We start from the raw sequence: 69,128 nt of genomic DNA on the forward strand, positions 1-69,128 counted from the left end.
CCACTAACTGTAGAGAAAACTGTGCTCAATCGATTTTCCTGACGTTGCCCATTAAAAGCTAGCTATTGGATCCCTTAGTTTATCTATTGTGGTTTTAAAATACAACAGCTGACGGTGACTCCCCCCCATCTATAACACCGCATAGTTTTTTCTTTCTATTTCTGTTTTTGTCTTTTCCAGGAGCAAAGGAAGGCTGCAGACGTCCATATTCAGAACCTACTAAGACCGAACACCCACTGAACTTGATTCCCTTCTCGAATAAAGTCAAGCCCTTATCAGTGTCTTGCAGAGATTCTCAGATGTTATCTCCGCAGGCCAGATTAGGAGGCACGCTCTCAGTGCTGAGTAGGAGCGAGCCAGTCACTCTCTTCTGTCAGCCGCCCTTGCTCCAGCAATCCAGATAAATCAATTAATAGAATGCAGAGCTGCCGTCTTGCCTTTCTCCTCCCCATGCTTCCCTCCCCAGGCTCCCCGGACCCCTCAGTCCCCTGTCTAATACCATCTGAGAGTCCTTATTTACAAGAGGGCTTGTGCAGGTGCAAGCATTCAGGCTGCCCGCAGTGGCCAACCTCTCCCCTCCTCTCCTCCGGGCTTCCCCCTTTGTGAGACACTTTTCTTTTCTGCCTTTCAGACCAAAGGCTCCCCTCACTGGCTAATCTAATCGGATTATGCTAATTTGTACTTCACAAACCTAAACAGCATAAGCAGGCTCTGCAGAGGAGAGAGAGGCACAATGACTTCCGCAGTAAACCTACCCCCTGAGAGAAATGTCGATCTTGTGTTCAGCCCCCGCAAAGCTGCCCCTCTGGGAAGCCCACGGTTTAGAGCGTCTAGGCTCTGCCCTGCTAGTCATAATATGGCGCACAGCAGGCACAGACAGAGCCAGAGGGAAGGTACTGTTTCGCCCCGTGTGCAGTAAGCCCCTCTCCCCATTTGCTCGGTTACCCGCGTGGTTAATCAATACCTAACTGATAGAACTAAGGCTAAGATGCAATGCTACAAGCTGCCCGCGAAGGAGGATGCTGGGTTGTATGAGGGATGATGCTCTGGGATGTATGAAGTTGTCTGAGACTTACTTATTGCACTTCAGAACTTCAGCACAGGCTGGGAAAAATATATTTTAGGTACAGAAACTAGAAAACACGTCCACAGGATGATACACTTCCTCTCTTGAGTGTGCCCTTGTGAAGCCGGCTCTGCGACTCATCTACAACCTTCTAGGAGTGATTTTTCCTTTTCTTTTTTTCCTTTTTGGGTGTGTGTGTGTGTGTGTGTGTGTGTGTGTGTGTGTGTGTGTGTGTGTGTGTGTGTGTGGTGAGATAGAATTTCTCTGTATAGCCCTGGCTGTCCTGGAATTCACTCTGCAGACCAGGCTAGATTCAAACGAAAAGATGTACCAGCCAGCCTTAAAGGCGTGTGCCTCCACTCCTCTGCCTAGTAGTGATACAATTTATGTTTTTATTAATGTTATGCCTTGCCCAAATATACAAACATGCGACTTAATTTTCATAGTGGGACTATGGGATTAAACTGGTAAGGTAGGCAGTGGTTCAGGGCTAAAGTGTGGATGTTTTGGGTTGGAGATGAAATATTCTCCAGAGGCTCATGTTTCCACAGCTGGCCCCCTGCCGGCCATGGCAGTTTTCAGAGGTTTTGGAAACTTTAGGAGACAAGACCTAGGACACAGGGGGTGGGTCTTTGGGGGGTAAATTACCCAGACCCCACTTTGCTTCTCATCTGACAAGAAATGAATGGTCTCTGTTGCATTCTCCTGCAGCTAAGACATCCCAGCCATGCAACTCAGGACCAAGTGATCAGGGACCGAGAAAACTCAAGACAAAATAAAATTGTTCTTTCTTTAGATTTTTTTTTTGGGGGGGGGTCAGGTAATTTTGTCACAGTGATGAAAATTTAATTAAAACAGTTTGCTTAGGGCTGGAGAGATGGCTCAGGGGTTAAGAGCACTGACTGCTCTTCCAGAGGTCCTGAGTTCAATTCCCAGCCACCACATGGTGGCTCACAACCATCTGAAATAGGATCTGATGCCCTCTTCTGGTGTATCTGAAGACAGCTACAGTGTAAATAAATAAATAAATAAATAAATAAATAAATAAATAAATCTTTAAAAAAAAAAAAAAAAAGACAGACAGTTTGCTTAGTATGTGTGAAGCCCTGGGGTAAAAAATTAAATAAGATTGCTATTTTTTTTTTTTAAAAAAAAAAGATTTCTTTATTTATTTTATGTACTTGAGTACGCTGTCACTTCAGACACACCAGAAGAAGGCATCGTTGGATTCCCTTACAAATGATTGTGAGCTACCATGCGGTTGCTAGGAATTGAACTTGGGACCTCTGGAAGAGCAGTCAGTGCTCTTAACGCTGAGCTATCTCTTCAGCACTTCTTTGCATTTTTAAAGCTCTATTTTCTAGCTTTGAACGTGAGAGTTTCCAGCCTTAAAGAAGGCTCACCTATTGTTCTCACTGCTTTCCCAGTCTCTTCCTTGTGAAGGCTGGACCTTAGGCAGTCAAGTACCATTCTCTCATAAGGGCATTTGAGATAGACAGGTTTCAAATTCAGAATCCTCCTGTCTCAGCCTCTCAAGAACTGACTGGTACTACTAATGTTAGCCTCTCAAGTACAGATTGGTATTACTGGTGTTGTCCCCCAATCCCAAGATGAACAGCCTTTTGTAGGACCTTCATGCCTTGGGAACGCTACTTGGTATTTTCAAAGGGAAAGGTGAAAACTGCAGGGATGTGGGTGTTTGGATGATAAACCCAAGAGAACAATGAAAACGAAGACATTCTTAACACACCATTCAAAGCTGTTTTTAACACACCATTCTGCAAAGAGGGACGTCAGTACAGAGAAAGAGCAAACCTGACCCGTGGGCTAACGTGACACAAGACAGTGGTTTTTAAAATCCTGGATATAGAGAAGTTCCCTCTTCCCTTGTCCCATTGTCAAATTTTCCATCTAATGAATCACGTGGGATTAGAGACTGCCCCTCTCTCCTCTTCATGGGCTCAGGCAAATAGCAGACTACTTGTGACTTTCTAATTCCCAGAGTTCTGAGACAAGCAGGCACCTCAGTCAGCCAGGAGAGGGAGGGTCTAGTGTTTCCTCAGTCTCTGTAACTCTGATGCGCTCTCAGCACACCACATGTTGAAAAGAAGCCATAACAATCTATTCCTTAAAACATCTTATCTTTAGTCCTGACCATCCCTGTCTGTCCAGGGCCTTCCTCTCTTGGCGAAGACATTAACAAAGACTCTGAACTGGGCTCTCCCACTCATAGAGAGTCTCACCTCTCTCTCTCCTCCCAGAGTTGACTGACACTCAGCACTTTGGCTAATTGGTTTCTAAGTTGGCTGTCCCCTGGGGTGATGAAGCTTCAGTGTTGGAGACATGGTCCCTGGAGACTGTCTGCCACACACCTGTCCCTGTCACAGCTTGCAGAGCAAAGTGTCTTTCTCCTTTTCCCGAGGCCTTATTCCCTCTGGGATCTTTCACCGAGTTCTGTTTCTGATCTGAGAGACTCTTATAATTCACAGTTCATTTACTGAGTGGAAAAGATTAACTATCCTGAAATGAATGAACGGTGGGGGAGGGGTGGGGGTTTCTCAGTCTTGTGCTCATCTCACCGAGCTCCCTCCTCACTACCCCAAAGTAGGTTACAGTGATACACACTCAGCCACGATAATCAGTGCCCATCAAGAGAGTACCACGGTTGTCAGGATCAGAGAGCAGGCCATGGCAGCCCTAAAGAACGGTGCTTGGCCACCTATCTTCAATAAGCCAATTAAAGAGACGAGTGAAAGCAAAAGACAGAGAAAGACTTATCCAGTGTCACCACAGAAAAGAGGCCGTTGGTGTCTCCCACCTCCATCTCTGGGGTCCTATTGTGAGGTATGGGTTGAGCCAGAGGGCTACAGGTAGGAGTGACAAAGCAGTTAAGATGGGGTCCTGCCCTTCATTACATCCTCACTTTCTGGGCTCCAGTCTTTCCTACAAGGTTGTCTGATAAGTTGTCAGAACTGCGTGAAATCTCTTTCTGGAAGACAGTCTCCCTTGTGGTTACAGATCCCTATCCTTTTCTTTTTTTACAGCATAAGGCATGGCGATGGGATCCTAATTCCTTGGAAGCAATCTGTTTGATAGCCTTACACCCAAAAGGAGAGGTGCCAGGTCTTTTTATAGATTGTCTCCATTCTTGCTGGGATGATTGTTGATTAAAAAAAAAAAAAAAAAAAAAAACTCTGGGGTTTTTTTTTTTTTTTTTTTTTTTTTTTTTTTTTTTTTTTTTTTTGTTTTTGTTTTTTTTTTGAGACAGGGTTTTCTGTGTAGCCCTGGTTGTCCTGGAACTCACTCTGTAGACCAGGCTGACCTCCAACTTACAGAGATCTGCCTGCCTTTGCCTCATGAGTGCTGGGATTAAAGTTGTGGGCTACCACAAACTGCTTAAAAAGCCACAACCACCACCACCACCACCACCACAACAACAACAACAAAAACAAGCCATTTGTGTAGTTGGGTAGCCTCAGATTCTGGTTGGATGAGGACTACAATTCCAAAAGGTTGTTGGGGTTTTGGTTTGGTTTGGTTTGGTTCTTTTGTTTTTCTTTTGTTTTTTGTTTCTTAGTACACTGTAGCTGTCTTCAGACACACCAGAAGAGGGCATCAGATTCCATTATAGATGATTGTGAGCCACCATGTGGTTGCTGGGAATTGAACTCAGGACCTCTGGAAGAGCAGTCAGTGCTCTTAACCACCGAGCCACCTCTCCAGCCCAAGGTGAGAGATTTTAATGAGCCTAAATATTAACCCTCAAGTACTTGTACTCAACTTAGAATTTTTAAATAAGTTGGTATATTTTTGTTTGGTGTGGTATGTGCGTGTGTGTGCGTGTATGCATGTGTGTGCGCACATGCACATGTGTGCACAAGTGTGGAAGGAAAAGATGCCTTCCTTCCCAAGCTATCCACCTTTTTTTTTAAGAGTCTCTTTGTAGGACCTGGAGTGCACCGTTTTGGTTAGGCTGTCTGGGCAGCAAGCTCCGGCTGTCTTCCTGGCTTCCTCTCCCAACACTTATCAGCACACTCAGAGTTTCACATGGGAGCTGGGGAATTGAACTCAGCTCTGAACAGCTTGCATAGAGAGCCCTTAATGATACTAATTTCATTCTTTCATTACCAGCTTAACTATACAGCCATCTAAATAGAAATGAGAACATCTTAGCCTTGGTGTGGATTTTGCTAGGGGCGGCTTCCTTTTCCTGACAGAATGCTGCTGTATTCAGCTGAGTGTGCCGTGCACATCTGTGTGTCTAGTTCTCATCGTAATCGAAGGGCTAAGGGTAGTGGATGTGACTGCAGTCTTGGGAGTTGGTTAAGCTAGCCACTGTGACCAGATTCAAATCAGTTATCACCGATGCAGCTGTCGCAAAGGAATGGAGCAGAAGTGATAGAGATTTTTAAAAGCCTGGATTTAAAAATCTGATATTTTATGGAGCTGGAGAGATGTCCTAGCGGTTAGGATCACATACCAGTCTTGCAGAGGACCTGAATTCAGTTCCAGTACCCATGTCACGTGGCTCACAATCACCTGTAACTTCAGCTCCAAGAGGTTTGACACTTTCTTCTGGCCTGTCACACTTGCATTTTTGAGCACACACAGACACATACACATAATAAAAATAAAACAAATCTTTAATAATAAAATATAACAGAAATCTAATATTTTAAAGAAATGAACAGGGGGTTGGAGAGATGGCTCAGTGGTTAAGAGCACTGGCTACGCTTCCAGAGGTTCTGAGTTCAATTCCCAGCAACCACATGGTGACTCACAACCATCTGTAATGGGATCTGATGCCCTCTTCTGGTGTGTCTGAAGACAGCTACAGTGTACTTATATACATAAAATAAATAATAAATCTTAAAAAGAATGAATAAAAATTCTTAGATCGTTTATAAGACTTACTAATAGTCATTACTATTAAACTAGAAAATGTTTTCTGAATTTGTCCTGGCAATTAATTTTGTATTGTATACTCCCCATTGTTCCTCAGAGCCAGGACTCAGTGACCCTGAACATAGAACACGACGTGAATATTCCTCCCCAGGCTGCTTGCACAACACAGTGTGGCCTAAAAGCTGCCATGACCACACTAACAGTAAAACCAAGAGGAGAGGAGTTATGTATCACGGAATGGGCAGGAAGCCAAAGCTAAGTCCAAAGAGCTGTGGATGCTTTGCCCAGGATCAGTTTCTAGGGCAGCACATTCACTCTGGAAGATTTCTCTTCCAGAGAGATCCTGGCCATTTCCAAGGGTATGGAATAGCTACACAGAGAGGTCAAGAAGAATCTTCGTAGATAGACCTTGCCCCCAAGCCCATTATCACTAGATCATGCCTTCTTGTAAAATAATATTTTACAAAGCTCACCACTCTCCATCGGGCAAAAATGTAAAAATGGGCAGATTTCTCTGGGTCTTTGAGCCTTCAGTTTTAACAAGTCTTGTCCCATTGAAAATTTGGATTGATTTTGTTAAGCCTTTCTCTCATTAACCTATGTTTTGTCACTGGTGTATCCACCATGACCCTTCAATAGGTAAAGAAAGAGACCACACCTTTCCGCCCCTACAGTGTTCTGACTTTTATGAAGACACAGGGTCCCTCCCTCCCTTTTCACAAAGACCCAACTCAGAACTGATTCACCTGGGGTTACAGATGATGAGCTCTAGATGACTCTAGCCCCATCTGTTCTGGAGAAAGTTCCTTTGTGACTCAGACTCTGGAGGAGTACATACCATGGACGACGTTACCTGCAGGTTAGCTGTTGTTTCTGATGGTTTGAGAAGAAATCTTTGAGCCAGTGGCAATGACAATGTCTTTGAGTAAACTACAGACATGTAACCATGAGTTAGGATAGGCCCTTATTCCTTCTTTAGGCTTACACTACACCCAGGACTCTTTCAGGGACACAAAACAAAACAAACAAAACAAAAGCAAACCCTCAAACAGGTAGGCTGCCTACCAAGCCCCAGGCTGCTTAAAGTCTGTTAGAAGACCTTTTCTGCTGAGGTGGCTTAACATGTAAAACTGAAAGAGCTAGAAGTCAAGTATACCTCTGTCAAAGTACATACCAATATCAGTGCGTACAAGGGGACCCAGCTGGGAAGATAGAACCATTGTTATTGTGCTTGCCTGGCAAGTAACAGTACCTAAGTTCAACCCTCAGAACACGCACGAGCGAGGTGTGATGTTGCAGGCTTGCAAGTCCAGTGCTGAGGAGGCAGAGACAGGGGGATCCCTCGGGCTTACTGGCCAGACAGTCTTTTTTGCTTGTCCAGTTCTAGGCCAGTGAGAAATCCTTCTCAAAATAAAGATGGACAGTACATTGGAACAATGCGTGAGACTGTACTCTGGCCTCCACACACATACACCCACATGTGCGCGTGCACACACACACACACACACACACACACCTGCACACACATGCATTATACACACATGAACATACAAAATAAGTGAAATTGCAGCTCTGAGTGGTTTTGCAGAGTGAACCTACCAATTTTATGAGTAAGAGCGAAAGCTCAAGATCCCAACTTCCCGTGGCAAGATGAGTCTTGCCTTATTTTGCTGTTGATGTTGTTACTCTTTTCCCTTACTTCCTTCCAAAGCCTTCACACACCCTCCTCAGTCTCTTTCAAATTTATGGCCTCTTTTTTCATGAACTGATTTTTACATGTCTATGTGTATATACATATCTGTTCCTAAAGAACGTACAATGTTGCTTGCATAAAGACAGCCCACACAATGTCACTTGCATGTATGTTTTACAGAGATGACAATTTGGTTTTGGATGACCAGTTGGTGTGTTCTTCCCTGGGGAAGACTATGTCTCAGGTTCTCAGAATTCCTTAATTGTCTGTGGTTCTTCATCTTTCTAACATATGTTCATGTGTGTGTTTGTGGTCTTCTCATGTGTGTGGGTGTATATGTGTACAGGTACTTGTGTGCATGTATGTGGAGCCTGAGGTTGGTGTTAGGCATCTTCCTTGATCATTTTCCGTACTATTCACTGAGATAGAACTTTTCTTTTGAAACCAGAGCCCTTCAATATAACTAGTCTAGCTACCAGCTTGCTCTGGGGCTAGACTGTGCCTCTGCCTTCTAACGGCTGGAATTATCACAGGTGAGCCGCCATGCCTGTATAGCATTTATATTGGTTCTGGGGATCCAAACACCAACCCTTACTGTTGCGAGATAAACACGTTATTTATTGGGCTACCCATAGCTCAATTTTATCTGCCTTAAACTATGTATATATGGGCTCATGAACAAAGTATTCCCTTTAAAGCTCTCACTTCTTAATCTCAGCACAGTTTGTGAGATGCATTGAAATCTCTGCAGACAGCACTGTTTCATTCTTTCTCAAAAAGTCGTGTATAGCCACATGTGTGAAAGTGTGCACTACAATGTGTTAATCTGTGTTACTTTTGAGGAACATTTGGGTTGTTTTCTGTGAGGGACTGTTATAAACAGTGGAGTCAGGAATGTGTGTTTAAGTGTTTGTTTTTGTTTCCCCTCTCTCCTAACATCTGCACTCTCAGGAATGAAGTTAGATGGTTGTGCTTCTGTTTAGCGAGCTCAAATTATCTTCCATTTCATCTGGATTTGCTATTATCCTTCCTTACCACTTCAGTCATTTTTGTTGTTGTTATTTGTTTTTGTTTTTCGCCATAGGGTTTCTCTGTGCAGCCCTGACTGTCCTGGAACTCACTGTGTAGCCCAGGCTAGCCTTGAATTCAAAGAGATCCATTCATCTGCCTGTGTCTCCCAAGGGTTGGGGTTAAAGGATGTGCCACTGCCACCCAGCTCATTTTAGCCATCTTGAAAAGCATTCCTTAAAAATGTTTAGTTACTCCTGCGTGTGTGTGTGTGTGTGTGTGTGTGTGTGTGTGTGTGTGTGTACGCTGTGTAGGTATGTATGCATGTGTCAAGGTGCTGTAAGGAGAGAGAGCAAGTTTTTGAAGTCAGTCTCGCCTCTTTCCTTCATGGGTCTTCTGGAAATGAACTCAGGCCACCAGGCTTCCATGACAAGCACCTTTGCCTGCCAAGGCCTCTCACCCCACTGAGTATTCCCTATTACGGCCTAAGGTTGTATTGTCATGAAGACATCAGATCTGAGGATGTCCTCAGGTATGCTGGCTATGCTGACAGCCTCTTTGCTGTTGATACTGTGCTGAGGAACCTGGGGCCTCTACAGGCTAAGGGTGTTCTGTGTACACCCCAGGCCTGAATAGCCTCTTTGTGAGCATCTGTTCACAGTTTTGCTTCCTTTTTTAATTCAATTTTCCAGATGCACAGGGATAAAGATGGAGCAGAGGCTGAGGGAACGGTCAACCCATGACTGCCCCAATTTGAGACCCATTCCAGGTAAGAGAGCTAAACCCCTGGCACTATGAATGATGCTCTGCTATGCTTGCAGTCAGGAGCCTGGCATAACTGTCTCCTGAGAGGCTTCATCCAGCAGCAGATGGAGACACATGAAGACCCACAGCCGAACATCAGGGAGAGCTCAGGGAGTCTTGTGGAAGAGTGGGAGATAGAAGTGAGTGAGCTGGGAGAGTCGAGGATGCTACAAGAAGACCTAAAGTGTCAACTAACCTAGGGCCGTGGGGGCTCACAGAGACTGAAGCACCAACCAAAGAGCATGCAGGGAGTGGACCTAGATAGACTGGACCCTGCAACCCCCACCCCCCATGTAGCAGATGTGAAGCTTCGTTTTTATGTGTGTCTCCTGACAATTGGAGCACAGGCTATCTCTCCTCCCCCTAACTGGACTGCCTGTTTGGGTCTTAGTGACAGAGGATATGCTTAGTCCTACTGGGACTAGATGTCCCAAGGTAGGCTGATACCCAAAAGGAGCTGCCACTTTTCTGAGGAGAAGGGGTGAGGGTAATGGGGAAAGGGATTTGTAAGGATGGGACTGGGAGGGAAGGAAGGAGGGGGCTTTGATCAGGATGTAAAATGAATAAGTAAATAAATTATTGGAAAAAAGACTTTTTCCTCTGATTTATAACATGTTTTATATATTTTGGCTAAGATGTGTATTTTTAAAGGTTTCTTTTGATAGTGAAAAGTTAGTAATTTTTATGTAAATTCTTTCCTTTTAAGATTTAATTATTGAGAATTCATGTATGAGTACAGTTGTGACATCATTCAAATCTATAGCCTGTAGCTGAGACTTTTCTCTTTTTTCTTATTTTGTGAGTAGGTATCTGTCTTTTGGACAGCAAATTCTTTCGGGAAGGTGAGTATATGCTTTTATTGTGGTTGCTTGTTTTTTACATTTACCTGTTCAGAAGAAATCCTTGCTTGGTTCTAGTCTAAAGTAGTTATATAGAGCGAATTATTCAAATTTCCTTGTCTCTCAGCCATCTTCTTGTTTTATTGGCTTGATTTTTTTCCCCCTCACCTCTCTGCCTATGCAATGTGTGAGCACATTCTACTGAAGTCAATAGACAGTGCACCGTGTGGCTCAGGGTGGGTTCTTGCTCTGAGCTACACGCAAACTGACCAGACTTGCCAGTCACCTACGCTGATGAGCTAGTCTTCACATCCCTATGTCTAATTTTACCCTCAGTCTCTCTCCTGGCTATGGATTTGCAACAACTGTTGACCAGTTGTTCCAACCTTAGTTGGGGAAGGAGTGTTCCCTTATTTAGAACATGTCCTAGCTAAACCTAGTTTTTACTGTGGCATGTCAAGGTTGGGTGAAGTGAGAGCTTTAGAGGTCACCTTAAACAAGTTCTATCTTAGCATAAGCTACTTCCGGCTGAGAGAATGTGAACGAGAGATCCAGGAAAGCTTGGGAACGTGCTGTCTTCACAGCCACTGTATTAGCTTCAAGTATCAGGAAGCATTATTGTGATACGTTTTGGAGAATTCACAATTATCATTAAGTAACACTAAAAATAAAATACAAAACAAATAACAAAGCAAAAGAGAGAAAATAAAGGAAAAAAATCCTTTGTCTTTTCTTGGAGTGCTAGAAACAATTTTTGGTTGTGCGTGTAATGTGTGCGGATATGTTTGAATATATGTGAGCGTGTGTGTGTGAGTGTGTGTGTGTGTGTGTGTGTGTGTGTGTGTGTGTAGCTTTAAAGTTGACATCAGGATTTCTCTCTATTTGTTGAGGCAGAGTCTCTTCATAAACCCAGAACTCACCAATCCTGGCTGGTATAACTGGCCAGTTTGTCCTGAGGATTCTCTCTATTTCTGCATCCTGATTTCTGAAATTATTGGTACCTCCAAACCTGCCTGGTTTTTCTGTGGGTTCTCCAGCCTCCACTTTACCCAGGGAGCCACTTTTATTCCCTGTCCTAGACAATTAATTTCACTGAACATTGAAGAATGTGTAGGCACCTATGCGATGATTCGTCTGATCACCATTTCCGTCAGGATAAGCAGCCAATGGGCTGGGAATAAAGCTCGGTGGAAGAGAACCTGACTAGCAAGTGCGATGCCCTAATTTCACTTCCCAGCCTCCAGGCTGTGGAGTGGGGATGGAGGTGAATGCAGCAGATATAACGTTGAGTCCTCTTATGTGCTGTCCTCTACTCATGGAAGGGGAAATGGTCAGGAAGTCTTTATGTTATCAGGTAAATCAATATTGGCTCATCATTACCAGCCATCACTGAGGGCTTGCTATGGGCTAAGCGCCGTTCTTCATATTACTATGCTAATCTTCCCCCAACGCCTGAGTCCTAGAGTTTACTTTTACTATTTCAGAAATTAGGAGATAAACAAGGAGACATTCTGCTGTGGTAATTTTGTTAGCGAGTAGAAGACTCAGGACATCTGGCATCGGCTCTGGCTTTTTAATCCCTTCATCTCACAAAAATTCCTGTTGTGAAGATCGGTGGTATGAAAAGAGAAGGAGGGGAAACTCCCAAGTTCCCTCTGTAGCTCTGTAGCCGATGCTGTTCTAAACAGGTTCGATGCAATATTTCTTAATTTCAAAACTAACACTGAAACAGAGCTGTGGTTTCTATGTTGAGGATGAAGACGGACTTACAGAGATTAATCCACAACCTTCTATCGTAGTGCATAGGGAGTGGATGGTCTGACTGCAGACAGCTTGGCGTTCTAAGCTACTAACTACTACGCTCCATGAGGGAGATTTTGTCCAAGTCCTTTGGTAGTCAAGGATGAAAATTATATGTTGCTAATTGTGGGGTAGTGCTAACAGGGGGCGGAAGGTAGAAGAGGCCTTCCCTGTTATGATCTGTTGGGCCTCATCTGAAAGATGAGATACCTACTTATTAGGTGAATGGACAATATATCTATATCTATATTTATATCTATATCGATATCGATATCTATGATTTTTACCTGAAATAATGGAAATTCAAAAAACCTTGAAGAGTATTTTTGAAGCTATATCCCAGTTTAATAAATTCCTTAGATGGTAGGTGGACATGGATTTCCCAAGTTTAAGTAATTTTGGGAAAGTACTTCTTTCTTAGGTGCCTGTAGGAAACTCTGCTATTAAAATATTCTCCTTAGTTTTTATTTACTCTCTTATATACTTATTCACGTATTTAGCCTTAGACAGGCTTTCCTGGTGCAGCCCTCATTGGCCGAGAGCCCACCGACCTCCTAAGCATCGTGTTTACAGATGAGCGCCTTCACAGCCAGCTTCTTGGTTCTTTCTTTCAGCTAACTTACAAATCAGCTTTTTAGACAAGACCTTAAGAAATCCAGTTTTATAGGTAACAAACTACTAATGGAGTCTTACATTTTGCAGATTTTATATCTCACGAGACTTTCAGATTTAAAGAAAATATAGTAATTGAAGTAGTCCTTGGGATGCAACCCATCCATCCATGATGATTCTGCTAACTGAACAGTGACTTAAACAGTAAAATTAGGAGATGTGTGACGGCCACATTTTCATGCACTTTACCTGGTGATTGTAACTCCCCTTTCTCCTCTCCTCCTGGTCCCATCCTGAGTTCAATTCTCAGCAACCACATGGTGGCTCACAAACATCTGTAATGGGATCCAAGGCCCTTTTCTGACAAGCAGGTGTATGCACATACATAAAATAAATAAATCAATCAATCTTTAAAAAACAAAACAAAATCCACCCCCCCATTACCCTTTCCCCTTCTCAGAGCAGGGCAAGCCCCCCCTTAGGTATCATTTCACTTTGGGATATCTAGTCCCAGCAGGAATAAGCATATCCTCTTCCACTGAAGCCCAACCAGGCAGTCCAGTTAGGGGAAGGGGATCCAATGGCAGGAACAGCTTCTGCTCCAATCGTTAGGGGACACACATAAAGACCAAGCTGCACATCTGCTACATATGTGTGTGTGTGTGTGTGTGTGTGTGTGTGTGTGTGTGTGTGTGTGTGTGTGTGTGTGTGTGGTGGGTGGTGGGGACTAGGTCCAGTCCTTGCATGCTCTTTGGTTGGTGCTTCAGTCTCTGTGAGCCCCCACGGCCCTAGGTTAGTTGGCTCTGTAGGTTTTCTTGTAGCATCCTCGACCCTCCCAGCTCACTCACTTCTATCTCCCACTCTTCCACAAGACTCCCTGAGCTCCTCCTGATGTTCGGCTGTGGGTCTTCATGTGCCTCCATCTGCTGCTGGATGAAGCCTCTCAGGAGGCAGTTATGGTAGGTGCTGATGGTGCATGCCTTGCATCACAGCACTCAGGAGGAAGAGGCAGTTGTGTCTCAGTGAGTTTCCGGCTAGACTGATCTTCATAGTGATCCCCTGTCTCAAAAAACAGAACAAAAAGGAAAGCAGGGGCTGAAGCCCAGCAACATACTTCTCCGTTTGCTGGAGGAATTGCCTATTATCAACACCTTTATCAATTCCGATGTAGTTTATTTTTTAATTTGTCTGAGCATCTAGTACTCAATTTGTCCATGTTGCTGGTGTGTTGGGTTTCCAAAACACCTACACAACTTAGAGGCATCTCATGGTGTCACCCATCTCGACTCCTATGCATGGGTTTTCCTCCAACCTTTTCTGTCATTAACTCATTAGCTAGTTAATTAATAGCGAGCATTCTCCTTAGAACCCGCAGAAAGATATTACTTCCTCATTCTAAAACGAGAGGCTAGATAGTCTACGAGCCTTTTTGTGAGTATACATTAACAACAGGCCCTGGGATCTTCATGACCAACAGTCTAAGCCATGGAAAAGCTTAGAGAGGTGCGTGGAAGGAAATTCAGAGGAAAGAACGCTTGCTTTCCTAGTTCTCTATGAGGGAACATGTGCTCTGCCCTCCTTCCCCTTCCAATCCAGACTGTCTTTAAACAGATAAAGGACTATTTTATCTCACACAGCAGGGAGTCAGAGGCATAACTGATACAGTTGGTTATCTGCTTTTCCCCCCTCATGGTCACGAGTTGGCTGCTCAAGGCTGAGGGCGGATCGTGACAAGGGCACAGGTCCGTCTTATCAGGGAGATTTCATTTGTCCCTCCCGATGATCTACTTTTTCCTCCTTCCGTTGTTACCATTGGCTTTTGACTCTTGCAGCTTTGAAGCAAATCTTAAGGGTCGAAACTCTCAGTATTTCCTCTTCGTTCTTCTTCACTTTGCTTCAGAAGCTGGTAACAGAATTCCCCTTTCATTTTATTTGCCAATATTTTAATAAATGAGCTCTTATTGAAAGGTTCAATGAGACACATTTAATTTTTAATTTAATATGAGAAGGATACACATGTTGGACTCATCATGTATGGAAGACATGATATCTACTATAACTGTAGATGTCAAGAAACTTCGGTGTGTGGAGGTCTATGGCATTGACAGCAAACATGCAAATGTACCTGTGAATGAGTTAGCCTGGGGCCCTCCCTACTGAAAGCCATCAACAATGGAAATCTAGACGCAGAGAAGAACCCAAACCAAACCTGTAGCAAACACTTGCCAGCTAGGAAGTCTTACTGCTTTTTTCTAACTGGGCTCTCCCTCTGCCCACTGAGTGTCCTGACCATAGAGGAACAGAAGATGGAGGAGAAGCTGGGAGACTGAGTCACCACATGTCCGTCTCCCATCGATTATCCTGGAGAGGTACGCCTGAGCTGATGGAGGAGGAGAGGTTCTGAATTGCGTGGAACATTGATACTTTTAACTGTAATGGACTTTCTCTTTCATATTTTCTCTTTTTGTTTTGTTTTTGTTAATGATACTCTGTTCTGCTTGCAGACAGGAGTCTGGCATGGCTGTCCTCTGAGAGGCTCAGAGCAGCTGACTCAGACAGATGGAGACAGCCACAGCCAAACAATGGATAGAGCTTGGTGACTGCTATGGAAGAGTACAAGGAAGGATTGCAGGCCACAGAGGGGATAGGAGCTCCATAGAAACACCAATAGTGTCAACTAACCAGAACCCTTGAGGCTCTCAGAAACTGAACCATCAACCAATAAGCACACACGGGCTGGACCTAGGCCTCCCTGCACATATGTAGCCAATGTGCAGCTTGGTCTTCGTGTGGGTTCTGAACAACTGGAGTAGGGGCTGTCCCAAATGCTGTTGCCTATATGTGGGGTATGTTCTTCTAGCTGGGTTGCCTTGTCTGGCCCCAGTGTGAATGAAAGGGCCTAGGCGCCTAGCCTTGCAGAGACTTGAAGGACAGTGTGTGTGTGTGTGTGTGTGTGTGTGTGGTGTGCCAGGCAGGATACCTATGGGAGCCCCACTCGCTCAGAGGAGAAAGGGAAGAGGGAAGGGGGAAAGATTGTGGGAAGGGGCAACTTGGAGGTGGGCAGTGAGCAGGATGTAAAGTAAGTCAAAAGTTAAAAAAATAAAAAGGTAATGCGCCATCACCACCCGGCATTCTTTAGTATCTTAAATGAGGAGAAAGTGATGGTTTCTGCTGGATACTGTTAAAGGATAGGATGACCACCACAGTATCACTCAGGAAAGGAAACCCATAGTAGTATTTGAGCTTTGTATAACAGGAGAAAAAACAGTCCTTACATTGTACATAAGAGGAACCGATGGTACCACGATAAAAATTTCTAGTTGGTTATTGATGGCCTTTGCAACTTTCCTCTTAGCACTAGTCTAAAATAAATGGCTTGAGGAAAATGATAATCTATGATGGGGTTGAAATTTACTTAGTAGAGCGCTTGTTACCATGCACCAAAGCTGGGTTTGATACCTAACACCACAGAAAACAGAATGTCACGATTAGAACTTCGAGACTATCCTCAGCTACAGAACGAGTTTTCAAGGCCAGTTTCTGCTATGTGAGATGTTGTATCCCAGAGGGAGGGAGGGAGGGAGGGAAGGAGAGAGAGAGAGGGAGGGAGAGAGAGAGAGAATATGAGGAGATATATATGTCTTCGAGAGATTGCTTTAGCTACTACAGCTGTCTCACATCTGAACCAGCTGATCCAGCCTCCTGCCAAGAGCTATTAACCAGGAGAAGATATATTCTCTATGTCAGGCAGGCTAAGTCTCCTAGCAATGTTGAGTGAGGGGAGAGGAGTGCAAGCCGAGGGATGCTGGCACTGAGTACAGTCAGTAACTAAGAGAATGCTCTAACCCTCTGTTGTTGTAGGGCCCAGAAATGTCCTCCCCCATTTTTTTTCCTTTTTCTTGAGCCTGATGTTCAACTTGTCTTAATTTTCATAGGATTCTGTAAAAGGGACATTTATTTGCCACATGTAATTGTCGTCTCAGAGGCTTACTGCTGAATAAACTCACCCTTTCTAGCTCTTTCTGACCTCTGGCTGTTCCAACTCAGTTCTTTTGGCTCAAAACTCCTGTCCAAACTGATGGATTCAAACTGGCTTCTCACTGAAGCCAGTGGCTCCTTCTCTGGCTCCTTATGTCTTCACCTGTGTCTAGCTTGTTCTCTCTGGAAACGCTGTCTTTAAAACTGCACCTCCTGACCCCCAAAATTGCTCTCTGAAGTCCTCTCTTTCTTGTGCTGTTCTCATGAGAGTTGGGCAATCTTTTCTGATGTGTCACTTTCAAACATGGCTTCTTCCTTCTATAAACTAACCTTACTTTCATTGTTTGGGATTTAAGGTGCACACTAAGGGCATGTCTGTGTTCCAGCCAGAGGGATTAAAGGTGTACCATGCCAGCTGGATCACACAGACCTTGGATGGGATCCCTTGCCACAGCACCCATGTTGCTGAATTAAAATTCCTTTTCAGGGTCCAGTGACTTCCTCACCTTGCTTAAGCGTCCCAGAATGACTTACTATTTGTACTGGAAATTTCTTAAGATTTTTTACTTTATTTTTTGTATCATACCATCATTTATTATTATTATTACTATTATTATCACTTGTTATTATTAGTCTTAGTCAAAGTTCTGTTGCTATGAAGACACCATGACCATGGCAAAAACATTTAGCTGGGGCTGGCTTACAGTTCCAGAGGTTTAGTCCATTATCATTGTGGCGGGAAGCATGGCAGCATGCAGGCAGGCATGGTGCTGGAGAGGTCGCTGAGAGTTCTACATCTGAATCCACAGGCAGCAGGCAGAGAAAGCAACACGGGGCCTGGACTTGAGCATAAGAAACCTTAAACCCCAGAACTTCCCAGAACAAGGCAACACACCTAGTTTGACAAGGACATACCTCCTAATAGTTCCACATCCTGTAAGCCTATGGGAGACATTTTCATTCAAACTACCACCACCACCACCATGTCACTGTCATCATCGTCATATGTGGGGGCATGCACACACAGGCACATGCTTGCTAAGGCAGTCAGGTGATGGTTAGAGGACAACTTCTGTGGCTGTTGATTCTGTCACTGTGTGTTCTGAGTATTAAACTCAGGTCATCAGATTTGTGTAGCAAGGACTTTCACTAACTGAGCGATCTTTTGGGCCCCCAAATATTTTTATTTTCTTCAAGTTTTTCGGTCCACTTTCCTATCAGTCTTGACCAGTGACAGATTGCCCCAGATGCTGTGAGCCACAGAGAACTGGCAGCTCCCACACTGGCGACCGGCAGTTTAGCGTTGCTGACCAGTAGACACTTCCTTTGGTGACATTAGGTTTTTATTTAGGTAAGTTTGCACTTGGAGGGTGTTTTCAGTGCAATAGTTTTATATTTACTGGAAGTGTGAATGATACTGATACTTAGAGAAAAAGATTTTCATTTCAAGTGTAAGAAATAAGGGGCAAGGTCGTATTTTCCCAGATCCAACATCAAAGGTGTTATTACCAAATACCTACTGAGTAGAGTTAAGTGGATTCTCAGACTGACTTAATCACAGAAACCTCATGAGGCAGTTACATTGCGCTGATTGGATTTGGTTGGTATTTTGACTGAGACCAGCATTCTCTAGTTAACCCTCCTTTATAATTCTGAACATTAAACAGGTTAGATTCAAGTCAGGCAGTAGTGGTGCATGCCTTTAATCCTATCACTTGGGAGGCAGAGGCAGGTTCAAAGCCAGCCTGGCTTACAGAGTGAGTTCCAGGACAGCCGGGGCTACACAGAAAAACTCTGTCTCCCCACCCCTTCCCCCAAAAAAGGTTAAATAAAAGTCCATGTGTTTTATACGTCACATCTTATTGTAATATAATTTGATTCTGAGAAGCTATTAAATGACTATTAATAGGCTATTAATATTATATTAGGCCAGGCTCAAGTGGATAAAGACATCTGCCACCAAGCCTGAGGATCCGAGTTTGAAACCTGGGAGACCCACACTGTAGGAGGAGAGAATTGACTTCCATGGAGTTTTGCCTCTGACCTGCATGTGAATACCGAATCACATATACATAAGCTCCGGTAAATAAGTGAGATTAATTTAGGAAAATAACTTTAGACAAAAAAGCCTATCCAGAATACTAAAGTTTAAAAGTGCAACCGTCCCCTTTAAAATGAAACTGGTTTTTCTTGCACTCGTCATGGTTCTTAAGACAGTTATTATAATGGACTTGTCAAAGTTAAAGGCATGCCACTCGGTGGCTAGGAAGGAAAGGAAACGCCTTCTGTGAAGCTGAGTATTTAAGACTTTGAGCCAGGGAGAGACATGAACAAGCAGAGACTAACATGGGCTATGAGAGTAGTTCCGGAATTAACCTTCTGGCTAACTTTATGGCATGGTCCCAGTGCTTGTATTAATAGAGGCACTTTCCTTTATTCATTCACCAGCATAGCTCTGGGCTGGGCATGATTTTGTAATCCTCCCCATGCTGGGAACATTTCGAAATAACTGGAGATATTTTTGATCATTACAACTGGTGTGTGTGTGTGTGTGTGTGTGTGTGTGTGCATGCACAAGGGATACTATTAAATATCCTATAATACTTAGGGCAGTCCAAAAAGAATTGTTCAGTTCAAATGCCAATGGTTCTACTGTTGAGAAACTTGGTTTAGAAAAATACTAGTTTCACATGTTTCTCAAAAACAAACAAACAAACAAAAAACAACCAAAACCAAAACCAAAAACCCAATAAAACATTAAAGAACTGGAGAGTCAAAGATCCTTAGATATGGGGTTGGGATTTAGCGCTTGCCTAGGAATCAAGGCCCTGGGTTCGATCCCCAGCTCGAAAAAAAAAAAAAAAAAAAAGAAAAAAAAAAAAAAAAAAAAAAAAAAAGATCCTTAGATATAATCTGATTAGCCCAGCTTTGTTTTCTAAGACGTATACCTTGGATTTATTTTATAAGCAACTTTTGTAAATCACTTTCAGGATGTCAGGAAAAGTCTGAATAGTCCCAGATGAACTGTCCATATCCCTCTTTTCTTTCTCCTTCTAAGTCTTCCCTCCGTCCATTCCTGTTTTCCTCAACTGCACAGCATTTCAGTAGACCAAGTAGTCTATGTAGTGACCAGAAGCAAATATAATAGGCACATACAAAGTCTGGAGAGAACATTTATGTGTTCTTTTTTGTGATCTTACTAATTCATTTCTTTTAGATCTTAAAAACATTGTCCTCAGGTGCTAGGCAGAGGTGAGCAAGCTTACATTTTACACTCATGTGCTCAGTCACGTGTCAGGGAGCCTGCGATATCTATGAGAAGGGCCAATAAAGCCTTGAGTGTTTCTTACTCTGTTATTTTTATAACGAACAAAGTGTGCCAGAAGCTAAAAAGAAATGTTTCTTTATAGAAAGTGTTTGCTTAGAAAAGCAGATCAAAATGTATTTTTATCAAGGCCAGCGTTACTTGACAGGTTACGAAATGAAAGTCGCTACCATTTTCTTACATTTTAAGTCTGGTGTTTAGGACAGTGCCTCCAGCCAGTAAAACTCTGGGTACAAAGCATGGATGTAAATAACGTTTGCTAAGTGGGTTAATAGTGAAGGTTGAATTCAGGAGAAAACGGCGATCACCTATGTTCTCTCTCAACAGCTCATGTGTTACCTATTCCAAGTAACAGCATGATCTGTTGACATGTCAAATAAAAAGGTGCCTAACTTACTTTTATTTTTCTACCCAGCCTCACTTTTTTTTTAAATCTCAAGTTCTTTTTGCAACTAATTTCAGCAGACTGCTCCTTTTCTTGTTTTTCCGAAACCTGGCTCCGTTTGCTGTCTTTACAGGTGGGGTTTGCATCCACTTTACTCCGCTTGCATCTGGGTCTTTGTCCTTAAGACCCACGTTTACAATCCTACCTTTTGTCTTGGACCAGTGACTATATTTTTGATTTCCCTAGTCTCTTCTCACAAATCTTTGGTGCTGGATTGCAACTTCAGCCACCCGCTCATCTTCTTCACTGGATCAACCACTCGGCACAAAGATTGGGCTTTTGATAAACAAGATTGAGCACGGTGTAGCGATTGATCAAGAGCTTAAACTGCCTGGTTTCATTGTGGAAGGTTTTTTTTTTTTTTTTTTTTTTTCATTTCTTTTCTAACTTCTTTTTCAGGTTGTAATCTAGCCATAATAACTTCTAACATTTATAGACTAGCTTTTAATACCTTATGCATTTCCCTGCAATGGTCTTCCGTAACCAACTGCCTGGGCATGGCATCCATACTTTTTGTGCTTTGTGAAATTCTGTCCTTAAAAAAAAAAAAGGTTCCCCTGGGAAAACTCAAGTTTAAATACCCTATAATACCTAGGGCAGTCCAAAAAGAATTGTTCAGTTCACATGCCAATGGTTCTACTGTTGAGAAACTTGGTTTAGAAAAATACTAGTTTCAGTGCATAAAGCATTACCATTTTATTTTTCATATCTTCACTAAGTAACCAATGAGTTACATCGTGTTAGTTCACGTTGTAGAAGACGAATGGCACCCGTTTACACAGAATCTGACTCTGAGCGTCGCCCCTTGGGTCAGTTGGCACTGACTGCAGCACTCAGAAAATGTCATACCTTTATTAGGAGAACCAGAGCCAGGGTATAATCCGCTGGCCCCGCCTCTCGTTCCGGCTCCCGCCCCGCCCTCGTCCCGGCCCCGCCCCCAGGCACCAGGGCGCACGCGCAGGACTGGAGCTGGCGCGGCCGTCCCCTCCCCCATCCCCGCCGCCGGAGGGGAACCGGCAGCCGGGGCTGCTGGGGCCGGCGGGGTCGGTAGTCGTCATGGAGTACCCGTGGGATGATCTGACTCTGGCCTTCTCCCGCACGTCCATGTTTCCCTTTTTTGACATCGCCCACTACCTGGTGTCGGTGATGGCGCTGAAGCAGCGGCCAGGTGAGTGAAGGGGCCCGACGCGCTCCCGGTTCCGCGTCCTCACTGCCGGAGGCAGGGGCGCCGGGATCCCCTGCGGCCCACCCCTCAGTACAGGGCACCCGACTCAGACCCAGTCTTAGGAAAGTGATGTAGACCCCTGAACAGAGCGTCTCAGGTGGGACCTAGCACCTTGCTAGCGTGTTAAACCCGGAGAGTGGGTGGCTTTGCGTTTTCTCAGTCACTCGAGACGTGGTACAGGTAACAGTCACTTGGCTTTTGTAGTTGAGCATCGGTGAAACGTGTGGGATGGGATGTGATTTTCACAACGTTGAGTTCTGTGAACCATGTGATCAAAGAGCAATGTTTGTTCTCCTGTCTCTCACATTGAATGTGGCTTGACTTTTAAAGTTACCCACTTTCCCATCATTTTTCTGAGTCTCTGTCTTTGAGTTCGGGCATTTCTCGGCCTTCTGCTCTCTGGTGCCTCTTCTTGTCCAGTAGGTGAAGGGTGAAAGTTTAAGGATGGTATGAATGTCTTACCTTTTCCTGAGTACCAATTCTCTAAATCCTTGACTCTCATAGGTTTTTGAGAGTTTCTACGTAACTCGTTGAACAGGTCATCTGCATGGGATACTGTTTCTGTGATTAAGGAGAACTACAGTTTTGTTACTGCTCCATATCCAGAATCTGATAGTACCTTGTATTGACTAAATCAGACGTTTTCAAAGTCTGATTCAAAGGCTCACTTTCCACGTACTTCCTGGTCACGCACTGTAAAATTCATTATTTTCATAATGTACTTAGAGGTTATTCATCGTTTCTTGCCTTTATGAGCGTACAGCGAAGTTTGCCAATGACCATGTGACTTAGTGTCGTAAGAGATGATTGAGGCAGCTGATAAGTCCGAGCATACATTTCTCTTTGAGGCTAGATATTAAGATTTGCCTAACTGGACAGCAATGTGCCTTTTCTCACGAAATACTTTCTTGCTTTGGATAATAGTTATTTTGGTAAAGAACACATTTTTTACATTTAATGCATTATTTTAAAATCCAAATGTGAAAACTTTAAAAACTGTTTATGTTTCTAAATGCTAAATATAACAAAAAACTCTAGGCCCTTCATTGTTGTTACTGGAGATGGAAGCTAAATGCTCTCCCACCGAGTGTAGCCCCTGGCCAAGGAATTTTAAAAGTAATTTTTTTAAAGGTATGCTTTCCATAAGTAGATTCACTATTTTTTTAATCACAAAGTTATATGATTTTGGATAAAAACAGTAATAGAACGACTGTCATGATAAAAATATAAAGTATTTTCCTACTCCAAATCCCCTTTACCCTTCTGTAGTCTCTAATCCCCAAATCCTGGCAACCCATTCATGCCCTCTTTAAATTTTAGGGGTGTATATGGGTCCAAAATTTGAGAATGTCTTGGATAATTGAATGCTAATTAACATGGAGGGAAACATGCTTTTCACCTAGTATTAGCCAATGACAGCAGTCACAGGAGAATGCCTACGTAAGCATCCAGGGAGTGTGTTAGAGGACCTACTATTAACTTTAAAAATAGTGATTATTTTCAGTCCTCACCATCTGGCCATTTTCATAGAAAGCCATTTTCATTTGCATTTTTATGGTTATTAATGTGTATGCTTCCTTGGTTTATTGGTCATTTGTATTTAATTCCTGTAAATGCCTAGTATCTTTTGCCTATGTGTCAGGACGTAGATTGTTTTGTTTTCTTCATACTTCATGGACCTTTCATTGTAAGTGCTGAAGGGTTTTCCTCTCATTAAGTTTTAGCTTTTAGTGTAGAAGTTTTAAAAAGATTATGGTTATATCTATTTATTTATTTATATTTTTTAAATTTATTTAGTGTATGAGTACACTGTTGCTATTTCCAGATAGCACCAGAAGAGGGCATGGGGCCCTGTTACAGATGGTTGTGAGCCACCATGTGGTTGCTGGGAATTGAACTCAGGACCTCTGGAAGAGCAGTCAGTGCTCTTAACTGCTGAGCCATTTCTCCAGCCCTCTATTTACTTTTTTATAGACAGATCTTCTTTATGACTTTTAGGATTTATATATTGTTTCAGGAAGGTTGGTCCAAAGATTATAGCAATATGCTCTTTTACAAATATATTTATTTTTATTATTTTTAAGTGTGTATGCATGCATGTGCGTGTGTGCACATATTAGTACAGGTGCCTGCAGAGGCCACTGGGTCAGATTTCCTTGGAGCTCGAGTTATGTTAGAGTTAGAGGTATTTCTAAGCCATCCATTGAGGGTGCTGGAAACTGAATCAGGTCCTCTGTAAGAGTAATAAGTGCTCTTAGCCCCTGGACCATACATATCTCCAGCTTCTTAGGTATATGTCTTTTTCATGTTTTAGACTTCTGCCCTAAAAGACAAAGCTGAGTATGTGGTCACAAAAGGAAGCTCTCGGGGCTTGAGACTAGATGGCTCAGTGGGTAAGACAGCTGCATACACAAGCCTGAGGACCTGAGATCAAATCCCCAGACCTATGTAAAAGCCGAGAGTAGCTACCTATGCTTGTGACCTGGACTCTATGGCGGTTTGGGAGAGACAGGATTGCTGGGTCTTGCTGACTGCTAGCCTAGCTTCAGGATCAGCTGGAGATCCTGTCTGGAAGGAGTAAGATAGACCATGATAGAGTAGGATGTCTGATGCTTTCCTCTGTTTTCCATGAATTCGAGTACACACCCATAACATACACACACACACACACACACACACACACACACACACACACACACACACACACCCTTAACCTTTCTATAACAGTTAGGTGGCGGATGGGTATTTCATTGCAAGCCTTTGCATCTCAGTGATGAGTTAGTGTAGAGAACACTTGGAACTCAGTGATCTTGGCAGAGTGGCCAACTGAATTGGTCCTGTCCTATCACAGAGATCCCTCTTCTGATGGCCATTTGCAGGTCCCTAGTATTTACGTGCTATCTTTAGCTTTGGATTTCTTTTGGGAGTTGCTGAAATTCTTCCAGTAAATTCTCTTTGGCTTAAGTTTGTCGTGTTGCTTGTAGCCAAGAAGCATATTTCCTCTTCTAGCCTCATGTGAAACAGCTGGTGCAGAGTGACCAGTAGTAGCACTGGCTGTAGTTTTCCTTGCTCCTGAATTCATGAGGATGCTTCTAAAGTTTAATGAAATGTGAGGTTTGCCATGGGCCTTTTGGAAGGGTCCTGTAAGAAAGCCTTATTGTGTTTGTTAACTTCCTGGTCAGCCCCTATTTATTTACCAATTTTACCAATTTTATCAAGTTTCTGTTTGTTTGTTTCTTTGCTTCTTTGTTGTTGTCTTTAATCAGAAACCTATTGATCAGCACTGCTGAATAATGTCTATAATCCTATCACTTGGGAAGCAAAGCCAGGAAGATTGGAGAAAATTCAAGAGAAGCCTGGGCTACAGAGCAAGACCTGGTTTCAAAAACCAAAATAGAAGACATATATTGAGATAAATAATTACACATATTGCTTTTCCCATGAAATGTAATGTCGACTACATGAATGTAATTACTGAATTGAAGAACTATAAATCATTCTTTCATTCTTGGAACAAACCTGACTTGCTCTATGTACTATTTCAGTGTAGCAATTTGATTTGCTAGCACTCCATGTAAGTTGTTTTCTTCATGTTCATGATTGGTGTTTGCACATTAGATTGTTTTGTTGGACTCTCCATTTCTGGTTTGGGCAGTAAGGCTCTGCTGCTTTCATAAAGTAGGTTTGGGTCAAGATGATGTATTTAATAGGCATTGCCTGATTTTAGGTCTTTAGTACACTTCAACTGTGAAGTCTGTGAATTTCTTTCTTGGTACATTCTTTTGTTTTGTTTTGAGATAGTTTCTCTGTGTAGCCCTGGCTGTCCTGGACCTCACTCTGTAGATAGAGGCTGGCCTCAACCTCACAGAGATCCGCCTGCCTCTGCCTCGAGAGTTCTGGGATTAAAGGTGTTCCCCCCATCCCCATCCCCTCAACCTGGTCTTAATACATTCTAATGGGTAGGCGTTTCCTTCTTTTCTCATTAATTGTAAGTTGCTTGGTAATTTACACTTTTCTGAGGAGTCACCTGTCTCCTGTAGATTTTCTGTCAGAGCACATGTGCACATGTCAAGGTCTTTCAGTAGTTTAGACTTATTGTGTGTATGGTGTATGTATGTGTTTATGGAGATGTGTACATTCATGCTTGTAGGTGCCAGTGCATGAGGAGACAAAAGTCAATGCTGGATTATCCTCCTTGATCCTGTTCCTCCTAGTTGAGACATGTTTCCTCAGTGAATCTGGAGTTCACTGTTTCTCTGGGCTAGCTGGCTGTGGGTTGCAGAGACCTGCCTCTAAGTGCTGATTTCTGGATGTGAGCATTGCTATTCCCAGCTTTTCTGTGGTCACTGGGGATCTGACTCAGGTCCTCATGCTCACATGACAAGCAGTTTAACAGTGGAGACACCTTCCTACCCCGCCTAGTTGTTTATTCTTAAGTGTCTCTTCGACTTTTGTGCACCTGTCTTATGCCTTATGATAATTTTTATAGGTTTTTGTCTATCTTTTATCTTTTTATTTTTATTAAAATATATTTGTCCAGACTCTGTCTGTAGATAGAGTGACTAGCTTCTGTGTGGTCAGCATTTCTTTCCCTTAATTTAGAACGGAAGCCCTGGTATGTGTGTGTCTCATCCAAGGTTTAATTAGATCATCGCTTAGTATATCCATGCTTTACCAATCGACAGTGCTTTGTGATGGCCTAGGAAAACTCCACTTTGTACTAGGTAGCCCATGGTAGCCATTTGACTCTGGCCTAAATTCCTGAAAGCTAAGTTCCCACCAACTCTGACTTCTTGCCCCTTCCCAAGGATGGTGTGACTGCTTGAAATGACTAACTGCTTGCTCTGGCTTCTGTAAACTTGCTTATTGCTGTGTGCATGTGGAGTAAGGCAGTTGCTCACGTCCCTGTAAATTCCACGCTGTGAAGTATTTGTAGATTTTGCCTTTCAAAGCCCTTTGTTCACCTGCTTCTGGGCAACATGTCTCTGATTTGGGTTAGAGATTGCAGCCCTGCTAGCAATTTTAATAATTAATTATAAATTAATTATTTATAATTATAATCTGAATGGAATCTAGTGGTCTTTTCCAGGTGGTCTTGAACTTCATAACACTTTCAGTTCCCCCCATGACCAGTTTTCCAGAGCTCTAGAGCCCATAGTACAGTAAAGCTACATACAATTCATGCATGTGCAGATAGCAGAGTCCTTCCCTCACCCACCACAGGGCCCTAGGAATTCAAGACTAGCCTGAGCTATATAGGAGTTCAAGGCCATCCTGGGCAACAAGAGGCAATGTCGCAACACCCCTCTTCTTCCAGCAAACTGAAAACAGCTTATCCACCTAACATTAAAGGATTATTGGGTAGTCATTGCCTTTTTTTTCAATGTAATTTTTCTTCAGCCATTAAAGTAATTCAGGCAGTTTTAAAATGACACATCATTAGAACACAGTAGAATACGCTCGAGTGTGTGTGCACAACACAACACAGCAACACACAACCCACACAAATCTACCTTAAGTATGTTCTATAAAAATGAGTTCTGCATCTGGACATTGACATCAAGTGCAGGAAAGAGTGCTATTGTTGTTGTGATGGAGGGAGTGTGGGTGGTTTTAGTTCTGCTACCACAGTTCTTTCTAGCATGACCATCCCCCACCAGAGGAAGTAATGACAGGTTCCTGTTGGTGTGGCTGACACATGTTAAGTTCCTCTTCACACCCACAGGGACAGCTGTGGGCAGCCCACAGTGCAGGCACACCTCCATCAATCTGCTCAGAGGTGGCTCAGGGGCAGCCGTAAGCCATGCCTGTGAACAGAGGGGTTCAAGAGTTGGTGATATTGAAATATTTTTGAGGAGAGACACAAAGAAGTCTTCATGCTTACTCTCACAGTAAGTGGGGTATAAAGGAGAGTTTAGATTGGTATTTTAGCAACAGCTGATGAGCTGTTTTCGGAATAGTCTACTGGATTATAGCAGATACTAAAATACCATTGGTTCTGGATCATATAGAAGAGTCAGAGACACTAGCAGGAAGATTCTATAACTGGGGATTAAAATAAAAATAAAATTAAAAATGCGACCTGGGGCTGGTCTTAGACATAGCTTAGAAGTGGAGTACTTGACTGGCTGGCATGCACTAATGTAGCACAGAAAAGCTAGCAAGCAAGCAAACCAGTTTCTGTAGGGTCTAGGGCTGCTCACAGAGAAGAGACAGTGAAACTTGTTTGCTCAAGTGCTTTGCTCACTTCTCTTAGACGGGATCTCATGTATTCCAGGCTAGCTTTGAGCTTGCTGTGTGGCTGAAGATGACCCTGGGTTTCTAGTTCTTCTGCCTCCTCCTGGTGAGTGCTGGGATTACAGGTCCGTGTCACCACACCTGGTTTCACGGGGTACTGGGCATCAAATCCAGGGATTCATGCGCATGCTCAAACAACAGTCCACTAGCTGAACTCTGTCCCTAGCTGGCTCTTCTGTTCTCCCTTTTCCAAGACCCTGTTTTGTTTTCCCATCTCTGCCAATGTGTCACTCTTCGGAATCCGCCCATTTTGTTCTCTCGTGTGTAATCTCTGTGGAGGTTTTACGAAATGCCAGTGTAGGTTAAAGAATAAAAGGTTTTGTGAGAAACTTTTTCTCTCAAAGGTGGCCAGCTTGCCATGCCTAACAGAATGTCCCCCAGCTTGTGAAACTTCTATGCCAAGAAACCCAAATCTGTTACCATCCCCTACACTGTAAAACTTTTTATGACGTTCTTAATCTTTCTCACCTGATAACACTTTGTTAAGGGAGGCCCACTGCATTCCCAGACTGGAAGAACCCTTTCCTCTTTCTGACGCCTCAGTTCTTTTACAACCAGCCAACATGGAAGACTGTGAGGATGTTACCTAGCCAGTGGGGAGAGGCTTTAGACTCCTTTGTGGGGAATAAAATATGTACCAAATTTCCTGCTTGGTGTGCCTCCTAGAAAGAAAGGGTCTTGCTGGGTTACTTTTGTATTGTTCCTATGTTTCTTTGTGTGGCAATAAGAATATTTGTTCCCAACAGTTTGGAGAACTACCTCTCATATTTGTGTGCCTGAGATTGGAGGGTTCTTCTTTCTTTAGATTTATTCTTATGTTTTAAATTATGTGGATGAGCGTATGTCTGTAGGGGTATGTGTGCATGAATGCAGGTGCCAAGGGAAGCCAGAGGCCCCTGGACTTGAGCGACCCAACATGGGTGCTGACAATTGAACTTGGGTTCTTTGAAAGAATACCAAGTGTTCTTAACTGCTGAGCCATCTCTGCAGCCCAGTAATCATAGTTACTCAAACCCAAGGGAAGGATACCATCCTTCACCTCTTCCTAGATTACTTTTGCTTCATAATCAAAGACAAAAACATCAGTGTATTAATGTGAATTGGATCTTTTCCCCTTTACCTCCATTTGTCTTATAATTGATTCTAGTTCCTTGGCATTTGATTGTTTGCAGTTTAGGGCTGCAGCTAGTAGTGTAAGATCTGTCTGTCTGTCTGTTGATCTATCTATCTATCTATCTATCTATCTATCTATCTATCTATCTATCTATCTATCTATCTATCTATCTATCTATCTCTGTGTAGCCCTGACTGTCCTGAACTCTAAGATCAGCCTACCCTGTGCTGGGATTAAGGGTGTATGCCACCATGCCTGGCTTTTTTTGTTTGTTTGTTTGTTTGTTTGATTTTTATTTTATTTATTGTTTATGAGACAAGGTCTCACCATTAACTCTGACGGGCTTGAAACTCCTGTGTAGACCAGGCTAGCTGGCTGAGCCTCTCAGTGCTGGGAGTGAAGGTGAGCATCACCACCCTCACCCTTGGCTACATTGTCAATTTTATTCCATCTTATTTTGTAATTAGGATTTTCTCTCCTTTAGACTTTTTTTTTGTTGTTGTTGTTATTTCTGTTTTTAAGGTTTTTGTTTGTATGTTTTGAGAAAGAGATTTATGTAACCCAGGATAGCCCTGAACTTACCTTAGAGCAGCAGTTCTCAACCTCTGGGTCCCAATCCCTTTGATAACCCTCCATCTCCAAAAAATATTTACATGAGATTCATAATGGTAGCAAAATTACAATTATGAAGTAGTAATGAAAACCGTTTTATGATTGGGGTCAGCACAGATTGCTGAACTCTATTAAAGGGTCACAAGCATTAGGAAGGTTGAGAACCATTGCCTTAGGGGTCCCCTGAGTGCCAGGTCGTATTAGGGACTCGTGCCACTGTTATTTTCATAAATCTTAAAATAATTTGGCCATGGTGGCTGTGCTATGGTGAAGATTTGAAATCTCATTTCTCAGGAGGCTGACAAGTGATAATCCTAAATTCCAGGCCAACCTAGGTTGCATATGGAGACCCTTTCTCAAAAACACAACAAAAATAACCATCCAGTCCCCGCCCCCTCAGAAAACCCCTCCTCAGACAGTTGTCTTTAAGTCTTTGTTCGCATCCAGTAGTCTGTTCTCTAAGACCCTCCCCAGGCTAGGTTTGAACTGGAAGACACCTTGACATTCAGGTCTTTACAAGCATTCAGCATGGTTTCTTTTGAAGTGCTGGGAGTTGAGCCTTGTACCTCCTGCATGATAAGCAAGCACTTCAGCAACTGAGCTACACCCCAGCCTTCTGAAATTTAATCTACAATTATTTCTTCTATCCACGACAGCTTTGTTTTAGTCTGAAGTCTTCAACAACCATTTTCCTAACTTTCAAATCATGTGTGCTTCATTAAATCACATTGTCACTGAGCAGCGTCTCTTTCAGGAACTGTGTTAGACATTGAGGCTCCCTAAACAAAAGATGGTTATAGCCCTAAAGAAACGCAGCTCTTTCTTCTCTTTGAGGGGTGCCTCATACTGCAGCACTGTCATTCTTACATGGTAATGATAGTTACCGAATTCAGCTCCATGAAGACCATTGCAGCGGGCTATGTATAAATCCCTATGCATTTCTTTACTGATGCACACGCTTGACTGATGTGGAGTTTGGGGATGAAGTACCCTTCCTAGGGCACGTGGGTAGTAAATTATAGAGCTTGTTCTTGACTCCAGGTCTTGCCTGTTCCAGTTTCTTACTCTTCGCTGTTTGCTTTCTCTTTGCAGCCCTCCTTACTGCTGGGTTTTCAGTATTTACAAGTCTCAATAAGCTGCCATTTGTCGTGTTTTTTCTCCATGATTTTTATAATTTCCATACCACAAAGCAATTTCTCTACTATTTTTGTAATTAAATCCAGAATCAAAGGATGCCGCTGATCCTTTATCTAGTCTGTGGGCGATGAAAAGTTGATATATCAAGAATTTCCTTGTCAGTCTTGGTGTTAGGGACAGTGGAAAGTGACAGCAGCATGCCTTGCAGTTTTTGTGGATGCTTAAATATGCATCAAAAGGACAAAAGTCATAAATCGATGGCCTGGGAGTGCGCAAATGTACCAGTCCATGTAATTAATATCTAGATAAGAAGACAGCATCCATAATCTTCAGAAGCACCCTGCGTTATATGATTTAAAAAGCTAGAATAGGTTCTATCTGGTGTGGAGTGAGAAAGGATGTATCAGAAGTGACCTAGACTGGGGCTGGGGTTTCGTTTGTAAAGTGCTTGTGACACAGTGTGATGACCCGAGTTCCATCTCACATAAGCCATTTTCAGAAGCTTTGTGCTGTGGTGCTCATTCCTAATCCTAGCGCCTGATTTCTGGCTAGCCAGGCTAGCTGAATTGGTTAGTTTTAAGTTTCATAAAAGACCTGTCTGAAAAAGTAAGCTTAAAGGAGATACCCAGCTTCTACCTCTGCCTTTACGTGTGCATGACTAAACTCTACCAATAATGGGGTGGGTAGCATGGGTGAGAACTTTAAACTTAGCATCCTGTTTGTACAGTGAGTGGGTGGGACTGGACACCAGCTAGAGTGTCTCCTCCTCAGGGGTTCCAGTTTTGGCTCTAAAGAGATTTTTCTCTATGAATTTTAATGATTTCAACTTATCTTTGTTCCCCCAGAATAGTAACTGCATTGGGAAGCTTATACCTCCTACGCTGTATTTACCTTTGCTTTTCAACGGCTCGTTTGACAGTTCTATATGTACGTCGTTCTTTATATTAAATCCTCTCTGTTAAAATAACTGTGTTTTCTGTTTTCTGACTAGACTCTTAACTGATAGCAGAAACCCTGGAGTAGAGCTTACCTTCACACTCTGGTTTGCATGTGTCTTGTTATTTTGGTTTTGATTTTGTTTTGCTTTTACTTTCAAAAAAAGAAAACATGTCTCTATGTAGCCCTGGTGGTCCTGGAGCTCCCTGTGTAGACCAGGCTGGTCTCGAACTCATGGAGATACATCTGTTTCTTCCAAGTGCTGGGATAAAATGCTTTTTTTTATTAGCTCCAGTATAATATCTATGTAGGAAGCCATCTGATGCTGTGTAGATGCCCAATAAGATCATCGTCTGTGGAACATGTTAGAATGTAGGAAAGTTAGCATAGATCTGAAGGAAGACGGGTGTGGTCCAGTCAACTGAAGTGCTTCTGCCTTTTCTTTTTCCTTTTAGATTAGTATAGAGAAAAAAGCATTTGATTATTAGTTGCAAGCTGCATTATAGGTGCTGGCTGCCGCCAGAGCTACTGCCTATCTAGATAGGATGATTCACATCCCATCACCAGGAGCTAGTGGCTTATAAAAAGACCTAACTGCCAAGCCACGTGCTCGCCATCTCTTGTTTTTCAAACCATTAGTTATGAAGAATCCTGCCAGGTCTTGTTATAACCAAGTTAGTGAGGCTGTTTCAGGCTCAAGCTGTGGGTTCTTTTGGGATTTAGTATGTGTGATTCTTGGTGAGTTCATGGATGGCCATATGATTTGATGTTTAGCTTTCCTTCTTAGTAAAATAAGTCTAACTGGAATGTAGTGTTTTCACTCCATTACACATCAGCTATGACTGCTTTTCTGCCAAATTGGAGCTGGATGATTGAACAGACACTGTGTAGCCCACAGTGTCTAAAATACTTACATCTAACCAATAGAAGCAGTTTGCTAGCTCCTGGTTTCATTGGGTAGAGGGAAACGCAAGCTCCAACTGTGAGCTGCAAAGGGCTTACTATAAATTACCTTGGTCATATGACTAGGCTACTCTTCATGTCCCTGACCACTGCTCTTCCCAGCACAGCCACTCCCCATGCCTTTCCAGCTCTGGGAGGCTATATGGGTACAGGCTTCATTCAGTTAGGCCATTTGCCTGTCACGTCCTCCGCTAGCTGTCCATTTGACATTAAAATTCACATGTGATTGTATTTCAGCCATCCTGTACTTGAAATTCAATTTAGGTTGCAGTGTGGCAGCTTTTGCAAAGAATTTTTGGGAAAACGATTCTGTTGATAGCATATTTGAAATATCTTAAGGTAGGATGGAGAATTTTTTCTCTCGCTCTTAAATGTATGTTAAAAATTAAGTAATTTGGGGCTACAGAAATGTGCATAAAGCACTTGCTGTACATGCATAAGAAAGGAGTTTGGATTCCCAGAAGCCAGGTAAAAGCCAGGCAGGTTTGCTGGCCACCTATAACCCCAGTGCTGGGGCAGACTCAGGCAATCCCTGGGGCAACCTGGCTCGATAGTCTAGGGTTCAGAGAGAGACCCTGTCTCAATAAATAAAATGGGTGGAAATTAAGGAAGATACCAATGTCAACTGTGAGCTTCCATATACATGTACAGACATGTTCACACACACCCATGTACAACATGTGTATCCACACACGTGTGAATACCCATACACACACCACACACACGTACACACACACCCACCCACCCACACACCCACGGCTCCAATTAGTGTAGTCTGAGCTAGAGAAGCTTTTCTTACTGACAGGATTTTGAAAATAGAGGGAGGCAATCCCCTCCCCAGAGCTCTCTCTTCTCTCAGAGTCTCCTCTAATCCATCCTAGTTCATTGACATAAGGATTGTTGTGTTACTTTCTCTGACATGGTGGGCACACCATGCCCACCCCGCCTTTCAATAAAATGGTGATATTCTTGGCATAGAGAAGTGAAGGAGCAGCAGCCAAGGCTTTCATTTAGCACGTGTGTTACTGCTGCTCCCAGATTGGTCTATTCAGCAACTACATCAGCCAGCAGCGTCTACCGTGTACTCAGCATAAACATGACTTTTAAAATACTCTTATAAAGTATATAATATTTTCATTTTGTATAAGATACAAATGAATGCAAAAGAGATTGTGGCTAGAGAGCTTCTGAGTGCTCCTAACTCTGTGTAAATTGTGATAACACTCGGTAAGGGAAGTTAATGGTGGCATAATTTTAATGCTTAAATGGTTTGAAATATTTCACTTTTTTTTGTCATCTGAACAGTTTTAGAGTACCTATTCCTTACTAAGGTCTCCTTTAAAATCTTAAAGATTACGTCTTAAATTGAGCTATGACTTGTGGACAAGATCAAGTATCTGATGAGGTCTTAAATGCAGTGAGTAAATCGAACTTGTGAGAAATGTTAGTTGCTAGGCTTAATGAGAAATGAATAGCACTTAGTATGTTTGATTTGTGTTATCTTGATGGGCAAAGGGAAGTCTGGATGTATATGGGTCCCCTTATTAGCCAGCGAATGCTGAGTGCAGGAGAAAGGTCATGCTAATTGTTGGCTAGAAAAACACTCTAAATGTGAGCTTATGGGAAGTAGTCGGTTACTTTAGAATATGTCTTCATAGTGATGGCCACATGGCACACTTTAAATCTTACTCAGGTAGAGCTTCCACTCCTAGAACTCATCTCCACTGCTAACCAGGGCATGCCTTTGTATGTGAGGAAGTCAAAGGGGAGGGGAGGGGAGGGCATGAGTGCACACAAGCCTGCAGGCAGGAATGCATATGTGAATGAATGTATAAGTAGCCTAGAGGAATAGATAAAGTCACTCCCCAGGAGACACATGTGACTGTGACTGAATAGTAGGGATATGGAAAAAGGGGCAGGCAGTTTTGCTCTTTTCTGCTGATTTTCTTGTGTGATGATGGAATAACCTACTGCTTACTATGTGCCATTCTCACTGTCATGAAGTGCTGGAAACGTCCGTCTGCTGTGGATCCTTACGTCACTGCGGTGAGGTGGATCTCCCCAGCACACACACTTTCCCACGCAGCTGGGCACTGGAGGTACTTGTACGTCACGGGGGAGAGCACTCAATTACTCGTTAACATCAGAGAAGGTACTGGAGCCAGAGTGTGTTGCTAGGAACCTAGGTTCTGTGCTCCACCTGCCTCAGCTGACTACTGCTCTTAGCCCTAGGTGTTTCAGTGAAGCGTTAGTTATTCATTGATTAGTGAGCGCTCACAGCCCAAAGGAACAGATGAAAGGCCATTTACTTACTGTGCTAACTCATCAGCATGTGATCAGTCACACTGCAAGAGAAGATATTGAACAGGTTAGTACACTCGTTTGCATAGATTATCTGTACATTAACTAGCTGTCAATCTACCCACTTTCTTCTTCTTTCTTGTTCAATATATTGTTTATTTGACTTAGAAAAAAAAGTCATGTGTCCTGTCATTGGCTTCTGAGACAAAGTATTTATACACTTTCTCTCTTCAAAACCTACTGACTGGTCTGGGCACAGTGGGCTAGTAGCCACAGGACAATCACTCATTTCTCTTTTTCCTTCAGTCACATAAGTCACCTAAGTCCTTTGTAACCTGAGTAGGTTTGGCCAGAAATCTGAAGATTATTCAGATATTCCCCTACCCACCACAAAGCCCAGGAGGCTCATGGAAATACTTTGGCAAGAAACACAAGTTCTCATTGCCTGTCAACACGTTAAACTGAGAGTCAGAACTTCAGGTTACAACCAGGAAGGACTAAGTATTTACAAAAAGCAGAATTTGTGCCCTGAGAGAGCCAGGAAATGTTTGTGTCCCTCAAACGCACTGGTGTCTCAGGTCTGTGGTCCCAAGGTGGTGGAGCTGCAGACTGAGAACATAAAACCTTCATTCATGGGCTTTAGAGGTGGCTCAGTGGTTAAGAGCACTGACTGCTCTTCCAGAGGTCCTGAGTTCAAATCCCAGCAACCACATGGTGGCTCACAACCATCTGCAATGGGGTCTGATGCCCTCTTCTGGTGTGGCTGAAGACAGCTACAGTGTACTCATATACATAAAACGAATAAATGAGTTTTAAAAAAACAAAACCAAAAGCCTTCATTCTTGTATGTGTGAGCTCGGGAGAATGCCCTGGAGGTTGGAGATTTGCTTCCCCAGTTTCCTTTAGAAGAGGAGTTTACTAATGAGAAAAACACGCGCCTGCCAGGGGGCTGCAGAGAGTACAGATGGCCAGGCTTGTGGCTGTGGTCACGGCTATGGTTACGGCTGTGGTCTTGGCTGTAGTCATGGCTGTAGTCATGGTTGTGGTCCGGCTGGTCTCAAAACTCTCAGGAGTTGGGGTCAAGATCGAGGATTTTATTTGTTCCAGTCTCACAGATGACTCTGTAGCTGTGCATGCGATTAATGACAATGAAGACCTGCAGATTGACTTTAGTCACATCCTCAGAATTAGGAGCTGTCCAGGTTGTCCGGAAGGCCGGGTTGCTTAGGGATGTCCAGTCATAGGCACTGCTGTCGCTGCACTTCTGATAGGCTCCACCCCAGGTGCCCTCTGGGTTGTTGTTCTCCCCAGCACCGACTGACTCGTTCACGGGGACTGTCATTGTATAGATTGTATTCCCACCAGAGACCTCAGCCGTAGTGTTGATTCTCACGTTGTCAGAGCTGTAGACTTTATCAAAGACCACGCAGGACCCATTATCATTGGCAGGCGGGGGAAAAGCACAGAGCCAGGCCCAGGAAGAGCCCCAGGTGTGGCAGCAAGGAGCAGAGCGCAGGTGCAGTCCCAGTCTGTTGGGGTTGCAGGGCCTGGCAGTAGTCTCTACCCACCTTCTTCCATTTATATATCTAATATCTAATATTTATTATGTATTATATATTTGGAGGTACAATAGTATCATATTTAGGATGGATCATTCCAGTTCAAATGATCAAATCAAGAACATTTCTCACAGGCAGGCCCGGCTGCTGGGGTTTTAGTTGATTCCAGCTGTAGTCAAGTTGACAACCAAGGTTAGCCATTAGAAGCAGCAGTGTGTCTTAGCTATCTACCCTCCGTCCCCATTATCTTTGACATTTGAGTTTGTTCCTTATTCCCAGGTTGATATGTTGAAAGCTTAGTTTGTTTACTATAGGTACTTAGTTTTCTAAAGTAATTAAGGTTATAAACCTTTCTTAAACAAAACAAACAGCAAACCTATTTCGTCATTGGTAGTGGTAGGGTACTACAGCAGATGTGTGGCGGTCAGAGAAGAGCTTTGTGGAGTTGGTTCTCTTCTCATATCTTTTCATGGATTTTGGGGTGCTGAACTCAGGTTTTCAGAGTTGTACAAGAACCTGTACCCACTGAGCCACCCAACTGGTCCAACTTTTCTTTTAAAAAAATTAATTACACTATTTATTTATTTATTTCTTTATTTAGCGCGCGCGTGTGTGTGTGTGTGTGTGTGTGTGTGTGTGTGTGTGTGTGTGTATGTGTGTGTGCGCATGCGTGGTTGTCAGAGGACAACTTGTGGGATTTGATTCTCTCCATCCACAATATCTGTCCTAGGGCTCAAACGAAGTTTTTCAGGCTTGGTAGCAAGTCTTTACTTGCTAAGCCATTTCACTGGTCTCCAACCTTAATATAGTCCTTTGACACATTGTTTCGGAGTGCTCACAGTAAGATTTGGGGTAGAAGGAAACACTAAGTGGGACCTTTTTTAAATGAACCATCTATTATTAGGGGACTGGTAAAAAAAACTTGGATGATATTTTAAAGATGTCAAATTAGTCATTAAAAATACCCCTGTGGCTGTGAGATGGCTTAGTGGGTAAACTAACCTTGTCTACGTAGAGAGTTTAGGCCAGCCAAGGTTATATAGTGCCCTGCCTAACAAAAGGTAAAGGACAGAGCAATAGAGGAAGAAGCCCCGGGTCAGCCCCGGGTCAGCCCCACTTCCGTATGTGCACACATAGGCAATTGCACCATAGATTACTCAAGCACATAGATGTGTGCGCTAGCTCTTACCTTCTCCCCCACCTCAAAAACAAACCCTATGTCTGTTTGAAGAAAAACCTATTGTTTTGGGGTTAGAGGACTCGGTGGATAAAGCACTGGCTGCACAGGTGTCAAAAGCTGACTTTATCTCCAAAACCCAAGGAAAAGGCAATTAAAGCAACACATGCCTGGAACCACAGCGGATCCTGGAGGCTTACGGGTCTGCCAGTCTAACTGCGGCAGCAAGCTTCGGGCTCAGCAAGTCTCTGTTTCAAAAACTAGTGTGGAGATTCGATTGAGGAAAGACGTCCTGACGTCACCTCTGACCTCCACGTGCATGCACTGGAGAGTACCCTCCCAACACACCTGCACACACCTGCACACACCTGCACACACCTGCACACACCTACATACACCTGCACACACCTGCACATACCTGCACATACCTGCATACACCTGCACACACCTGCACACACCTGCACACACCTGCACACACCTGCACACCTACCTGCACACACCTGCACACACACTGCACACACCTGCACACACCTGCACACACCTGCATACACCTGCACACACCTGCACACACCTGCACACACCTGCACACACTGCACACCTCACACCTGCACACACCTGCACACACCTGCACACACCTGCACACACCTGCATACACCTGCACACACCTGCACACACCTGCACACACCTGCAGCCATCTCACTCCACTCCACACAGTGAAGCCCGTGACTTGAAAAGAACACAGACTCCAATCGCCATGATGAGCTCTCTTATGAGTATAATTTGTTGGGAATAAACAGTTTGTTTCTCTAGTGTATTGCGTGCTTAGCGCTTTCAGTAAATATACAGCTGTCTCAGGGCGTGTTCACTTGTCCTTTCAGGAGCGGTGGCCGCGGCCTGGAGCAACCCCCTGTCCAGCTGGTTGAGTGCTATGCTGCATTGCTTTGGGGGAGGAATTTTGTCGTGTATACTGCTTGCAGAGCCTCCACTGAAGTTCCTCACAAACCACACTAACATTTTACTGGCATCTTCAATCTGGTAAGTTGAGGGTTTTGAAGAATTGGTTAATAGACTGCAGTAAAATGGATCTTTTCCCTTGAAAGTTTTTTATGTCCTTAAGTTAATGCATGTGCAGTGAATGTTCCCGAGTAGAGCCAAAGATTTTTAAGTGCAAAGTTTGCCTCTTGCCTTTCCTCCCCTTACCTTCGCCCAGTGAAAATTGTTCTTACAGTTTTTGTGGGAATATTTTAACGTAAGAGAACATCAAATATTGGCCCAATTACTTTGTTTTGTGAAATAAACAAATAGACATGATAAGGAAGTGTGAACAACTAGAAAGTCCAAATGGTTATGGCTTATACATAACTTTTCTCATCTTCTTTTCTGTTGGATCCGCATTTGCTTGTTTATTGATTGATTGATAGGTTCACTGTGTAGCCCTGGCTGTCCTGAATGAAACTCAGTATGTTCCTCGGGCTGTCCTCCAACTCACAGGGATCTACCAGCCTCCGCCTCCCCAGTGCTGGGGTTAAAGGTTTGCACCACCACATCTGGCTATTGGATTATTTAAAGGCTTCTGACGTCTTTAAACGTGAATTTGGAAAACGATAGTAGGAATTGGCTTGGATTCTTCTTCATGCAGATTTAGATGTTCTTAAGATTGATTAATTAAGTTAAAATATATTGATTATTGATACATGCTATGTTTTATTTAAAGAAACTATGCTTTCTATTAGAAACCCTATGTATTTATTATATATAGTAACATTGAGTATTCATTGTCCCTGGGACTGGTGAGAGGGCTCGGTGGGTAAAGGTGCTTGCCATCCAAGCCTAGCAACCTGAGTTCGAGTCCCGAACTCACACAACGCTGGAAGGAGAGGACCGATGCACAGAGAAGCCTCTTGTCTTCCACACGTTCACTGTGGCATGCAGCCCTCTGCTGCTCATGCACATGCACCACCGTGAGAAAAAGAACCAAAAGTACTTGTGAATGTATTAGGTAGTTGTAAGCAGGTGAATGTTAAAAACAACACTAGTAATGGTGAAGAAGCAGAGGGAACCTGTGGCCGCGGGAAGTAGGTGGGTGGGATTACTCACTTGAAAGCGAGAAACTATTGAAATAATATTACATATCAGCTAAAGTTCATTTCATATTATAACATGAATCCTCTGAGTTAGTATATTAGTTAGGGCTTTACTGCTGGGAACAGACACCATGGTCAAGGCAAGTCTTCTAAAGGACAACATTTAATTGGGGCTGCCTTACAGGTCCAGGGGTTCAGTCCATTATCATCTAGTGGGAGCATGGCAGTGTGCAGGCAGGTGTGGGGCTGGAGCTGAGAGTTACGTCTCTTGTTCTGAAGGCAGCTAGGAGAAGACTGGCTTCTGGGCAGCTAGGATGAGGGTCTTAAAGCCCACGCCCACAGTGACACACTTTCTCCAACAAGGCCACACCTCCAGATAGTGCCACCCCCTGGGCCAAGCGTATTCATACCACCACACAAGTAGCTATTATAATTTTTTCTTTATTGGTGACATTAAGAGAAAAAAAATTACTTAAATACCATGAAACTGTATGTTGTATCTCTCTGATCTGTAGCTAAAGGTTGAATTTATCTACAACTATTTTAAACATCCAGTAAATGTGTAAGCTATCTAGTCAGGTATGGGATGACCGAGTGCATTGAACTGTTCTGCAGGATAAGGCTCCTTTATATATGACCAGGATTCCAAGTTTTATTGTGCTTTTGTTTTTTAAAATGCAGTGCGATAGTAAATTGGGATTTTTTTACTAACAACAATTACACGTTTCTCTCTCAAGTAGTTGGTATCTAAAATCATGACTCACTCTGTCAGATGAGAACAGAGGAGAGCATACTACCAAACTCAAACAGGAAGTCTTCAGAGATTGTATAGGCTGCTGCTATACAATCACTTCTTCCCTCTTTTAGTAGTTTGTATTTTTGGCTGTGGAAAGTGGGTGGAGTGGAGTTAATCATTGGATAGCTATTATGTATTGAACTATTAGGTAAATTCTTTATATTTATTTTCATACTTATGAGTCCTATGAAGTAGCTATTGTAATTATGCTTTTAAAGATCTATTAATTTTTATTTTATGTCTATGGGTGTTTTGCTTGAATGTATGTATGTATGTGTGTATGTATGTATGTGTGTACATACATATGTATGCATATATGGTTGTGTAACATGAATATGTGTATGTGCCTGGCACCTCAAGAGCCCAGAAGGGAACATTGACTACCCTGGACCAGAAATTAGAGATAGTTGTGAGTACCCGTGTGAGTGGGTGCTGGGCATTCAGGCCAGGTCGTCTGCAGGAGCAGCAGCCACTGCTCTTACCTGCTAAGCCATCTCTCCAGTTCTTTATCACTTCCATTACAGTGAGGAGACAGACCCAGGGAGCAGTTCCAGGATTTCTATCTAGGTAGGTGTCGAGGCCAGCGTCAGAGCGAGTGTGACTGTAGGGCCCTGCGCATGACAGCTGCGCTGTGTCTTAGACTTGCTTATTCATCGCACAGCACCGCCCTCCACAAGCTCTGCTGAAGGACTCCCGTTCTATAGTGCTACTTCACAAAGGCACTAGCAATCCAGTTTGTTTTAATGTTGTGTAAATGCTGCAACTGTATAAAAAGTAAGATAGCCAGATTCTGTTAACGTCCTGTCTCTCCTGTTCCTAGCATTAAATACTCACCCCTTCCACTTCTGGTCTGGACTTCAGTAGCTTCCTAAGAGGGCTAGTTGCTTTTTCATTACCCCCATGTCTATTCCTCACATAATGATGAAGTAATTATCTTAAAATAAGTTACAGCGTGTCACTCCTGTGTGTAGTAATTTCTTTTAGGAACAACATCCTGAATTTTCCCATGTCCTACTGTACATCCCTACAAAGTCTCCCTCTGCTCTCTTCGCTGTGCTGTGTTACACCCCGCTCCTCTTACTCCTTCCTTTGCAGCCGCACATGCGCATTTGTGGACACCTCTGACTTGCCGGAGTGTTGTTTAGCTTGTTGTACCACTGTAGAGAGGCGGGGCTGCTGCTCATCCTGCAAAGATGATCAGTTTTAAAACAATGGTGGCAATAAGAACAAACCTATGTATGAACTCAGATTAAAGGATATTTTGGGAGATTATAAAGAGTGCAACTTTTGTGTTTATTTGAAACTAATTGTCCCATCTTTGGCCTGTGGGAGCCTTTTCAGAGGATCCCCTCAGCCCTGGGTATTATAAGAGTCTTATACTTTTTTCTGGAATTAGTTTTAGTTTCTTTTAGGGAGAAATAGCTTTTCCAAAGTTCACTCAGAGCATTGGAGACACTGCTAGGGCATCCATTGAACTGAGCTACGGTAAAGAAAGAAAAAAATGACTCAAGCTCATACTAATATTTATCTCTAATTTAAATTCAAGACTATTTATTATTTATCTTGTCTCTGTTATATATGTAATACTTGGAATTTAGTTACATACAAAGATTTGATAATTGTTGGGCAAAGGATGTTACAAAATTAAAATATTCTGACATTCCTAATTAATTTTATTCTGTTCTTTGCTCACCTACATTTAATTTTACTCATCTTTTAATCAAGGGTGTGTTCTGTGCTGTCAGAGTTTCACGGTCACTAGGCCTGCTTAGGTCATTTTTCCCTGCTTAGTCTTCCCTCTCCGAGTTTGCTCAGTCCGTACTCGATGCTATTATATCTGGGCCCTGTAGTTTGGCTCTTTGAAGCTATGGTGAATACTGCTTTATCCTTAACAGATCATGACTGTGAGGCACGAAGAGGTTAGCAACTTAGCCAAGGAATTGGAGACCCTGAGTATACGGAGCCCAGATTTAAACCCTGTTTATTTTATCTTTTAGTTGGTGCATAAGCAGTGAGTTGCTTTGAATTCTGGAATAGAAACATTGTCCTTACAGTCTCTTAAATATGAGAAATTATGCCGGAGTTAAGACGGTATATATTATTGTTTAATTATAAAAGTTTTAACACTTAGAATAAAATTCAGTCTTTGCTTCTGATTTTGAGAGTCAATGATTTGGGGAATCATATTCAAGTAAGGTCATCTTCAGAACGGTAGCATGCCTGGGGATTAGCGCCATCTACTGGTGAAGACAAACAAGCTCTTGCTTCTGTCCCTGTGTAGCTGCTTTCTGAAAACTCCACATACTTTCATATGAGTTGTCTGTTTAAAAAGGCTTTTATGGGGGCAGCACATAATTTATAATTTTCTATCTATTGATCTTATGTCTCAGAATGTTTTCCTTAAACTTCAAGCACTCTGTAGGGGGATTATATTTAGATGAGGGAAATACATACGAGTCACAGTTTGCGTCTTTCTCAAGGTATATCCATGAAATTTCTTTGCTGTCCTAACCTCTACCAGGGCTATTGCAGTAGACTAGTGTGGGCATAGTCTGTGTTCGTTTGGCTCAGTTAAGTGACATTGCCTCAGGAGGTTTGATGATAAATGAGGAGGTGTTCTCTGTGAGGAGCCCAGCGGAGCTCTTCCTGCTTGATCGCTGCTCCCATCTTAAAACCTGCTCACTGCTTTATGTTGGCTGTTTCCTATTTTACACTAGTTTTTACTCTCCACCATTTTTCTCCTTATTAATCTGACCCACAGTACTTAAAAGTATGTGAGAAATTTATTATCTTCTCATTCCATTTTTTCCTTTCGTGTGTGTGTGTGTGTGTGTGTGTGTGTGTGTGTGTTAGGTGCTAACAAGGTAAAGGTGTTTTGTATATTACAAACTTAAGGTGAAATCACAATCTTTACAGAAGAGCCGTGCTGTGTAAATAATGACCGATTCCCAGAATTCATCAGAGGGACGTCCACAGCTAACTTACATTGCAGAACGACTGTTTTGTCTGCAGTCGGTTGTCTTTCACGTTTATTTGTAAGTCTCTTGAACACGACAGAGAACTAACTGTTCCTTTTGCTCCATGGCGACTCAGGCGGGCACAGGGGGTTGTAACATGTGAGGTTGTAGGTGTACTTTAGAAATATCTGATGTTAGGCAATGCCTATCCCAGCCCTCGGGAGGCAGAGGCAGGGAGATCTCTGTGAAGTAGAGGCTAGCCTGGTCTACAGAGCTGGTTCCAGGATAGCCAGAACTGCAAAAGAAACACTGTCTTGAAAAACCAAAAGGGGTGGGGGGAGAAAGAGAAATATTCAATTAAAAAGGATAAAAACATGGGACTCAGAAGTAGCAGTAATTATAAATTATAGGCTGAAATTGTAATATCGCATAGTAGAATGTAAAAGTTGCTGTTGTGGTAATAAGTTTTAGCACATGTTAATGATGGAAGTAGGGAAGGCAAATGGAGCTGTTATAACACTGGTTTTCTGCGTTTGAGCATGTCATTTTTAACATGAATTACTGCTGAAGGAAAACTATAGCATCTGTTCTTTACTCTATAAGAGGCGCCAAAGTATTGTTTCATTTTATTAAGAATATATATACAATTCATTATTTAAGTGATTTTTTTTCTCCATTGTCCAACTTCCCGGAAATCACTTCTACATTTAAAACTTTCAAAATATCATATGTTCATGTAAACAATTTTAAACCATACAATTTTATTTCAGATTGCATAAAATTGTCTCCAGAGACTTCATTTCTTTCTCTCAGACTCTGAAGTTAACTGATTCTTTGCTATTTTTTTTTTTTTTTTGCCTTCAGATTGACTGTTAATAGACTATTCAGTTCAGAGCTCTTTTTCCTTGTGCTGAATTTTTGGTTCGAGGACAGCTGATAAGATGTAGGATTCCTGCCGTCCAGTGACCAGTCTATCCACCTATGAGCACGATAGCCTTTATCTTTATGTTGTAAAGAACACTGTATATAGAGCCCCTCTATTTCAACTGTACAGAGCCACTGCTTTCTGAGCTGAGCTGAAATGAAGCAGACATTCTGTGGACTGTGGGTACTTGAGTGGACCTTGAGGAAGAAGGAAGGTAGTGGCTGACCATTGCTTCCATATTAGGTCTCTGGAGCAGTGCTGGCAAATATTTCATATCCAGTGAATGCATGTAAGGTTTTTTGTTTATGACTCATGAATTAGAATGAAACTAACACTTGTTTTCAAAAGAACCAAAACAAGTGCCTAGTTTTCTGTGTCACTCCATTAGAAGGTGTACTGTGCTTTGTGTACCTGTCCGGGTATTAGGAGTGGGGGACAACTGTATATTCTATCTCGTAATACTATCGGTAGCATTTGAGGGGTACTGAAGAACAAAGGAAGATTCAAACCATAGGTCACCAGGGAATGCTTAGATCACTGGCTAAAACTAAGCTATTCAACCAAATTAAAGATTGAACTCTATTCTTTCAGCTGCATGAAAATACATTTTCCACAACATAAACCTATTTCCTCGTGAGTTGTCTCTGTCTTTGTATGGATTTTAACTTATGCTATAAGCTAAGGATCACACAGGTCGAGATGTTGGTAGGAGTTGGAATGCCACTCTTGCTTATCTGCCAGAAGGCTGGTGTGTCTAACTCCTTACCCTACGAACAAAGACACCGGATGCTCATAGCCCATCCCTGCTGGGACTGCTGAGGCACTTGCTTCTTTCTCTGAATGAACCATGCACCTAACTTTCTTTTCAGACTGTGTAGGTGAATGAAAAGCTGTATAGAGCATTGCAAAGTGTGTGCTCCTCCTTGTGACACAGTCTTATCATCTATGTATCATGTGACTCGAAAAGTAGTCTAGTGTCCAGACTCCCTTTTTGAAATCATACTCCAAGCTCTCATGGAGGATTGCTTTGGTTGTGTAATGCCATGTTGTTAGACTTAGATTTTCACTTCTATTCCTCTGATATTATTTACGTATTGAAATATTTAAATTTTAATTTCAGGTATATTGTATTCTTTTGCCCACGTGACCTAGTTTCCCAGGGCTATTCATATCAACCTATTCAGCTCCTGGCTGCGGGAATGAAGGAAGTGACCAGAACTTGGAAAATAGTAGGTGGAGTCGCGCATGCTAATGGCTATTACAGAAATGGCTGGATAGTCATGATAGCTGTTGGATGGGCCCGAGGTAAGATTAACGGTCTGTTCACACGTATTGTGTAGCTCATGAAGACTCCTTTGCTTACAGGAATAGGGCTCACATGCTGTAATAAAACCTTTTGGAAAGTGGGAGCCTTGTCTTGTTTCTTAGCTAGTAAAGTTAAAGTTCTTTACGTCAATATTAGTGATTAGCCATTATTATTTTAAAATTTTATTTAGTATATATACAGTGTTCTGCCTGTATGCCTGCCTTTGTGCCAGAAGAGGGCACCAGATCCCATTAGAGATGGTTGTGAGCCACCATGTGGTTGCTAGGAATTGAACTCAGGCTCTTAACCACTGAGCCATCTCTCTAGCCATTATTTTGAGCCTCATGGCCTTGTAAAGTTTCTTAGGAATAATTTCTTTTGTTATTTCTGAAACAGATGGAATCAGAAGTAATTACTTTACCACATATGAAATATGTTTAATATGAAATTTTATCTCATTAAATTAAGCAACATTGCTGAGGCAGGCCTATAATCTGAATACTTGGGGACAGGAGAATCACAAGTTTGAAGCCTGCTTGAGCTACACAGAGAATTCTAGAAATACCCTGTCTAAAAATGAAAACAAATTGTTTTATATTCTTCCCTTTCTTGTCAGTTGTTGGAAATAGCAAATATTCATATTCACATTGCTCTAATTGCTTTCTATTTATTCTATATTTCCTCCCTCCCTCGGTCCTCCTCCTCCCTCCCTCCCTCCCCCCTCCCTCCCCCGTCAGTATCCCGAGGAGTCCCTGCTGGCCTCAGCCTCACAGTGCAGTTGAGATGATCTTGAACTTCTGGTCTTGCTCTGCCTCCTGAGTGCTGGGGTCACAGGCCCGTGCTGCCGTGCCTGGTTTATGCGTTGTTGAGGACTGATGTGTGCTAGGGAAGTGCTTCTAGCAATGCCACTAATCCTGTTTTATGTAGGCATTGACAGAGTTCTGTACCCTTTGCTCTGGTGTGCTGCACCTAAAACTAGTCATATCAAGGAAAGACATGGACAGAGGATCTTACTTTTCCTAAAACAGTTCTGTATATACATGTCTGTGCCTGAGAGCCCAGATTTAGCCTTAGGTCACAGTAAGGCAGACAGTTTCTGAGGAGGGAAAATGCACTCGTCCCAGATCTGTGTACAGAAGACAAAGTTTTTCTTCCTTTTGAGAATTCTGTTTCAGTAATCTTGGATTTTAGACCGGGAGGGGAAACTCTAGCTTCCCCTACCATGTATTTTCTTAAGCAAATCAGTTAAATCTTCGTTTCTTCTCTATTTTATCTTTAGGTGCAGGTGGTGCTGTCATCACAGCTTGTGAGCAGTTGTTAAAAGGAGACTGGAAACCAGAAGGTGATGAATGGCTGAAGATGTCCTTGTAAGTGGTCTCTGTTATACTGAGCTGTGGGCTTTCAGCCTCAGACACCACCCACTGGCTTTAAATGAATGCACTTGGAGCTGTGCATGTGACTGAGACACAAACAAAAACAAAAGCAACTAGCAGTCCCATTGGGAAGAAAACCAGCAAACTCATTAAGTTAATGATCTCAGATGAACTCTGAAAGGAAACATCAATTTTCTGTAGATTTCCCTTCTTTATAAAAACAGCTTGGCATGGGCTGGACCTAGGGCCCCCATATGTATCAGAAGTACAGCTTGGTCTTCATGTGTGTCCCCACCAACTGGAGCAGGGCCTTCTATTCCCCTAACTGGGCTGCCTTGTCTGGCCTCAGTGGGAGAGGATGTGCCAGGTGCTGTGATATGGGGGGTGGGGTCTCCCCCTTCTTGGAGGACAAGTGTAGGGAGGGGGGGCTGCAATTGGGATATAAAGTGAACAAATAAATAAATTAATGGAATATAAATAAAGCCAGCTTGGAGGCTGAAGAGACAGTTCAGTGGCTAAGAGAGAGCACTTGCTGCTCTTCCAGAGGACCCACATGATGCCTCATAACTCTGTAACTCCAGCTCCATTGGAGCTGATGGCCTCTTCTGGCCTCTGTCGCACCAGCCGTACATGTGGTACACAGTATATACATGCATGCAAAACAACCATATACATAAAAACCACACCAACAAACGCTACCAGACACATGATGTCTTATCTTATATGCAGGCCCTAGCTTTTAGTATATATAATGTGTGGCCATGGGTAGGAATTGAGTCCTGGAACTAGGAAGCGACCAAGAGAAGGGAAAGTAGTTTTGAGGAAGGATGGGAGTGTGACAGGTTAGGGGCACAGGCTAGAGCTGAAGTACAGAGGCCAGGGTCATGGCGTACCAGGTTAAAGCCTGGAGTCTGAAGCCAAAGCCTTGCATCCCTGTGGAACTTGATCTGCTGGATTTTGAAACGTCTTAGTGCCAGGGCTCTCTCGAGTGTCTGCTATCATCTGCTCCACCATTGTGGTTTGGAAGGAGGATCTTACTTCCTGTTTCATAGGAAACAGTGACAGAATTTTCCAGTGCACCTCAGTCTTTGTGGGTAACAAGTCTAATCCTGATTTAACTCTTCTTTAAGTCTTCCTCCGGTGCCCTTTTCCAATTGTCTCCAAACTGCTTATTTTTAGAGTCAGTCTTTAAGAAAACATAATCCAAAATGGCCAGTGTGTATGTCAAAGCCGTTTCCTTAGCAGCCACTTTAGCGTAGGAACCAAACTATTAGAGTAACAAAATAACATCAGATAAATCCTACTCCATTGGGCAGAGCTCATATGTATGTACGTGTGTAAGCATGTTCACATGTATGGGCTCATGTGTATCATAGTGCATGTTTGTGCCTGTGGAGGCCCAGGGCTGGTGTGGGATGTTTCCACCTCATATCTTTTTTTTTTTTTTTTTTTTTTTTTTTTTGGTTTTTTTTTTCGGAGCTGGGGATCGAACCCAGGGCCTTGCGCTTCCTAGGCAAGCGCTCTACCACTGAGCTAAATCCCCAACCCCTCCACCTCATATCTTGAGGTGAGGTCTGTGAGTGAACGTGGAGCTCCCTGTTTCTGTTATTCTGAGTAGCCAGCCTATTCCAGGGAGTTTTGTCTGTGCCTCCTGGGCACTGGGATTACTGGTGGGCTTTCATGGGCTCTCAGAATCCAATATGGTTTTCATGCTGTACAGAAAGCGCTTTACCCACTAAGCCATCTCCACAGCCCCTCATTTGCCCTTTATATTGTAAATGTTTAATTTGTATACATTTTATAACATAGTTATACGTATATAAACTAAGTATATTAATATTAGTAATTGTTTTAAAGTATTTTTAAAATTTAGGAATATACAAGAAAAGTTTAGAAATCTCTATTCCAAGTCATGATTGTTATTCAGTTATATTAATATGTGAAGTTCAGAACTTATACTGTTTTGAACCCATTCCTTAGTTTATAACACTTGAATAACCTTTAAAAGTAAATTGACGTATAAAAGCCTCTTGTCATTTTTGCAGCGTGGCATTCTCATAGGTTATAATTTATCCTCTGTAGGCATAGCAAAGCTGGATGGAGATATTCTACCGTCATACTTTAAGCATGTCACAAGTGTATGACAAATCCCTGCTGCTTATGTAGGTTAGCGGTACAGTGGATTCATAATTTCACTATTAGTCCTTGAGATGTTGGCAAACGCTGACCTGCTGTGCTCTGTGGTATGGTAGGGTATATGGCTATGCTGCTGTCTAAGAGAAAGGGCCTCATTGTGTAGCTATGCTGGCCTCGAACTTACGGAGATCCACCTGCCTTTGCTTCCCAAGTACTGGGTTTATTATGGGTGCCGCCCTACTGCTTTCTGAGAGTGACCGTGTGATCTTACTCTTGGTTCTGTACAGCAGCCTGAGGTTCTCCAGTGGTGGCGTTTATACCACAGTGCAGGAAAGACGTTTCCCCATTTCTCTCATCTGTCTTGGGTCTTGTTTATCACAGAAGGTTTTCAAGTCCTTTAAAAAAGTCTTAGATGGATAAATATGTTTATGCAATACTGTGCTATAGAAGCGTAATGGACACTCTAAGAAGGCTTATTTCAGTGGTCAAGAGCACTTGGTGTTTATCTTAGTTAGGTTTATTGTTGCTGTGAGGAAACACCATGACCAAAGAAACTTGGGGAGGAAAGAGTTTATTTGGCTTATATCTCTCCATCAGTTTTCATCTGCAAATGAAATCAGGACAGGAAGTCAGACAGGGAGGAACTGATGCAGAGGCCATGAAGGGGTGCTGCTTACTAGCTGGTTCCACCTGCTTTCTTATGGAACCCAGGGCCACCAGCCTAAGGATGGCACCAGCCACAGTGGGCTGGGCCCTTCCCCATTGATCACGAAGAAAATGCCCTCCAGCTGGATCTTAGGGAGGCGTTTTCTCAACCGAGGTTCTTTCCTTCTAGACAAGTCTAGCTGTGTGAAGCTGACAGCAGACAGGCAGCACAGTGCTCTCCAGGAGAGCTGAGTTTGGTTCCAGCATCTTACAACTGCCTGCAACTCTGATCTGATGTGTGTGTGTGTGTGTGTGTGTGTGTGTGTGTGTGTGTGTGCGCAAGATACACAGAGTCAGTAAAAATCTCTAGTACTTTATGCTGTAAGAAAAGATTTTTAAGTTTAAATAACTCAGCATTTCTGAAACTTTAAAAATATATTACGTAGCTCATTTTGTGTTAATGTCTGCTAACAGTCCATTGAGTTGATGTTTACAGAGCATTCAGACAGAGCACTTGTTTTGTTTGTTACTGACTTAAAATGCTATTTCCTTTCAGCCCTTGCAAGGTAACCCTGCTGGGGTCAATTATGTTCACTTTCCAGCACACCAGGCATCTGGCAGTATCAAAGCATGATCTCATGTTCCTTTACACCATCTTCCTCGTGACCATAAAGGTAAGCACATTCCGGGTGTCCACCAGCCTGCACTACAAACCCTGTTTAGGCCTTTAGTTCTGATGGAGTCCCTCAGGCAAAGCTAGTACCAAGAACACTTGTTTCTACATTGTTGAATGTAGAAGGACGGTTCTGGGGGAGTTTGCTCGATGTATCAGGATTTCCTGAAGCTCCTCTGTGGTTCCTCATTTGCCACCAGGAGGTGTTTATGGTTGGACAGGATAGGCAGGCGGTGTCTCGGAAGCCAGAGAGTAGTGGGGAGGAAGGTCAGGAGCTGCACAGGTAGGCCTGCTTCATCCTTAAAACTAGGCTAGGACAGAGGTTTCAGTGAGCACTACTCTTTGTTGTTGTGAAGGGAAGTGTATTGAGTTTGCAGGTAGAGGAAACCACACAATCTGCTCTTCATTCCGGGTCAGGTAGACAGGTGTGGATGTTGATGTTTGTCTCTGCCTGTGGCTGTCTTCGTCCTCGAGAGAAATATATTCAGCTTCTCCCTTTTCCTCCTTCCTTCTTCATCTCTCCTCTGCAGTTTCCTTTCCCTCTTCCTCTATTCACCCAGAACTCATGTTCAGCTGTGCTTAGCCAGGTTCATTAAAGGAAAAATCATTTATTTTTATAATTCTCTCAAGTACTTTATGATCACTAAAACTCAAGCCACAGGGAAACAAAATAAGTGGGGAAGATTATCAGCAGAGGAAAAAGCCCTATTGTGTTGCTGATACACAGACTTACGTGGAAATGGAGGCTTTGCAATCTCAGGCAAGTCTGTGTTTTCTGAACTAGGGTTACCATGCCCCAAGGGATATGTGGCTTCTGGCATTTTCTGTATAAAATCATATTATAAATGTGATGTATTTTCTACCATTGATCTCAATGGTAATTAACTTTAAATACGTTAAATGCATTATTGGGTAAAATTCACATGTCCTTTATTTTTTATTATCATTTTACATGCATTGGTGTTGGTCTGCACCTATCGTTGTGTACCTTGTATAAGTCTGATGCCCAGTGAGGCCGGACGAGGATGTTGGAGGCTTTGGAGCTAGAGTCTCAGTAATTTGAATAATTGTGCCATGTGCATTATGGGAAATGAACCCAGGTCCTGTGGAAGAGCAGCCATCTTAACTGCTGAGCCATCTCTCCAGCTTTCTGACTTAAGAAAAAGGTTTTAAGATAAATCTTTTGTCCGTTTTGAACTGTGTCAAATTTGGATCCCTTCTTCATCAGTGGATACTTGAAAGAACTCCGAGGAACATGTATTACTAACTGGCTGTTCACTTGAAGGAACTACAGTGAACTAGTTCCTATGAAACAGAGCAAAGGTGCTGACCAGTACTGATTAAAACTGTACAGCAGCTCTGCTGTTTTAAAATTAACCATGCATGATGACCTTGGTAAAAGCACTTTCAAAGATTGGTGGAACTGCAAAATGATTTTAGTTAGTTGAGGTAAATAAAAGTGGAGACGAGGAGTATATAGGACTAAAGGGACCTGGGAAGCATAGACAGGAGCAGCCGTGGGAGAGCAGATTGAACTGTCCTGTGGCCTGTGGCTTCCACTGTTGGTACAACCGGCAGCCCTACCCCGGGTGAGGTGTAGACACCAGCTTGTCAAGGTCACTTAAAAGACCATGTAGCGAAGTACTGATTAGTGTGTTTTTACAAAATACTTACAAATGAGTTCTTCTACATTTTAAAAAAAATCAGTTTTTTACTAGAATAATTTATGTGTACTAAGGTCTGCTCAATCAGGGAATACATATTTATATTAAGATCTCTGGCTGCTCTTCCAGAAAATCCAAGTTCAGTTCTTAGCAACCATATAGCAGTCTTCTGCAATTCTTGTCCCAGATAACTTCTGTCCTCTACTGGCCTCCTTAGGTGTCAAGCACTCATGTACATTCAGACAAAGCACTCATATATATAAATAAACTAAAATAAATACATTTAAAAATGTTTAAAGGAATATGGGTGCTTTGCCAGTGGCTACACCACTGAAGTAAACGTTTCTCCCTCTTCCAGTAACCATTAACTACATATAAACTCTACAGGAATCGTGGGGCGTCATGAGCACCTACCTCTTCCACGGCAGGATGTTGGCAGGTCCAGTCTTACATAAACATTGTGCAATCCATCACAGGTGCTGTGAAGTAAAGACTGCAGCAGCCATGTCACATATCATGTCGACATTCCATACCACTCCCCCTTTTGTTCTGTTTCTTGGGTTCTTTCAGACATTTCTTTGAGGTTTCCTAAGTCTTGGAGTAGGATCGATGTCCCAGTTGTGCTGAGCATTAAACAGTCACTTATTCTCATTTCTTTGACCAGTCACGAGTCCCTGCACTTAATGCTACCCATTGCAAAGGGAAGCTTCAGACCGAAGCTCACAGCAGCACTAACTGAGGCCACAACATAGCTATTGTGGATAGGCACACCTTGTCCATTTAGCAAAACCGAAGCAGTAGCCTCCCCATTAGGTCTCATGACCTCTGTGGCCAGTGGCTTCTGATGAGGTTTTAGAGTATGAGATATGAATGCATCCCCTCCTGGGGAGTGGGTCTCAAATCCAATGAGAAAGCTGCTGTATGTCCCTGGATTGCACCAGCAGGCATAGTTTGCCTCACTGTTCAGTAAAGTAGCAGGAGACTCCACAGCTGAGTAATACTCCATGTCAGTCTCTCTCATCAGCCTTCTGGCACCATCAGCTCTAGCAAGCATCAAGGACATTTGTCCTAGTTCAAGCTTGCCTTCTCCATGTTCTGTGACCAGAGTCTTCGGTGTCTTCAGCAATTGGGTCTTACCATCTAGTTTTGAGAGGCAACCAACAGCAGGGGCACTAGCTTGTATTTTTGTCAGGGGATAGGGTAGGGAGGAACTTCTGACACCTCTCCAACCAACAACTTGTAGGGAGGTTGCCCACCCCAGACACTGGAATTTGCACTTATCCTGTGGATTCTGGAAGCAGCTTTATCCACTCACATAGAGTATTTAATTTTACTCCTAAAATGTCATGCATCTCCATCCCTCCTTCTGTCAACATCCTACTCCTAGGGTTCTCCTTCTGATCAGACATCACAGATGTTATAAAAGTAGCTGTTTGGGGGCAGAAGAGATGGCTCAATGGTTAATAGCATGGACTCTTCTTCTAGAGGACCCAGGTTCAATTCCCAACACCCACATGGTGGCTCATAACTATCTGTAACTCATGCATGTGATACACAGACATATGCAGACAAATACATAAATACACATAAAATAAAGTTAGAAAGAGACAAGGGTTTTTTGTTTTTTGTTTTTTTTTTTTAAATATAAGGTAGCTGTTTCAAAGTATACATGTCAGACCATTTAGGGCCTGCACAAAGTTGTGTGCAAATGAGCTTTGCTTTATATATGTGGTAGTGTTAGTAGCCTATAGATTATATTGTGCTATTTTCATCTGACAACGTGTTCTAATTAATTTCTAATTATTTCTGGCTACTTTAACTTGTATGCACGCATCTCATCTATCTGTTCTTGAGATGGACATGGACTCTTTGTACCTTCCCAGCCCCTCGATGATACAGTCACGCTGAATGATACATTATTCCTGACGTCATGTACCCTAAGCAAGTGGGTTGTGTAGGGCCTCCTTTAGGGATGTCACTCCAAATGCCTCTAGTTTGATTTTTCTGTGATCTGGAAGAACTGCCTGTTACAGAGTCTTAGGGCTTGAAACTAAGTCAGATCCCGAGTTCTCCCTGCAGATCCACTTTGGGATTAGTCTAATTTCTTGGTCAAGTGTGAACATTTCTGAGCAGTGTGACTTAGGAGGTAAGTGGACTTTTCAGTCCACATTCTGAGGTCTTTGTTCTATACTTAAGTAATTCAGACAGAAAGGCCTGGTGGGGAGGTTCTTCTGTAGTGTCTTTCGGGAAAGTTCAGCAGCTCCTGAATGCCTGCACCACTGGTTATACTTCATTTGGTATAATGTTCTTTAAATTCATAGTGATCTGAAATTTTCCCAGAATTTAGCTTAATTTTTCTCCTACAGATTAAATAAAAAATATGTTTGAGTCCCTTTGCCCATTATTTATTTTTCTCTCTCAGTTTTAAGAAACAAAAAGTGTTTATACTGACATTCAAAGTGGATTTTCCCCTAGGTGACCATGATGATGACGAAGGATGCTGCTGTGACTCTCACGCCCTTCGAGGACACCTTGACTCGGATGCTGTTTGGCCGGCAGCAGCAGCAGTTTTCGTTGAGTGAAAAGAAGGCTGAAGTCAAACCGTCTTCCAATGGTTCTGCCTCCTCAGCGTCCAAGCGGGTCACAGAGCCTCCAAGTAGTGCTAAGAGACACGCCAAGAAAGAAGACTGAGGATTGTCCCTGAGCTCCAGAGGCAGAAAGAAAGAGTTACTTATCTCTCAGAGTGTGGTCTAGTTCTATGTAAATGATGTGAAATAACGCTTATCTGTAGGGATGGGGGAGACAAAAGGAGAAGCGCTTTGTTTCAGGGACACCGCTCGCTCTGCTGATCTAACTCTTGGGGTCACGAGTGTATCATGTGAATTTTTCTGGTGTAAGAGATTCTCATAATTATTTGAATAGTTTTATATTGATAAAAGAATACTTTTTTAAATGTTAGAAAAGTTCACTTGTTACTAAAAAATTATAAGAATTTAACACAAAAAATTCAGTATTTTTTTTTACTTTTCGAATGACTATAATTGTGTTTTAATTCTGCAGAATTAAACTTTTACTTCATATTTCCAGTATAATTCCTGTATATAGAAGACAATTCCTATTTAATTTTGAACATGGAGAACTTTTCCTAAATACTTTTTGACCTAAAATAAACAAATAGTGTATATTTGGTGTATACATTTATTTTATATATCTCACACACATTAAAAATACCCAAAATATAATTTATTTTAGTTTCAAGTATTATTTTTCATTGAGGTTGCAATGTTAATATGAGTCTCAGTTTGAAGTTTGTTTCATGTCCTTGTTTTAAAAACTACTTTTTCCTCAGAAAACTAGGGTTACAATTTGTGAGTATCTTTTTCTTTTGGCAACAGCAATTTCACTCTGTAGCCCAGGCTGGCCTCAGACCTCCTACCTCGGCTTCCCAAGTGCTGGGCCACCATGCCAGGCTGGGGCGCAGTTTCTATTGTTAATAATCCTGTGTTTGGAGCCTGGGTTGTTTTGTGTCTGTCCTTACCCCGTTTCAACAGCTGGAGAGATTCTTCGCACGTCGAATGTTCCCCCTGCCTCAGTCGGTCTGAATATGCTGGTGGCATGTGTCTGCGACTCAAGAAGAAGCCCCGTCGTGGCTGAAAGTGTGTCCCGTACCTCTGTTCCGGTGATCACTGCTTCACGAGTTTATTTGACTGTCTCTTGTGAGTTTGCAGTTGGGTATCTCTACTTAATAGACATGTGCGTGTATTTCTAGTTGTATTGGAAATGAAAGCCGTTTTCCTGCAAAAACGCTCAGCTCTCATGAGGACTGTCGTCCCACATTTGACGTGAACCACAGAACCTAACCTCACGAGGTAGACTACTGGAGTGAAGCAGTACAACATTAAGTCTGCCGACTTGTTGACCAAAAGCAAACAAGCAGACGTACTAAATGATAGGTTTTATTTGCTTTATTTGGTACATACAAGTCGTGTTATAACATTCACATTCTGTGGTGTGACTCTCATACCAAGAACGTGAGCTGTCTGTGTTAGGCATGTTTGCTTGGTTAAGCACTTAAATGACATCCAATATATAAAGTTTTCCTTTTTTCCCCTTTTCCCTTTTTTGTTATGTTTTGTTTTGTTTTGTTTTTCAAGACAGGGTTTCTCTGTGTAATAACACTGATGGTTTCCTTTTTAATTTTTAACACACATGCACAATAGCAGATACTTTTACTTGATTAAGAAAAAGATTTTGAGTGGGGCACTTTTGATAACTTTGAGAAAATTGCTTATTTTTGATATTGTGACAAAAAGCACTAAATTGCATTCTCTATTATATTTGATAATCTGTAGTTAAAAACTTTGCAAAATTCGTATGTTATTGGTCTGAAGTTGTAGCTGTCGTTAAAGTGGTAAGAATCTTGTTTTTCATTTGTGTTAAAAACAAATTCATTAAACTAAGTACTTTAGTACTCGAGGGGTATTTCTTTTTTCCCCGTTTGTATTATTTTGAAGAAGGAGGTCAGAGTCCTGTGTTGTCTTGACACTTATGGAGCACAGTCTGAAGGGGACATTGCTCTGGAGAATGGACTAGACTTAAGGCCCCCTACCCTGAATCTCTCATAAGCTAGCGCCTTATTCCTTACCTACCAGGAAACCCGGATGTAGCCATAGGCCTGCTTCACACGGCCCAGTCCCACTGAGGGGGAGCTAGGAAACCTGTCAGAGCATGGCCCCTGGTGGCAGTGATGGAGCTCTAGCAGAATGTGCCTAAATACTTTCAACCTGGGTCCCCAGAGTCTTCATTCTTCCTTGCTGACAGTTTCCAGTGACCAGTGGCCTTTCCAGTGGGCACAGACTGAGGGGCAATGAGATGAGTGAAGGGTGCACACTTCACTGTGGGTGTAGCTTGCGTTTCTTTCAGCAAACCACTTTTTAATTAAAATGTTCTTAAGGGAAAATAGCTACTTCAAGTCACAAGTTGATTGCAGTAGAGAGGAATGCTGGAAACTGAATCATGTGTTGAAGGTGTTTTAGAAGAGGGGGCAGAAAGATCGTAAGAGCCAGAGGGGATGGATGATGGAAACTTCCAGACACAACAGGACAGACACACATCTCGACTCAGAGACTGGCAGTGTGCACGGAGCCTGCACAGGGCCTGCCACATGGAGTCCAGTGCTGAGAGAGGAAGGAGACGCAAGACTCCATCCCTAACCCAGAAGCGATCTCCAATTTACAATCAGTTGCAAAAGGGAAATTAGTTCTGCCAACGGAGTCTCATGTTACAGTAAATATTGATTAGGGGTTTCTACCCTACCTTAGATCATTTAGTTCCCGAATAAAAGATGCAAAACCTTTGTATTTATAGCAAGTTTTAAAGCACCACAGCTGCACAGATATCAACCCTCAGTGCTATTTTGTCTACTTCCCTGTCAGTAACCCTGAGATATCCCTTGCCGTGCTCTGCCTGGGCTGCTCCTACTCCAACAGGCTGGCCCCCGTGGCCATACATTCACTATGTCCTTACCCTTTTGTGACTTCTTCCTCTCCTCCCTCTTCTTCCCTCTCCTTGCAGTCCCTGCCTCAGACCCCAAGCCTTCAAACTGACGCCCCAGCCACCTCTTTTCTGTCCAGCTACAGGCTGTAGGCATCTTTATTAACCAACCAATCATGGGCGACGACAACTTGGGGCAGGCGGATGAGGTTTATATAACAAAAGCTGCCATACAGGACGATCTGCTCATCTCGGAACAACCAGATCTTGGGGTACAGAATTAGCATTTGAATACAAGCAGCACTAGACCCACCCACTACAGTCTCACATGATATGCAAACTACACTCGGGATCAGGCCCATTCCCACAGTAGATGGCCAACATATTATCTTTTTTTTTTTTTTTTTTTATCTCATATTGCCTTGTTTGGTATGTATGTATGTATGTATGTATATTTTTTTTTTTTTTACCTTACTGGTCTTTTTGCTTGCATTTGATGGTTTCTGATTTTGTGTTTTTAATGTGTGTGGTTTTCCCTTCTTCTTTCTTGTTTGTGTTCTAAAGAGTGAAAGAAGAGCTGGAAGAAGGGATGTGGAAGGGGAAACTGATTGGAATTTACTGTATGAAAACTTTTATTTTCAATAAATAAATAAAAAAAAGCTCTCCTTCCCCCTACACAAAGCCCTCCTCCTCGTGTTGGCCCATGGCACACGTGGTCATGCTCATTTGCTTATTATGTGACAGTTGAAGAAACAGAGCACAAGAAAAATGCCTGTTGCTATGGAGTTTACATTCCAGTGGTGGAGGCAGGAAACAAAGGAGTTCCCGTGGGGTTAAAGGTCATGGATATTAAGCAGGATAGAGAGTAAGAGTTAGACTGCTGTTTAGGTGAAATCGTTCAAGCAAGGCAAGCATCAGACTGTCTCTTCGTTAAGTTGATTTACTCGGTTTTTTTTTTTTTTTTTGAGACATTTATTTTTCTTAATAAGTACAGTTCCACTATGTCATTTAATATAGCTGATGCTTTTTAAAAACATTTTTAAATTAAGTATTTACTAGTCCAGGCTGGCCTGGAACTTTGGGTGTAGTAGTGTAGGCTGGCCTGGAACTCCAGGCCTTTGCATCCTTGTTTACAGTGTACTGTGACTGCTTAGCTAACACAACTTATTCTTACTGCCCATCTTTAACACAAAAGTTACATGAAATAAAGTTTGTAAGTGCCCGTGCACTTGCGGCTTCTTCCCTGGGTCTGCAGGTGGTCATGTGGAGGGTCGAGGACACCGCTGAGTGTCTTCCTCAATCGCTTTATAACTTGCTAATTTAAACTACATTTTATTCAGTGTGTGTGTGTGCGTGTGCGTGTGCGTGTGCGTGTGCGTGTGCGTGTGTGTGTGTGTGTGTGTGTGTGTGTGTCCGTGCGTACGCGCGCGCGCATGGGTGTGCCATGGCACGTGTATGGAGGTCAGAGGACAACTTCCAGGGGTCTGTTCTTTCCTGCCATGTGGGTGACCAGGAGTGAACTCGGGTTCAGGGTTGGCAGTAAGTGTCTTTACCCGCTGAGCTGTCCGCTTCTCCAGTCCCCGTTTTGAGGTAAGGTCGTTCTTAAGGAGCTCACCAGGCTGCCTACACTGACCAGCAGGCCCTGGGGCTGCTCCTGTGATCCCGGTACTGGTATTGTAGCTCTTTCCATAGATGCTGGGGATCTGAGCGTGGTTCTCACTGCAAGCACCATGTCTACCACTCAAGCCGTGCCCCTCGCCCCGTAAATTGAGTTTAAACAAACGCCAGTGGCTATGAACTCCTAACCAGACCATGGATATTACAAGGACCCCAGGAAATTAGCATCCAGTTAATTCCTTCCCCAATGGATATACTATAAAAGAAATCTTGTTCATGTAGATTTCTTAGAAACAACATATTTTTAGATGTCTGTATCTTGTGTTTATCCAGTTCATTCCATGTTAGTCCCTTCATAGTCTGCTTAAGTGCCACCATTCAGTCATCCTGTGATGAACACCGGCTGTTTCTAACTTGGGCTGTTTCAAATAAACAACAACGAACACCTTTGTGCAGCTTTGGTTAACTGTGTTCTTCTTTTTGACAAACAGTCGGAGCTATTGTGGGTCGTGCTTGGTTTTATAAAGACAAAACAACTTGTGTGTTTTTTTTCCAAAGTGATTTTACCATTTGATGTCCCAGGACAGTGTCTTGAAATGTTCTTATTGAAGTGTCCTTAGCAAGGGTCAGTATTGTCAGCGTCTTAATTTTGTTCATTTCCAGGGAATGCTTTTTGGGGCTGAGGCTTTCATACCCTGACTAATGATTTTAAACAGATAGTGTGTGCTGACCATCTGACTGGCTCCCTCTGAATTATCGTTCTGATCACTGCCCATATTTCGCAAGAGCTTTCTTTCTATTGGACAAATCCTTGATATATCTCAAATAATCCTGTATACATTGCCCTAACATGCCGGGCATGTGGAACCATGGTACCAGACAGACATGAGAACTGGAAAGACTGAGTGAGCTCAGACCACGTGAGTCTCAGATCTGAGACGGGTAGGAGTGGAGCTGCTCCCTGCCCGTCTGTGCACCTGCTCTGGAACAAGTAACCACAACATCTCACTGAGGACTGGGATAGCTCCGAGCCTTCGGCCTACGAGCTTCCCTTACCTGGTATCCCTTCCCACAAAAGGTATTTAATCCCTGGTTCACCCCAAATAAAGTGTACGCATTTACATCCACCATTAAATATGATCAAGCAAGGACTGTCTTAGAGAACTGCCCCTCTAATGGATCTCTGCGGGAAGTCCTTTACCTAAAGAGCTGTACCTAAGACTCCTGAGGAAGGCTTTCTCCCCTCCAGACCCTCCGGTACTCTCAGCTCTCCCTCCCACTCAGAGTGAGTTCTGCTTGTCCCAGAACTCCCGTTTCTGCCTGGCGGATGGATGATCCAAGGGGAAGCAAGGACTCTGGTTCCTGACTCTCAGAAGCACACCAGAGACGCCCTGTTTCCCAGAGAGTAGACGGGGGGGGGGATGAGTAGGGGGGAGTGTTGGGGGAGGATACAGCATTGTACTAGACTTCAGGTACTTCCCCTCCAGTCTGTTGAAGGAAGACATGGGCTGTGGACATCCCCCTCCCTTTCAGATTCCCTTCTCCCTCCTCGCCCAGGTACCCACGGTGGAGAGGCAAAATGAGTATGACACTAACATATTTTCATGAACAATTTTTTTTTTGTGGGGGTGGTAGCTCAAGTCAGGGTTTCTCTGTGTAGTCCTATCTGTCCTGGAACTCTCTTTGTAGACCAGTTGGCCTCGAACTCACAGAAATCTGCCTGCTTCTGCCTCCCAAGTGCTGGGATTAAAGGGAAGCACCCAGATCCAGATTTCAAAAATTTTAAAGACAACTCGTTTTTGTGCACTTTCTTTTTATTGTTACTGCTCTTTCTGACTCATGTTAGGAAGATAAATACATGCCCATCTGAGGAACCCTACATAGTCTGTAGAGCAGACATTCACTTGTGAGTCGACTCCCTCTGGGGGTTGCACATCAGCTATACACATACAATTCATAATAGTAGCAAAATTACAGTTATGAAGCAGCAGCAAAATAATTTTATGGTTGGGGTCACCACAACATGAGGAACTGTATTAAAGGGTCACAGCACTGGGAAGGTTGAGAATCATTGTTCTAGAAAAACATTAATGATGAACACTGTATGTTGCTATGTATGGCAGGAATTCTATTACTCAGGAAGTCACCCGGGCCTCCCTGGTGGCTCTGAAGACCTTATGTAAGTGGCCATTTTCCCTGTGTTTGTGCTGTAGGCTATGTATCACAAGTCAGGAGTTCAATGGCTCAGTCCTCTCTTAGAAATCCCTCCTACTGGAACTGAGGGGGATTGCAACCCTGTAGGAAGAACAACATCAGCTGGCCGAACCACCCAGTGGTCCTAGAGTCCAGACCACCAACCAAGGAGCGTACAGGGAGGGATCCATGGCTCCAGATACATAGGCAGCAGAGGATGGCCTTGCCTGATAGCAATAGGAGGGGCGGCCCTTGGTCCTGGAGGTTTGATGCCCCAGCATAGGGGGATGCTGAAGGGGTGGGGCCGAAGAGGGTAGTTGGGTGGGAGACCACTCTCACAGAGCCAAAGGGGAGGGAGGAGAGAGAGGTTGTGGGATGGGTGGTTTGTGGAGGGCTAACCAGGAAGTGGGGTATCATTTGAGATGTAAAGAATGGAATGATTAATAATAAAAAAATTTTCTCTTGCCTGTGGGGATTTCTCCCACTTTTTCCTAATTTTTCACTCTTCCTCAAGTTCTCATTTTTTTTCTAGAAATCCTAAGAAGCTTGTTTATAATTTTTGTATACCAGTGAGAGTCCATACCTTCAATTTTCATTAATATGAGATAGGAAGCTTGGAGCTACTCCCTCAGCCTGACCTTTGGCCGTGGTGGAATGTCTGACATCTTAGGACCTTGAGTTATGCATAATTGGGCTGTGAAAGGTCACTTTGTACTTTATAGTATACTTTGAGAATAAGGTGGACAGGTTTTAAAAACATGGTTTTATAGTGAAAGGTTAAGCGTGCCCTGGGCACGCCTGTTGTAACAGATACTTAAAGTCTGCAAGTGGGGTGGGCGCTTGAGAGGTTTGTGTTCCTCGTTTTATTATTTCGTGTCTTAGTATGATTATTCTAATGATGTGGTGACGGTTTGATAATAGACGTTCTTAGTAGGGTATTCTGACTCAGGCATTCAATGATCCTGCCATTTTAATCACACGTTACTCTCACGTTCACGTCCTGTGTTAAATCTTTCATGTTCTCAGTTGGATACGAGTCTCAAGAGCCTATCTTGTTCTTCCCTGTATATATATATATATATATATATATAAAATATATATATTTATATATATATAAAATATATATATATGTGTGTGTGTGTGTGTGTGTGTGTGTGTGTGTCTCCCCATGACTTTTGTAGTAATTAAATCTATTAGACAGAAAGCTCCCTTCTCTCCCCCTCTGATCCACATGGAACTTCAGGGTTGGTCCAGTCTCCTTGCCCTGACTGGTGTTTTCCGTGTCATTCACAGCGGAGGATAAGCACCAGAATCTTCTGATTAAAACAACTTCAGATGTCCCAACCAACCAAATCTATGTGATGCTAGAATGGTTACTCTGTAAAGGTGGCATTGACTTGTGTTGGTAGGCTTTGAAGAAAGAACTGGTGTATTGAAGGAATTGGGAAATGTTGGGAACGGGATGTGAGAGCCAGGAACAGCACAAAGTTTTCTAGGACAATGCCAGGAAGGCTCCAGGGAGGCAGATGTTCCCTCAGCTGGCACAGTTACCTGTAAGTACAGGGTCTGGTACCAGAAGAGGTGTCAAAGGTCACTTCCTATACTTCAGGTGCCACTAGAGTTCTCACACTCTCTGGGTCAGAGGCAATGGAGGGGTCTCAATTTCCCAGCACTTCTCAGCAACTGGTCACTTAACAGCAGCCTCCAGGGTACACACCCAGAACTCCCATTTGTTCATTTTCATCCTCTGATTCTCCCAACTGGAGATAATTTGTAAGGCCATCAAACCACTGTTAATTTTGTTTCCCAGTAGAGTATTTAGTTTCACTCTAATAGAGTATTTGTCTGCAGCCTTGTTCACCTCAACCTCCTTTCCTTGCACAGGTCACATGGGTCATTCCCACCTCAGAGTTTCTATTCATGCACTCTACTTTTCTGGAATATTACCTTTTACTCCCAGATTTTTTACTTCTAGGGGACAGGAACAAATGAGAGCCTTCTCAGAAAAGAGGAGAGTAAATTTACACAGCAGCCTATCTCAAAATGCAACTGACAGATCACTAAGAATAGATAAAAAGAACATCTATATTCGGTCAGGGCACACCCCTCAAAGAACGCCCCGTATTCCTGGAAGCTAAAGGAGATCAGTTCAGGCAAGAATGAGAGAAGAAAATCAAGGCAAGCATTCTCTTCTAGAAAGGCTATCATAGTTTCAAAGGAACATTTATCAGGCTTGCATTATGAATTTGTAATGGATGTCTAGCATTCTGACTAGTGCACAGTTCAAAAGTATTTGTCTGGTTAAATAATCACAAAGGTACCCACATAAGATCTGCACAACACTAGGACCACCAACTTTCATCCCAGATAGGAGAGGGGCTGTTAAGGCCACAGCCTTTCCTGAAGATCCAGGAGGTAATGCTCTCTTTAGTGCTATGGCCATTGATAGCTACCAGTGTTCTAGTAAACACCTGCCAATCAAACTCATATACATGATACAAATTAATTAAACTCAGTGGGTCATCAAAACAAAGCAAAACAAAACAACAAAATCCTGAAAGAAAAACTTGTAAAAACACAAAAGATTTGAGAAAAGGAAGATTTAGAGAGAGAGGGAATTGAATGGCAGATGGTAATGGGTGTGTGTGTGTGTGTGTGTGTGTGTGTGTGTGTGTGTGTGTGTGTACATGGCCAAAATTCAATTATATACAAGTACAAAATAGAAAAATTAAAATCACAGAAATGTATTTTTTTAAAAAAGAGTTATGGATTTTATTGCCAGCATGTGCTCATGGAATCCTGAAGAGGGCATTGAATGTCCTGGAACTGGACTTATAGATGGTTCTGATCTACCAAATGGGTGCTGGGAATCAAACCTGGGTCCTTTTACATGGCTGCTGGAATCATAATGCACTTGGTTTACTCCATAACATTTGTGTCAAGTCCTGACTGCATCCGTGGTTAGGTCTTGCCACAGCCACACTGGTTATTACTGTTATTCACAGGATTCAGAGCTGGGTAAACCAGATGATGACTGTTCCCTCCAGCATCCTACCTAGAACCTTCCAGGAGTATGAAAGAAAGCTAGCCCACAGGAAGGAAGCTTCCTGGTCACTACCAACTACCAACCTGAGTTCTTGATGTCCTGTGACCTCAAGATGTATGGTGGCTTCAGGGTCTTACCATCAAATTCGAGTGGGGAATCAAGAGCAATAGAAATAGTGTGTATTGTTTTGGAGGGTGTCTGGAACACCTCTGACCAACAACTAGGTGGGGAGGTATCCCGTGCTGGCTCTGGGTGTTTTATTGTTAATGTATTGTCTTCTAGGATGAGCATAATCCCTTATAAATAAATTATAAATTCCAAATAAACTGCGCATGCACATGACTTTCAAATGTCTTTAGCATTGTTAAAGCTCCCCTAGTTCCTTCCTGTCTCATCCTTAGTCCTCTTTTGGTGTGTATGTCCCTCTCATCATCCCTCGTTGTGTCTTCAAATCATTTGTAGAGCAAAGGTTTTAAAACTGTGGCGGAGCTCAGTTGATTTATTTTCTTAGATTGTGTATATTTTGGGTATTTTATTGAACAACTTTCCTTAATCCAAAATTATGAGCGTCTCTACTTCTGCCTCCTTCTGAAGAATAGTTTCCCAGTTCCAGCTTCTATATTTAAGCACCTGACACACTTTGAGTTACTTCGAATCTTATCGTATGATGAAGGGCATTAGTGTAGTCTTAGAATGTCCTGATTCAGAATTATGTTGTTTACAAGTAAAGCTTATTTCTTTTTTTATGTACTTCAGATATTTTTTTTTTTCTTGACTCACTGAAGCGTATTAGATCAGAACCTCTAGCGAAGATTTGAGTCTAAGTTGAGTTACAGCGGCTTCGCCGTCGTTGGAATGCTACTGTTTTTTGCTGGGCAGAGACTGTGACGGGTAGGACTGCCCAGAGGAATATCGCACACAAAGTGAACTTGTAAATGCAATCCAGTTGACTCTTCTTTAATTTGTTACCTGCTATCTTCTTTAATTTATTGTTTGCCAAGTAAACTTATGGTAGCAATTTATTCCCTCTATACGGATGCCTAGAGGAAGAAAATGAACTAGTTAAGCCAATTTGCATAGTGTTGATTGTAATAATCATAATTTAAATTTTAAATTGGTAAACTTGCTGACTGGTTTTATCAGGCATCTCGGTTTGTGTGAGACTGCCTCTAAATGGATTCAGTCAGATTTATAGGCCTGTAAGGCTGAGAGGCATACTTAGGACTGTGATAAATTAATCATTTTAACACCACCTGTGAGGTCCGCTGGGAACTAGGCCAGCCACTCTCCTGGAAGCACTCTCTCCCGTGTGCACATTTTCTGCAAAACTTCAGAAAATTCACTGTGATGATGTCTCCATCGCCAGAGACCATAAAACTCACCATTTTATGCTGTCGTTTCTCCAAACATTAGGGTACTTGCCCATGTGTTTTTCGGGGAACAAAGAGATCTGTATTTTCCCAAACTTCCTGCATGGCTAGGTTTCCTTCCATTGGCTAGGTTTGGAAATCAGGATAATTCTGGTTTCACTTATTTCTCCTACCATCAAAATGTTAGGTTTTCATTACTACATTTCCAGGATCTGCTGACCTCAATTATGGTTTATAAAATTTGCTGACACCAGGGCTCACTCTTTGTACCATAAGGTTGCACAGATTTAATAAATGTATATTGCATATCCACCATTTACAATATCCTATAAAACGATTCCTGTTACCAGTCCTTCCTGAACCTCTGAGCTTCACTTATTCAGCTCTCTTTGGCCCTTGCGTTCCTGGCATCCTATAGCACCTTCCTCAATCATTGCTAGGATCTGGGTTTTTCCTGAGGTTGGAACCGGTCATATGTAGCTTTTCTCGGCTGGCTTCTTTCACGTAGGCGATACTCATTCACATTATCTGTGCATTTTTGTAGCTTTAATGGCTGATTTCCTCTCTCAATAGTGTTCTACTGTTTAGACAACCACAGTGTGTTTACCCATTCACCACTTGAAAGGCATTTTGGTTGCTCATAAACAAAGCTGCTGTAGATGTTGATGTGCAGGTTTTTGTGCAGGGTGCACATTTTCAGGTCAGTTGGGTAAATACCTGCTAGATGTTGCATTGTATGGCAAGACTAAGCTTAGCTTTAAGGGGAGCTGCTAAGCTGTCTTCTAAAACGGCCATACTATTTTTACAACCCATCAGCAATAAATGAAGGTCCTTGATATTCTTCATTCTCAGCGGCAGTTGGTATTGTCTGGGTTTGGATGAAAGCCATTCTAACAGGTGTGCAGTGGAAACTTGTTTTAACTTGTAATTCCCTAACAGCAAAAGATAATAGCCTTTTCACAGGCTTCCTCCCATGTTCCAAGTTTGATCACGAGGCCTTTTCTTTGGTTGCTGTTAACTTTAAAACTATATGTATATATATGTATATGTGTGTGTGTGTGTGTGTGTGTGTGTGTGTGTGTGTGTGTGTGTGTGTTTTGGATTAAGACAATTTCTGTTAATTGTCAACTTGATATAATCTAGAATCACATGGGAAGTGGGCCTTGGGGTGTCTTTAGTTTTCTTTTCTTTTCTTTCTTTTTTTTTTTTTAAATATTTATTTATTTATTTTGTATATGAGTACACTGTAGCTGTCTTCAGACACACCAGAAGAGGGCATTGGATCCCATTACAGATGGTTGTGAGCCACCATGTGGTTGCTGGGATTTGAACTCAGGACCTCTGGAAGAGCAGTCGGTGCTCTTAACCACTGAGCCATCTCTCCAGCCCTGTCTTTAGTTTTCTTATGGATTTTAGTTTTGCCATTACAGGGAAGAAAATGCCCAAACTTTCAGGACAATATTAAATAATATTAACCCTCAATGACCCTCAAACTTAGTTTTCACACACAATTCAGCTGTAATGATGAACAATTTTATATGACAACTTGGTTGGACTATTCATTTATTTAATCAAATGGATAATACAGGTGTTGCACATATATTTTGTAGGTAGAGGTGAGCTGAGATTACCATGAGGTGTGTTTCTTGGAGAACATAGATAGTTGTATCTAACTGACTTTCTTTCTTTTAAAGATTTATTTATTTTATATACATGAGTACACTGTAGCTGTCTTCAGACACACCAGAAGAGGGCATCAGATCCCTTTATAGATGGTTGTGAGCCACCATGTGGCTGCAAGGTATCCCATCATTGCCTTCCGTAGCACCTTTTTCTTGTTGCTAGGGGAAAATACTTGGGGTGGCAGCGTAAGAAAGGAAGGATTATTTTAGCCTATATTGTAAGATGACCTATCATGGTGGGAAAGTGAAAGCAGCTTGTCACATTCTATCTGTTGTCAGAAGAAGACAGGGATGAACAAATGAATGCTAGCGTCCAGCTCACTTTTTCCATTCTTATAGTCCAGGTTTCCCTGCTAAAGGAATGGTGTCACCTACAGTGAGTGAGTTTTCTTAACTTGATTAATGTAATCAAGGTGATGCCTTTCAGATATGCCCAGAGGATCATCTACTAGAGATTCTAGAGTTTGTCAAGTTGACAGTGAACACTAGCTACACACTAGCTTAGCAAATGTCTGAAGCTCTTCCTTTTTTCTATGCTTGCAACACTATATATATGCATATATATGTAAATGTATAGAGATACATAGTAACCTAGCGCTGAAGATTAACCCACACATTTCATGTTGGGGTTGATAGTTGATTTCTGACCTCTACTGTCATTGTATCGATCAGAGTCTAGCCTAACCTGTTGACTTCACACAAGAGAGATTACCTTTCATAACGAGGTTGATCTTATCCAATCAGTTTGGAGGCTTAGGAACCAAACTGGTTCATCCAGGGAACAAAAGCTTCTTCCTCAAGATTACATATCAACCACTGCCCAAGTTTCCAGCCTTCCACACATATTTTGAACATGCCAACTTTATAAAAGTATAGGGTGATTCTCTAAAATGAGTATCTTTCTGTGCATATGTATGTTTCTATCCTTGGTCCGCCCATCTTCACCAATCAAAGAGAAGAGAATTGTGTGAAATAAATTGAATCAAGAATATAAAAGACTTGTGAACAAAACAGCACTGACATACATAAAAAGAGACTTAAAGACAGAAGGATATCCCATGTTCATGAGATGGCAGGCTTCATAGTGCTAGGATAGCCATACTTCCTAAAAGCAATATAGAGATGTAATACAACCCCAGCAGAATAGCGGTAATTTATTTTTGCGATAATAGTAGAATCAGTCTTAAATTCCCATGGGCTGTGCATGAGCTCAACCTCATGGACACCTCAGAGGCCGATCTGCTTTCATCACTAACAAGTACTGGATCTGCCAGGACTAAGTTCCTAACTATTGCTCCATTTCTCAGCATTATCAGCCACTTACACTAGGTAACCATGCTAGGATGCTTCTATCATGGAAGGAACAGCATTG

General features: G+C 42.6%; 2 protein-coding genes across 2 annotated transcripts; one reads left to right on the top strand and one right to left on the bottom strand.

Moving 5' to 3' along the window:
• Positions 1-21,437: 21,437 nt before the first annotated feature.
• On the top strand, positions 21,438-56,826 carry Tmem38b (transmembrane protein 38B). The gene is made up of 6 exons (XM_032904026.1): positions 21,438-21,643; positions 38,675-38,831; positions 45,679-45,863; positions 47,144-47,231; positions 50,575-50,692; positions 54,831-56,826. Exons 1-6 carry the CDS (start codon positions 21,532-21,534, stop codon positions 55,044-55,046), a joined length of 876 nt encoding a protein of 291 aa, XP_032759917.1. The 5' UTR covers positions 21,438-21,531; the 3' UTR covers positions 55,047-56,826.
• Plet1 (placenta expressed transcript 1) lies at positions 35,963-38,552 on the bottom strand. The gene is given in 5 exon segments (XM_032886786.1): positions 35,963-35,993; positions 35,995-36,191; positions 36,193-36,508; positions 36,510-36,589; positions 38,541-38,552. Coding segments are annotated over 5 exon segments (636 nt in total).
• Positions 56,827-69,128: the final 12,302 nt, after the last annotated feature.

Source organism: Rattus rattus, chromosome 1 (assembly GCF_011064425.1).
Source record: "Rattus rattus isolate New Zealand chromosome 1, Rrattus_CSIRO_v1, whole genome shotgun sequence".
NCBI lineage: Eukaryota > Metazoa > Chordata > Mammalia > Rodentia > Muridae > Rattus > Rattus rattus.

Bases quoted from the DNA above. Each gene is read 5' to 3' on its own strand.
- Tmem38b (XM_032904026.1), top strand. From the start codon at position 21,532: ATGGAGTACCCGTGGGATGATCTGACTCTGGCCTTCTCCCGCACGTCC. The intron at 21,644-38,674 runs GTGAGTGAAGGG...TTGTCCTTTCAG, and splicing joins GGCGCTGAAGCAGCGGCCAG to GAGCGGTGGCCGCGGCCTGG. The intron at 45,864-47,143 runs GTAAGATTAACG...TTTTATCTTTAG, and splicing joins AGCTGTTGGATGGGCCCGAG to GTGCAGGTGGTGCTGTCATC.